The sequence below is a fragment of the Idiotropiscis lumnitzeri genome, unplaced genomic scaffold, assembly GCF_059441095.1.
Source record: "Idiotropiscis lumnitzeri isolate Australia: NSW breed Sydney's pygmy pipehorse unplaced genomic scaffold, RoL_Ilum_1.0 HiC_scaffold_110, whole genome shotgun sequence".
Lineage (NCBI taxonomy): Eukaryota > Metazoa > Chordata > Actinopteri > Syngnathiformes > Syngnathidae > Idiotropiscis > Idiotropiscis lumnitzeri.
This window is the reverse complement of record NW_028283648.1, coordinates 530,525-602,613: the sequence shown is the minus strand read 5'-3', so window position 1 is coordinate 602,613 and position 72,089 is coordinate 530,525.

Sequence of the window (72,089 nt, the reverse complement as noted above, 5' to 3'; positions counted from 1 at the left end):
AGGAAATACTGGACAATCAAATTAATGACTTTCCAGGCTTCAGGATGCCTTTCTACACTATATAAAGGTGGAAATTTACATTGGAAACGTTTGGTTTAGCTGTTATAAAAGTTTGGTTTTTTAGTGCTGTAAATGCATTTTCAGCTCGCGCTGTACACATTTGCTATGAGAGGCATTATCTCATAAGGGAAATATTGGACAATCAAATTAATGACTGCCCAGGCTTCAGGATGTCTTTTTACACTATATAAAGGTGAAAATTTACATTGGAAACGTTTAGTTTAGCTGTTATAAAAGTTTGTTTTTTTAGTGCTGTAAATGCATTTTCAGCTCGCGCTGTACACATTTGCTATGTGAGGCATTATCTCATAAGGGAAATACTGGACAATCAAATTAATGACTTCCCAGGCTTCAGGATGCCTTTTTACACTATATAAATGTGGAAATTTACATTGGAAACGTTTGGTTTAGCTGTAAATGAAGTTTCGTTTTTTTAGTGCTGCAAATTCATTGTCTGCTGGCGTTGTACACTTTTTCTAAGTGTTGCAATATCTCATGTAGGAAATACTGGACAATCAAATTAATGACTTTCCAGGCTTCAGGATGCCTTTCTACACTATATAAAGGTGGAAATTTACATTGGAAACGTTTGGTTTAGCTGTTATAAAAGTTTGGTTTTTTAGTGCTGTAAATGCATTTTCAGCTCGCGCTGTACACATTTGCTATGAGAGGCATTATCTCATAAGGGAAATATTGGACAATCAAATTAATGACTGCCCAGGCTTCAGGATGTTTTTTTTACACTATATAAAGGTGGAAATTTACATTGGAAACGTTTGGTTTAGCTGTTATAAAAGTTTGGTTTTTTAGTGCTGTAAATGCATTTTCAGCTCGCGCTGTACACATTTTCTATGAGAGGCATTATCTCATAAGGGAAATATTGGACAATCAAATTAATGACTGCCCAGGCTTCAGGATGTCTTTTTACACTATATAAAGGTGGAAATTTACATTGGAAACGTTTAGTTTAGCTGTTATAAAAGTTTGTTTTTTTAGTGCTGTAAATGCATTTTCAGCTCGCGCTGTACACATTTGCTATGTGAGGCATTATCTCATAAGGGAAATACTGGACAATCAAATTAATGACTTCCCAGGCTTCAGGATGCCTTTTTACACTATATAAATGTGGAAATTTACATTGGAAACGTTTGGTTTAGCTGTTATAAAAGTTTGTTTTTTTCGTGCTGTAAATGCATTTTCAGCACTAAAAAACCATACTTTTATAACAGCTAAACCAAACGTTTCCAATGTAAATTTCCACCTTTATATAGTGTAAAAAGACATCCTGAAGCCTGGGCAGTCATTAATTTGATTGTCCAATATTTCCCTTATGAGATAATGCCTCTCATAGCAAATGTGTACAGCGCGAGCTGAAAATGCATTTACAGCACTAAAAAACCAAACTTTTATTACAGCTAAACCAAACGTTTCCAATGTAAATTTCCACCTTTATATAGTGTAAAAAGGCATCCTGAAGCCTGGAAAGTCATTAATTTGATTGTCCAGTATTTCCTTCATGAGATATTGCAACACTTAGAAAAAGTGTACAGCGCCAGCAGACAATGAATTTTCAGCACTAAAAAACGAAACTTCATTAACAGCTAAACCAAACGTTTCCAATGTAAATTTCCACATTTATAGAGTGTAAAAAGGCATCCTGAAGCCTGGGAAGTCATTAATTTGATTGTCCAGTATTTCCCTTATGAGATAATGCCTCACATAGCAAATGTGTACAGTGCGAGCTGAAAATGCATTTTCAGCACTAAAAAACCAAACTTTTATAACAGCTAAACCAAACGTTTCCAATGTAAATTTCCACCTTTATATAGTGTAAAAAGACATCCTGAAGCCTGGGCAGTCATTCATTTGATTGTCCAATATTTCCCTTATGAGATAATGCCTCTCATAGCAAATGTGTACAGCGCGAGCTGAAAATGCATTTACAGCACTAAAAAACCAAACTTTTATAACAGCTAAACCAAACGTTTCCAATGTACATTTCCACCTTTATATAGTGTAGAAAGGCATCCTGAAGCCTGGAAAGTCATTAATTTGATTGTCCAGTATTTCCTTCATGAGATATTGCAACACTTAGAAAAAGTGTACAGCGCCAGCAGACAATGAATTTTCAGCACTAAAAAAACGAAACTTCATTAACAGCTAAACTAAACGTTTCCAATGTAAATTTCCACCTTTATATAGTGTAAAAAGACATCCTGAAGCCTGGGCAGTCATTAATTTGATTGTCCAATATTTCCATTATGAGATAATGCCTCTCATAGCAAATGTGTACAGCGCGAGCTGAAAATGCATATACAGCACTAAAAAACCAAACTTTTATAACAGCTAAACCAAACGTTTCCAATGTAAATTTCCACCTTTAGATAGTGTAAAAAGACATCCTGAAGCCTGGGCAGTCATTAATTTGATTGTCCAGTATTTCCCTTATGAGATAATGCCTCACATAGCAAATGTGTACAGTGCGAGCTGAAAATGCATTTTCAGCACTAAAAAACCAAACTTTTATAACAGCTAAACCAAACGTTTCCAATGTAAATTTCCACCTTTAGATAGTGTAAAAAGACATCCTGAAGCCTGGGCAGTCATTAATTTGATTGTCCAGTATTTCCCTTATGAGATAATGCCTCACATAGCAAATGTGTACAGTGCGAGCTGAAAATGCATTTTCAGCACTAAAAAAAACAAACTTTTATAACAGCTAAACCAAACGTTTCCAATGTAAATTTCCACCTTTATATAGTGTAAAAAGACATCCTGAAGCCTGGGCAGTCATTAATTTGATTGTCCAATATTTCCCTTATGAGATAATGCCTCTCATAGCAAATGTGTACAGCGCGAGCTGAAAATGCATTTACAGCACTAAAAAACCAAACTTTTATAACAGCTAAACCAAACGTTTCCAATGTAAATTTCCACCTTTATATAGTGTAGAAAGGCATCCTGAAGCCTGGAAAGTCATTAATTTGATTGTCCAGTATTTCCTTCATGAGATATTGCAACACTTAGAAAAAGTGTACAGCGCCAGCAGACAATGAATTTTCAGCACTAAAAAAACGAAACTTCATTAACAGCTAAACCAAACGTTTCCAATGTAAATTTCCACATTTATAGAGTGTAAAAAGGCATCCTGAAGCCTGGGAAGTCATTAATTTGATTGTCCAGTATTTCCCTTATGAGATAATGCCTCACATAGCAAATGTGTACAGTGCGAGCTGAAAATGCATTTTCAGCACTAAAAAAACAAACTTTTATAACAGCTAAACCAAACGTTTCCAATGTAAATTTCCACCTTTATATAGTGTAAAAAGACATCCTGAAGCCTGGGCAGTCATTAATTTGATTGTCCAGTATTTCCCTTATGAGATAATGCCTCACATAGCAAATGTGTACAGTGCGAGCTGAAAATGCATTTTCAGCACTAAAAAAACCAAACTTTTATAACAGCTAAACCAAACGTTTCCAATGTAAATTTCCACCTTTATATATTGTAAAAAGACATCCTGAAGCCTAGGCAGTCATTAATTTGATTGTCCAATATTTCCCTTATGAGACAATGCCTCTCATAGCAAATGTGTACAGCGCGAGCTGAAAATGCATTTTCAGCACTAAAAAAACAAACTTTTATAACAGCTAAACCAAACGTTTCCAATGTAAATTTCCACCTTTATATAGTGTAGAAAGGCATCCTGAAGCCTGGAAAGTCATTAATTTGATTGTCCAGTATTTCCTTCATGAGATATTGCAACACTTAGAAAAAGTGTACAGCGCCAGCAGACAATGAATTTTCAGCACTAAAAAAACGAAACTTCATTAACAGCTAAACCAAACGTTTCCAATGTAAATTTCCACATTTATAGAGTGTAAAAAGGCATCCTGAAGCCTGGGAAGTCATTAATTTGATTGTCCAGTATTTCCCTTATGAGATAATGCCTCACATAGCAAATGTGTACAGTGCGAGCTGAAAATGCATTTTCAGCACTAAAAAAACAAACTTTTATAACAGCTAAACCAAACGTTTCCAATGTAAATTTCCACCTTTATATAGTGTAAAAAGACATCCTGAAGCCTGGGCAGTCATTAATTTGATTGTCCAGTATTTCCCTTATGAGATAATGCCTCACATAGCAAATGTGTACAGTGCGAGCTGAAAATGCATTTTCAGCACTAAAAAAACCAAACTTTTATAACAGCTAAACCAAACGTTTCCAATGTAAATTTTCACCTTTATATAGTGTAAAAAGACATCCTGAAGCCTAGGCAGTCATTAATTTGATTGTCCAATATTTCCCTTATGAGACAATGCCTCTCATAGCAAATGTGTACAGCGCGAGCTGAAAATGCATTTTCAGCACTAAAAAAACAAACTTTTATAACAGCTAAACCAAACGTTTCCAATGTACATTTCCACCTTTATATAGTGTAGAAAGGCATCCTGAAGCCTGGAAAGTCATTGATTTGATTGTCCAGTATTTCCTTCATGAGATATTGCAACACTTAGAAAAAGTGTACAGCGCCAGCAGACAATGAATTTTCAGCACTAAAAAAACGAAACTTCATTAACAGCTAAACTAAACGTTTCCAATGTAAATTTCCAACTTTATATAGAGTAAAAAGACATCCTGAAGCCTGGGCAGCCATTAATTTGATTGTCCAATATTTCCCTTATGAGATAATGCCTCTCGTAGCAAATGTGTACAGCGCGAGCTGAAAATGCATTTACAGCACTAAAAAAACAAACTTTTATAACAGCTAAACCAAACGTTTCCAATGTAAATTTCCACCTTTATATAGTGTAAAAAGACATCCTGAAGCCTGGGCAGTCATTAATTTGATTGTCCAATATTTCCCTTATGAGATAATGCCTCTCATAGCAAATGTGTACAGCGCGAGCTGAAAATGCATTTACAGCACTAAAAAACCAAACTTTTATAACAGCTAAACCAAACGTTTCCAATGTAAATTTCCACCTTTATATAGTGTAGAAAGGCATCCTGAAGCCTGGAAAGTCATTAATTTGATTGTCCAGTATTTCCTTCATGAGATATTGCAACACTTAGAAAAAGTGTACAGCGCCAGCAGACAATGAATTTTCAGCACTAAAAAAAACGAAACTTCATTAACAGCTAAACTAAACGTTTCCAATGTAAATTTCCACCTTTATATAGTGTAAAAAGACATCCTGAAGCCTGGGCAGTCATTAATTTGATTGTCCAATATTTCCCTTATGAGATAATGCCTCTCATAGCAAATGTGTACAGTGCGAGCTGAAAATGCATTTACAGCACTAAAAAACCAAACTTTTATAACAGCTAAACCAAACGTTTCCAATGTAAATTTCCACCTTTATATAGTGTAAAAAGACATCCTGAAGCCTGGGCAGTCATTAATTTGATTGTCCAATATTTCCCTTTTGAGATAATGCCTCTCATAGCAAATGTGTACAGCGCGAGCTGAAAATGCATTTACAGCACTAAAAAACCAAACTTTTATAACAGCTAAACCAAACGTTTCCAATGTACATTTCCACCTTTATATAGTGTAGAAAGGCATCCTGAAGCCTGGAAAGTCATTAATTTGATTGTCCAGTATTTCCTTCATGAGATATTGCAACACTTAGAAAAAGTGTACAGCGCCAGCAGACAATGAATTTTCAGCACTAAAAAAACGAAACTTCATTAACAGCTAAACTAAACGTTTCCGATGTAAATTTCCACCCTTATATAGTGTAAAAAGACATCCTGAAGCCTGGGCAGTCATTAATTTGATTGTCTAATATTTCCCTTATGAGATAATGCCTCTCATAGCAAATGTGTACAGCGCGAGCTGAAAATGCATTTACAGCACTAAAAAACCAAACTTTTATAACAGCTAAACCAAACGTTTCCAATGTACATTTCCACCTTTATATAGTGTAGAAAGGCATCCTGAAGCCTGGAAAGTCATTAATTTGATTGTCCAGTATTTCCTTCATGAGATATTGCAACACTTAGAAAAAGTGTACAGCGCCAGCAGACAATGAATTTTCAGCACTAAAAAAACGAAACTTCATTAACAGCTAAACTAAACGTTTCCAATGTATATTTCCACCTTTATATAGTGTAAAAAGACATCCTGAAGCCTGGGCAGTCATTAATTTGATTGTCCAATATTTCCCTTATGAGATAATGCCTCTCATAGCAAATGTGTACAGCGCGAGCTGAAAATGCATTTACAGCACTAAAAAAACAAACTTTTATAACAGCTAAACCAAACGTTTCCAATGTAAATTTCCACCTTTATATAGTGTAAAAAGACATCCTGAAGCCTGGGCAGTCATTAATTTGATTGTCCAGTATTTCCCTTATGAGATAATGCCTCACATAGCAAATGTGGACAGTGCGAGCTGAAAATGCATTTTCAGCACTAAAAAAACCAAACTTTTATAACAGCTAAACCAAACGTTTCCAATGTAAATTTCCACCTTTATATAGTGTAAAAAGACATCCTGAAGCCTGGGCAGTCATTAATTTGATTGTCCAGTATTTCCCTTATGAGATAATGCCTCACACAGCAAATGTGTACAGTGCGAGCTGAAAATGCATTTTCAGCACTAAAAAAACCAAACTTTTATAACAGCTAAACCAAACGTTTCCAATGTAAATTTCCACCTTTATATAGTGTAAAAAGACATCCTGAAGCCTGGGCAATCATTAATTTGATTGTCCAATATTTCCCTTCTGAGATAATGCCTCTCATAGCAAATGTGTACAGCGCGAGCTGAAAATGCATTTACAGCACTAAAAAACCAAACTTTTATAACAGCTAAACCAAACGTTTCCAATGTACATTTCCACCTTTATATAGTGTAGAAAGGCATCCTGAAGCCTGGAAAGTAATTAATTTGATTGTCCAGTATTTCCTTCATGAGATATTGCAACACATAGAAAAAGTGTACAGCGCCAGCAGACAATGAATTTTCAGCACTAAAAAAACGAAACTTCATTAACAGCTAAACTAAACGTTTCCAATGTAAATTTCCACCTTTATATAGTGTAGAAAGGCATCCTGAAGCCTGGAAAGTCATTAATTTGATTGTCCAGTATTTCCTTCATGAGATATTGCAACACTTAGAAAAAGTGTACAGCGCCAGCAGACAATGAATTTTCAGCACTAAAAAAACGAAACTTCATTAACAGCTAAACTAAACGTTTCCAATGTAAATTTCCACCCTTATATAGTGTAAAAAGACATCCTGAAGCCTGGGCAGTCATTAATTTGATTGTCCAATATTTCCCTTATGAGATAATGCTTCTCATAGCAAATGTGTACAGCGCGAGCTGAAAATGCATTTACAGCACTAAAAAACCAAACTTTTATAACAGCTAAACCAAACGTTTCCAATGTAAATTTCCACCTTTATATAGTGTAGAAAGGCATCCTGAAGCCTGGAAAGTCATTAATTTGATTGTCCAGTATTTCCTTCATGAGATATTGCAACACTTAGAAAAAGTGTACAGCGCCAGCAGACAATGAATTTTCAGCACTAAAAAAACGAAACTTCATTAACAGCTAAACCAAACGTTTCCAATGTAAATTTCCACATTTATAGAGTGTAAAAAGGCATCCTGAAGCCTGGGAAGTCATTAATTTGATTGTCCAGTATTTCCCTTATGAGATAATGCCTCACATAGCAAATGTGTACAGTGCGAGCTGAAAATGCATTTTCAGCACTAAAAAACCAAACTTTTATAACAGCTAAACCAAACGTTTCCAATGTAAATTTCCACCTTTATATAGTGTAAAAAGACATCCTGAAGCCTGGGCAGTCATTAATTTGATTGTCCAGTATTTCCCTTATGAGATAATGCCTCACACAGCAAATGTGTACAGTGCGAGCTGAAAATGCATTTTCAGCACTAAAAAAACCAAACTTTTATAACAGCTAAACCAAACGTTTCCAATGTAAATTTCCACCTTTATATAGTGTAAAAAGACATCCTGAAGCCTGGGCAGTCATTAATTTGATTGTCCAATATTTCCCTTCTGAGATAATGCCTCTCATAGCAAATGTGTACAGCGCGAGATGAAAATGCATTTACAGCACTAAAAAACCAAACTTTTATAACAGCTAAACCAAACGTTTCCAATGTACATTTCCACCTTTATATAGTGTAGAAAGGCATCCTGAAGCCTGGAAAGTCATTAATTTGATTGTCCAGTATTTCCTTCATGAGATATTGCAACACTTAGAAAAAGTGTACAGCGCCAGCAGACAATGAATTTTCAGCACTAAAAAAACGAAACTTCATTAACAGCTAAACTAAACGTTTCCAATGTAAATTTCCACCCTTATATAGTGTAAAAATACATCCTGAAGCCTGGGCAGTCATTAATTTGATTGGCCAATATTTCCCTTATGAGATAATGCCTCTCATAGCAAATGTGTACAGCGCGAGCTGAAAATGCATTTACAGCACTAAAAAAACAAACTTTTATAACAGCTAAACCAAACGTTTCCAATGTAAATTTCCACCTTTATATAGTGTAGAAAGGCATCCTGAAGCCTGGAAAGTCATTAATTTGATTGTCCAGTATTTCCTTCATGAGATATTGCAACACTTAGAAAAAGTGTACAGCGCCAGCAGACAATGAATTTTCAGCACTAAAAAAACGAAACTTCATTAACAGCTAAACCAAACGTTTCCAATGTAAATTTCCACATTTATAGAGTGTAAAAAGGCATCCTGAAGCCTGGGAAGTCATTAATTTGATTGTCCAGTATTTCCCTTATGAGATAATGCCTCACATAGCAAATGTGTACAGTGCGAGCTGAAAATGCATTTTCAGCACTAAAAAAACAAACTTTTATAACAGCTAAACCAAACGTTTCCAATGTAAATTTCCACCTTTATATAGTGTAAAAAGACATCCTGAAGCCTGGGCAGTCATTAATTTGATTGTCCAGTATTTCCCTTATGAGATAATGCCTCACATAGCAAATGTGTACAGTGCGAGCTGAAAATGCATTTTCAGCACTAAAAAAACCAAACTTTTATAACAGCTAAACCAAACGTTTCCAATGTAAATTTCCACCTTTATATAGTGTAAAAAGACATCCTGAAGCCTAGGCAGTCATTAATTTGATTGTCCAATATTTCCCTTATGAGACAATGCCTCTCATAGCAAATGTGTACAGCGCGAGCTGAAAATGCATTTTCAGCACTAAAAAAACAAACTTTTATAACAGCTAAACCAAACGTTTCCAATGTACATTTCCACCTTTATATAGTGTAGAAAGGCATCCTGAAGCCTGGAAAGTCATTGATTTGATTGTCCAGTATTTCCTTCATGAGATATTGCAACACTTAGAAAAAGTGTACAGCGCCAGCAGACAATGAATTTTCAGCACTAAAAAAACGAAACTTCATTAACAGCTAAACTAAACGTTTCCAATGTAAATTTCCAACTTTATATAGAGTAAAAAGACATCCTGAAGCCTGGGCAGCCATTAATTTGATTGTCCAATATTTCCCTTATGAGATAATGCCTCTCGTAGCAAATGTGTACAGCGCGAGCTGAAAATGCATTTACAGCACTAAAAAACCAAACTTTTATAACAGCTAAACCAAACGTTTCCAATGTAAATTTCCACCTTTATATAGTGTAAAAAGACACCCTGAAGCCTGGGCAGTCATTAATTTGATTGTCCAATATTTCCCTTATGAGATAATGCCTCTCATAGCAAATGTGTACAGCGCGAGCTGAAAATGCATTAACAGCACTAAAAAACCAAACTTTTATAACAGCTAAACCAAACGTTTCCAATGTAAATTTCCACCTTTATATAGTGTAGAAAGGCATCCTGAAGCCTGGAAAGTCATTAATTTGATTGTCCAGTATTTCCTTCATGAGATATTGCAACACTTAGAAAAAGTGTACAGCGCCAGCAGACAATGAATTTTCAGCACTAAAAAAAACGAAACTTCATTAACAGCTAAACTAAACGTTTCCAATGTAAATTTCCACCTTTATATAGTGTAAAAAGACATCCTGAAGCCTGGGCAGTCATTAATTTGATTGTCCAATATTTCCCTTATGAGATAATGCCTCTCATAGCAAATGTGTACAGCGCGAGCTGAAAATGCATTTACAGCACTAAAAAACCAAACTTTTATAACAGCTAAACCAAACGTTTCCAATGTAAATTTCCACCTTTATATAGTGTAGAAAGGCATCCTGAAGCCTGGAAAGTCATTAATTTGATTGTCCAGTATTTCCTTCATGAGATATTGCAACACTTAGAAAAAGTGTACAGCGCCAGCAGACAATGAATTTTCAGCACTAAAAAAACGAAACTTCATTAACAGCTAAACCAAACGTTTCCAATGTAAATTTCCACATTTATAGAGTGTAAAAAGGCATCCTGAAGCCTGGGAAGTCATTAATTTGATTGTCCAGTATTTCCCTTATGAGATAATGCCTCACATAGCAAATGTGTACAGTGCGAGCTGAAAATGCATTTTCAGCACTAAAAAACCAAACTTTTATAACAGCTAAACCAAACGTTTCCAATGTAAATTTCCACCTTTTTATAGTGTAAAAAGACATCCTGAAGCCTGGGCAGTCATTAATTTGATTGTCCAATATTTCCCTTTTGAGATAATGCCTCTCATAGCAAATGTGTACAGCGCGAGCTGAAAATGCATTTACAGCACTAAAAAACCAAACTTTTATAACAGCTAAACCAAACGTTTCCAATGTACATTTCCACCTTTATATAGTGTAGAAAGGCATCCTGAAGCCTGGAAAGTCATTAATTTGATTGTCCAGTATTTCCTTCATGAGATATTGCAACACTTAGAAAAAGTGTACAGCGCCAGCAGACAATGAATTTTCAGCACTAAAAAAACGAAACTTCATTAACAGCTAAACTAAACGTTTCCGATGTAAATTTCCACCCTTATATAGTGTAAAAAGACATCCTGAAGCCTGGGCAGTCATTAATTTGATTGTCTAATATTTCCCTTATGAGATAATGCCTCTCATAGCAAATGTGTACAGCGCGAGCTGAAAATGCATTTACAGCACTAAAAAACCAAACTTTTATAACAGCTAAACCAAACGTTTCCAATGTACATTTCCACCTTTATATAGTGTAGAAAGGCATCCTGAAGCCTGGAAAGTCATTAATTTGATTGTCCAGTATTTCCTTCATGAGATATTGCAACACTTAGAAAAAGTGTACAGCGCCAGCAGACAATGAATTTTCAGCACTAAAAAAACGAAACTTCATTAACAGCTAAACCAAACGTTTCCAATGTAAATTTCCACATTTATAGAGTGTAAAAAGGCATCCTGAAGCCTGGGAAGTCATTAATTTGATTGTCCAGTATTTCCCTTATGAGATAATGCCTCTCATAGCAAATGTGTACAGCGCGAGCTGAAAATGCATTTACAGCACTAAAAAACCAAACTTTTATAACAGCTAAACCAAACGTTTCCAATGTACATTTCCACCTTTATATAGTGTAGAAAGGCATCCTGAAGCCTGGAAAGTCATTAATTTGATTGTCCAGTATTTCCTTCATGAGATATTGCAACACTTAGAAAAAGTGTACAGCGCCAGCAGACAATGAATTTTCAGCACTAAAAAAACGAAACTTCATTAACAGCTAAACTAAACGTTTCCAATGTAAATTTCCACCTTTATATAGTGTAAAAAGACATCCTGAAGCCTGGGCAGTCATTAATTTGATTGTCCAATATTTCCATTATGAGATAATGCCTCTCATAGCAAATGTGTACAGCGCGAGCTGAAAATGCATATACAGCACTAAAAAACCAAACTTTTATAACAGCTAAACCAAACGTTTCCAATGTAAATTTCCACCTTTATATAGTGTAGAAAGGCATCCTGAAGCCTGGAAAGTCATTAAATTGATTGTCCAGTATTTCCTTCATGAGAAATTGCAACACTTAGAAAAAGTGTACAGCGCCAGCAGACAATGAATTTTCAGTACTAAAAAAACGAAACTTCATTAACAGCTAAACTAAACGTTTCCAATGTAAATTTCCACCCTTATATAGTGTAAAAATACACCCTGAAGCCTGGGCAGTCATTAATTTGATTGTCCAATATTTCCCTTATGAGATAATGCCTCTCATAGCAAATGTGTACAGCGCGAGCTGAAAATGCATTTACAGCACTAAAAAACCAAACTTTTATAACAGCTAAACCAAACGTTTCCAATGTAAATTTCCACCTTTATATAGTGTAAAAAGACATCCTGAAGCCTGGGCAGTCATTAATTTGATTGTCCAGTATTTCCCTTATGAGATAATGCCTCACATAGCAAAAGTGTACAGTGCGAGCTGAAAATGCATTTTCAGCACTAAAAAAACCAAACTTTTATAACAGCTAAACCAAACGTTTCCAATGTAAATTTCCACCTTTATATAGTGTAAAAAGACATCCTGAAGCCTGGGCAGTCATTAATTTGATTGTCCAATATTTCCCTTCTGAGATAATGCCTCTCATAGCAAATGTGTACAGCGCGAGCTGAAAATGCATTTACAGCACTAAAAAACCAAACTTTTATAACAGCTAAACCAAACGTTTCCAATGTACATTTCCACCTTTATATAGTGTAGAAAGGCATCCTGAAGCCTGGAAAGTCATTAATTTGATTGTCCAGTATTTCCTTCATGAGATATTGCAACACTTAGAAAAAGTGTACAGCGCCAGCAGACAATGAATTTTCAGCACTAAAAAAACGAAACTTCATTAACAGCTAAACTAAACGTTTCCAATGTAAATTTCCACCCTTATATAGTGTAAAAATACATCCTGAAGCCTGGGCAGTCATTAATTTGATTGTCCAATATTTCCCTTATGAGATAATGCCTCTCATAGCAAATGTGTACAGCGCGAGCTGAAAATGCATTTACAGCACTAAAAAACCAAACTTTTATAACAGCTAAACCAAACGTTTCCAATGTAAATTTCCACCTTTATATAGTGTAGAAAGGCATCCTGAAGCCTGGAAAGTCATTAATTTGATTGTCCAGTATTTCCTTCATGAGATATTGCAACACTTAGAAAAAGTGTACAGCGCCAGCAGACAATGAATTTTCAGCACTAAAAAAACGAAACTTCATTAACAGCTAAACCAAACGTTTCCAATGTAAATTTCCACATTTATAGAGTGTAAAAAGGCATCCTGAAGCCTGGGAAGTCATTAATTTGATTGTCCAGTATTTCCCTTATGAGATAATGCCTCACATAGCAAATGTGTACAGTGCGAGCTGAAAATGCATTTTCAGCACTAAAAAAACAAACTTTTATAACAGCTAAACCAAACGTTTCCAATGTAAATTTCCACCTTTATATAGTGTAAAAAGACATCCTGAAGCCTGGGCAGTCATTAATTTGATTGTCCAGTATTTCCCTTATGAGATAATGCCTCACATAGCAAATGTGTACAGTGCGAGCTGAAAATGCATTTTCAGCACTAAAAAAACCAAACTTTTATAACAGCTAAACCAAACGTTTCCAATGTACATTTCCACCTTTATATAGTGTAGAAAGGCATCCTGAAGCCTGGAAAGTCATTGATTTGATTGTCCAGTATTTCCTTCATGAGATATTGCAACACTTAGAAAAAGTGTACAGCGCCAGCAGACAATGAATTTTCAGCACTAAAAAAACGAAACTTCATTAACAGCTAAACTAAACGTTTCCAATGTAAATTTCCAACTTTATATAGAGTAAAAAGACATCCTGAAGCCTGGGCAGCCATTAATTTGATTGTCCAATATTTCCCTTATGAGATAATGCCTCTCATAGCAAATGTGTACAGCGCGAGCTGAAAATGCATTTACAGCACTAAAAAACCAAACTTTTATAACAGCTAAACCAAACGTTTCCAATGTAAATTTCCACCTTTATATAGTGTAAAAAGACATCCTGAAGCCTGGGCAGTCATTAATTTGATTGTCCAATATTTCCCTTATGAGATAATGCCTCTCATAGCAAATGTGTACAGCGCGAGCTGAAAATGCATTTACAGCACTAAAAAACCAAACTTTTATAACAGCTAAACCAAACGTTTCCAATGTAAATTTCCACCTTTATATAGTGTAGAAAGGCATCCTGAAGCCTGGAAAGTCATTAATTTGATTGTCCAGTATTTCCTTCATGAGATATTGCAACACTTAGAAAAAGTGTACAGCGCCAGCAGACAATGCATTTTCAAGCACTAAAAAAAACGAAACTTCATTAACAGCTAAACTAAACGTTTCCAATGTAAATTTCCACCTTTATATAGTGTAAAAAGACATCCTGAAGCCTGGGCAGTCATTAATTTGATTGTCCAATATTTCCTTTATGAGATAATGCCTCTCATAGCAAATGTGTACAGCGCGAGCTGAAAATGCATTTACAGCACTAAAAAACCAAACTTTTATAACAGCTAAACCAAACGTTTCCAATGTAAATTTCCACCTTTATATAGTGTAGAAAGGCATCCTGAAGCCTGGAAAGTCATTAATTTGATTGTCCAGTATTTCCTTCATGAGATATTGCAACACTTAGAAAAAGTGTACAGCGCCAGCAGACAATGAATTTTCAGCACTAAAAAAACGAAACTTCATTAACAGCTAAACTAAACGTTTCCGATGTAAATTTCCACCCTTATATAGTGTAAAAAGACATCCTGAAGCCTGGGCAGTCATTAATTTGATTGTCTAATATTTCCCTTATGAGATAATGCCTCTCATAGCAAATGTGTACAGCGCGAGCTGAAAATGCATTTACAGCACTAAAAAACCAAACTTTTATAACAGCTAAACCAAACGTTTCCAATGTACATTTCCACCTTTATATAGTGTAGAAAGGCATCCTGAAGCCTGGAAAGTCATTAATTTGATTATCCAGTATTTCCTTCATGAGTTATTGCAACACTTAGAAAAAGTGTACAGCGCCAGCAGACAATGAATTTTCAGCACTAAAAAAACGAAACTTCATTAACAGCTAAACCAAACGTTTCCAATGTAAATTTCCACATTTATAGAGTGTAAAAAGGCATCCTGAAGCCTGGGAAGTCATTAATTTGATTGTCCAGTATTTCCCTTATGAGATAATGCCTCACATAGCAAATGTGTACAGTGCGAGCTGAAAATGCATTTTCAGCACTAAAAAACCAAACTTTTATAACAGCTAAACCAAACGTTTCCAATGTAAATTTCCACCTTTATATAGTGTAAAAAGACATCCTGAAGCCTGGGCAGTCATTAATTTGATTGTCCAGTATTTCCCTTATGAGATAATGCCTCACACAGCAAATGTGTACAGTGCGAGCTGAAAATGCATTTTCAGCACTAAAAAAACCAAACTTTTATAACAGCTAAACCAAACGTTTCCAATGTAAATTTCCACCTTTATATAGTGTAAAAAGACATCCTGAAGCCTGGGCAGTCATTAATTTGATTGTCCAATATTTCCCTTCTGAGATAATGCCTCTCATAGCAAATGTGTACAGCGCGAGCTGAAAATGCATTTACAGCACTAAAAAACCAAACTTTTATAACAGCTAAACCAAACGTTTCCAATGTACATTTCCACCTTTATATAGTGTAGAAAGGCATCCTGAAGCCTGGAAAGTCATTAATTTGATTGTCCAGTATTTCCTTCATGAGATATTGCAACACTTAGAAAAAGTGTACAGCGCCAGCAGACAATGAATTTTCAGCACTAAAAAAACGAAACTTCATTAACAGCTAAACTAAACGTTTCCAATGTAAATTTCCACCCTTATATAGTGTAAAAAGACATCCTGAAGCCTGGGCAGTCATTAATTTGATTGTCCAATATTTCCCTTATGAGATAATGCCTCTCATAGCAAATGTGTACAGCGCGAGCTGAAAATGCATTTACAGCACTAAAAAACCAAACTTTTATAACAGCTAAACCAAACGTTTCCAATGTAAATTTCCACCTTTATATAGTGTAGAAAGGCATCCTGAAGCCTGGAAAGTCATTAATTTGATTGTCCAGTATTTCCTTCATGAGATATTGCAACACTTAGAAAAAGTGTACAGCGCCAGCAGACAATGAATTTTCAGCACTAAAAAAACGAAACTTCATTAACAGCTAAACCAAACGTTTCCAATGTAAATTTCCACATTTATAGAGTGTAAAAAGGCATCCTGAAGCCTGGGAAGTCATTAATTTGATTGTCCAGTATTTCCCTTATGAGATAATGCCTCACATAGCAAATGTGTACAGTGCGAGCTGAAAATGCATTTTCAGCACTAAAAAACCAAACTTTTATAACAGCTAAACCAAACGTTTCCAATGTAAATTTCCACCTTTATATAGTGTAAAAAGACATCCTGAAGCCTGGGCAGTCATTAATTTGATTGTCCAGTATTTCCCTTATGAGATAATGCCTCACACAGCAAATGTGTACAGTGCGAGCTGAAAATGCATTTTCAGCACTAAAAAAACCAAACTTTTATAACAGCTAAACCAAACGTTTCCAATGTAAATTTCCACCTTTATATAGTGTAAAAAGACATCCTGAAGCCTGGGCAGTCATTAATTTGATTGTCCAATATTTCCCTTCTGAGATAATGCCTCTCATAGCAAATGTGTACAGCGCGAGCTGAAAATGCATTTACAGCACTAAAAAACCAAACTTTTATAACAGCTAAACCAAACGTTTCCAATGTACATTTCCACCTTTATATAGTGTAGAAAGGCATCCTGAAGCCTGGAAAGTCATTAATTTGATTGTCCAGTATTTCCTTCATGAGATATTGCAACACTTAGAAAAAGTGTACAGCGCCAGCAGACAATGAATTTTCAGCACTAAAAAAACGAAACTTCATTAACAGCTAAACCAAACGTTTCCAATGTAAATTTCCACATTTATAGAGTGTAAAAAGGCATCCTGAAGCCTGGGAAGTCATTAATTTGATTGTCCAGTATTTCCCTTATGAGATAATGCCTCACATAGCAAATGTGTACAGTGCGAGCTGAAAATGCATTTTCAGCACTAAAAAACCAAACTTTTATAACAGCTAAACCAAACGTTTCCAATGTAAATTTCCACCTTTATATAGTGTAAAAAGACATCCTGAAGCCTGGGCAGTCATTAATTTGATTGTCCAGTATTTCCCTTATGAGATAATGCCTCACACAGCAAATGTGTACAGTGCGAGCTGAAAATGCATTTTCAGCACTAAAAAAACCAAACTTTTATAACAGCTAAACCAAACGTTTCCAATGTAAATTTCCACCTTTATATAGTGTAAAAAGACATCCTGAAGCCTGGGCAGTCATTAATTTGATTGTCCAATATTTCCCTTCTGAGATAATGCCTCTCATAGCAAATGTGTACAGCGCGAGCTGAAAATGCATTTACAGCACTAAAAAACCAAACTTTTATAACAGCTAAACCAAACGTTTCCAATGTACATTTCCACCTTTATAGAGTGTAGAAAGGCATCCTGAAGCCTGGAAAGTCATTAATTTGATTGTCCAGTATTTCCTTCATGAGATATTGCAACACTTAGAAAAAGTGTACAGCGCCAGCAGACAATGAATTTTCAGCACTAAAAAAACGAAACTTCATTAACAGCTAAACTAAACGTTTCCAATGTAAATTTCCACCCTTATATAGTGTAAAAAGACATCCTGAAGCCTGGGCAGTCATTAATTTGATTGTCCAATATTTCCCTTATGAGATAATGCCTCTCATAGCAAATGTGTACAGCGCGAGCTGAAAATGCATTTACAGCACTAAAAAACCAAACTTTTATAACAGCTAAACCAAACGTTTCCAATGTAAATTTCCACCTTTATATAGTGTAGAAAGGCATCCTGAAGCCTGGAAAGTCATTAATTTGATTGTCCAGTATTTCCTTCATGAGATATTGCAACACTTAGAAAAAGTGTACAGCGCCAGCAGACAATGAATTTTCAGCACTAAAAAAACGAAACTTCATTAACAGCTAAACCAAACGTTTCCAATGTAAATTTCCACATTTATAGAGTGTAAAAAGGCATCCTGAAGCCTGGGAAGTCATTAATTTGATTGTCCAGTATTTCCCTTATGAGATAATGCCTCACATAGCAAATGTGTACAGTGCGAGCTGAAAATGCATTTTCAGCACTAAAAAAACAAACTTTTATAACAGCTAAACCAAACGTTTCCAATGTAAATTTCCACCTTTATATAGTGTAAAAAGACATCCTGAAGCCTGGGCAGTCATTAATTTGATTGTCCAGTATTTCCCTTATGAGATAATGCCTCACACAGCAAATGTGTACAGTGCGAGCTGAAAATGCATTTTCAGCACTAAAAAAAACAAACTTTTATAAGAGCTAAACCAAACGTTTCCAATGTAAATTTCCACCTTTATATAGTGTAAAAAGACATCCTGAAGCCTGGGCAGTCATTAATTTGATTGTCCAATATTTCCCTTCTGAGATAATGCCTCTCATAGCAAATGTGTACAGCGCGAGCTGAAAATGCATTTACAGCACTAAAAAACCAAACTTTTATAACAGCTAAACCAAACGTTTCCAATGTACATTTCCACCTTTATATAGTGTAGAAAGGCATCCTGAAGCCTGGAAAGTCATTAATTTGATTGTCCAGTATTTCCTTCATGAGATATTGCAACACTTAGAAAAAGTGTACAGCGCCAGCAGACAATGAATTTTCAGCACTAAAAAAACGAAACTTCATTAACAGCTAAACTAAACGTTTCCAATGTAAATTTCCACCCTTATATAGTGTAAAAAGACATCCTGAAGCCTGGGCAGTCATTAATTTGATTGTCCAATATTTCCCTTATGAGATAATGCCTCTCATAGCAAATGTGTACAGCGCGAGCTGAAAATGCATTTACAGCACTAAAAAACCAAACTTTTATAACAGCTAAACCAAACGTTTCCAATGTAAATTTCCACCTTTATATAGTGTAGAAAGGCATCCTGAAGCCTGGAAAGTCATTGATTTGATTGTCCAGTATTTCCTTCATGAGATATTGCAACACTTAGAAAAAGTGTACAGCGCCAGCAGACAATGAATTTTCAGCACTAAAAAAACGAAACTTCATTAACAGCTAAACCAAACGTTTCCAATGTAAATTTCCACATTTATAGAGTGTAAAAAGGCATCCTGAAGCCTGGGAAGTCATTAATTTGATTGTCCAGTATTTCCCTTATGAGATAATGCCTCACATAGCAAATGTGTACAGTGCGAGCTGAAAATGCATTTTCAGCACTAAAAAACCAAACTTTTATAACAGCTAAACCAAACGTTTCCAATGTAAATTTCCACCTTTATATAGTGTAAAAAGACATCCTGAAACCTGGGCAGTCATTAATTTGATTGTCCAGTATTTCCCTTATGAGATAATGCCTCACACAGCAAATGTGTACAGTGCGAGCTGAAAATGCATTTTCAGCACTAAAAAAACCAAACTTTTATAACAGCTAAACCAAACGTTTCCAATGTAAATTTCCACCTTTATATAGTGTAAAAAGACATCCTGAAGCCTGGGCAGTCATTAATTTGATTGTCCAATATTTCCCTTCTGAGATAATGCCTCTCATAGCAAATGTGTACAGCGCGAGCTGAAAATGCATTTACAGCACTTAAAAAACCAAACTTTTATAACAGCTAAACCAAACGTTTCCAATGTACATTTCCACCTTTATATAGTGTAAAAAGACATCCTGAAGCCTGGGCAGTCATTAATTTGATTGTCCAATATTTCCCTTCTGAGATAATGCCTCTCATAGCAAATGTGTACAGCGCGAGCTGAAAATGCATTTACAGCACTAAAAAACCAAACTTTTATAACAGCTAAACCAAACGTTTCCAATGTACATTTCCACCTTTATATAGTGTAGAAAGGCATCCTGAAGCCTGGAAAGTCATTAATTTGATTGTCCAGTATTTCCTTCATGAGATATTGCAACACTTAGAAAAAGTGTACAGCGCCAGCAGACAATGAATTTTCAGCACTAAAAAAACGAAACTTAATTAACAGCTAAACTAAACGTTTCCAATGTAAATTTCCACCCTTATATAGTGTAAAAAGACATCCTGAAGCCTGGGCAGTCATTAATTTGATTGTCCAATATTTCCCTTATGAGATAATGCCTCTCATAGCAAATGTGTACAGCGCGAGCTGAAAATGCATTTTCAGCACTAAAAAACCAAACTTTTATAACAGCTAAACCAAACGTTTCCAATGTAAATTTCCACCTTTATATAGTGTAGAAAGGCATCTTGAATCCTGGAAAGTCATTAATTTGATTGTCCAGTATTTCCTTCATGAGATATTGCAACACTTAGAAAAAGTGTACAGCGCCAGCAGACAATGAATTTTCAGCACTAAAAAAACGAAACTTCATTAACAGCTAAACCAAACGTTTCCAATGTAAATTTCCACATTTATAGAGTGTAAAAAGGCATCCTGAAGCCTGGGAAGTCATTAATTTGATTGTCCAGTATTTCCCTTATGAGATAATGCCTCACATAGCAAATGTGTACAGTGCGAGCTGAAAATGCATTTTCAGCACTAAAAAACCAAACTTTTATAACAGCTAAACCAAACGTTTCCAATGTAAATTTCCACCTTTATATAGTGTAAAAAGACATCCTGAAGCCTGGGCAGTCATTAATTTGATTGTCCAGTATTTCCCTTATGAGATAATGCCTCACACAGCAAATGTGTACAGTGCGAGCTGAAAATGCATTTTCAGCACTAAAAAAACCAAACTTTTATAACAGCTAAACCAAACGTTTCCAATGTAAATTTCCACCTTTATATAGTGTAAAAAGACATCCTGAAGCCTGGGCAGTCATTAATTTGATTGTCCAATATTTCCCTTCTGAGATAATGCCTCTCATAGCAAATGTGTACAGCGCGAGCTGAAAATGCATTTACAGCACTAAAAAACCAAACTTTTATAACAGCTAAACCAAACGTTTCCAATGTACATTTCCACCTTTATATAGTGTAGAAAGGCATCCTGAAGCCTGGAAAGTCATTAATTTGATTGTCCAGTATTTCCTTCATGAGATATTGCAACACTTAGAAAAAGTGTACAGCGCCAGCAGACAATGAATTTTCAGCACTAAAAAAACGAAACTTCATTAACAGCTAAACCAAACGTTTCCAATGTAAATTTCCACATTTATAGAGTGTAAAAAGGCATCCTGAAGCCTGGGAAGTCATTAATTTGATTGTCCAGTATTTCCCTTATGAGATAATGCCTCACATAGCAAATGTGTACAGTGCGAGCTGAAAATGCATTTTCAGCACTAAAAAACCAAACTTTTATAACAGCTAAACCAAACGTTTCCAATGTAAATTTCCACCTTTATATAGTGTAAAAAGACATCCTGAAGCCTGGGCAGTCATTAATTTGATTGTCCAGTATTTCCCTTATGAGATAATGCCTCACACAGCAAATGTGTACAGTGCGAGCTGAAAATGCATTTTCAGCACTAAAAAAACCAAACTTTTATAACAGCTAAACCAAACGTTTCCAATGTAAATTTCCACCTTTATATAGTGTAAAAAGACATCCTGAAGCCTGGGCAGTCATTAATTTGATTGTCCAATATTTCCCTTCTGAGATAATGCCTCTCATAGCAAATGTGTACAGCGCGAGCTGAAAATGCATTTACAGCACTAAAAAACCAAACTTTTATAACAGCTAAACCAAACGTTTCCAATGTACATTTCCACCTTTATAGAGTGTAGAAAGGCATCCTGAAGCCTGGAAAGTCATTAATTTGATTGTCCAGTATTTCCTTCATGAGATATTGCAACACTTAGAAAAAGTGTACAGCGCCAGCAGACAATGAATTTTCAGCACTAAAAAAACGAAACTTCATTAACAGCTAAACTAAACGTTTCCAATGTAAATTTCCACCCTTATATAGTGTAAAAAGACATCCTGAAGCCTGGGCAGTCATTAATTTGATTGTCCAATATTTCCCTTATGAGATAATGCCTCTCATAGCAAATGTGTACAGCGCGAGCTGAAAATGCATTTACAGCACTAAAAAACCAAACTTTTATAACAGCTAAACCAAACGTTTCCAATGTAAATTTCCACCTTTATATAGTGTAGAAAGGCATCCTGAAGCCTGGAAAGTCATTAATTTGATTGTCCAGTATTTCCTTCATGAGATATTGCAACACTTAGAAAAAGTGTACAGCGCCAGCAGACAATGAATTTTCAGCACTAAAAAAACGAAACTTCATTAACAGCTAAACCAAACGTTTCCAATGTAAATTTCCACATTTATAGAGTGTAAAAAGGCATCCTGAAGCCTGGGAAGTCATTAATTTGATTGTCCAGTATTTCCCTTATGAGATAATGCCTCACATAGCAAATGTGTACAGTGCGAGCTGAAAATGCATTTTCAGCACTAAAAAAACAAACTTTTATAACAGCTAAACCAAACGTTTCCAATGTAAATTTCCACCTTTATATAGTGTAAAAAGACATCCTGAAGCCTGGGCAGTCATTAATTTGATTGTCCAGTATTTCCCTTATGAGATAATGCCTCACACAGCAAATGTGTACAGTGCGAGCTGAAAATGCATTTTCAGCACTAAAAAAAACAAACTTTTATAAGAGCTAAACCAAACGTTTCCAATGTAAATTTCCACCTTTATATAGTGTAAAAAGACATCCTGAAGCCTGGGCAGTCATTAATTTGATTGTCCAATATTTCCCTTCTGAGATAATGCCTCTCATAGCAAATGTGTACAGCGCGAGCTGAAAATGCATTTACAGCACTAAAAAACCAAACTTTTATAACAGCTAAACCAAACGTTTCCAATGTACATTTCCACCTTTATATAGTGTAGAAAGGCATCCTGAAGCCTGGAAAGTCATTAATTTGATTGTCCAGTATTTCCTTCATGAGATATTGCAACACTTAGAAAAAGTGTACAGCGCCAGCAGACAATGAATTTTCAGCACTAAAAAAACGAAACTTCATTAACAGCTAAACTAAACGTTTCCAATGTAAATTTCCACCCTTATATAGTGTAAAAAGACATCCTGAAGCCTGGGCAGTCATTAATTTGATTGTCCAATATTTCCCTTATGAGATAATGCCTCTCATAGCAAATGTGTACAGCGCGAGCTGAAAATGCATTTACAGCACTAAAAAACCAAACTTTTATAACAGCTAAACCAAACGTTTCCAATGTAAATTTCCACCTTTATATAGTGTAGAAAGGCATCCTGAAGCCTGGAAAGTCATTGATTTGATTGTCCAGTATTTCCTTCATGAGATATTGCAACACTTAGAAAAAGTGTACAGCGCCAGCAGACAATGAATTTTCAGCACTAAAAAAACGAAACTTCATTAACAGCTAAACCAAACGTTTCCAATGTAAATTTCCACATTTATAGAGTGTAAAAAGGCATCCTGAAGCCTGGGAAGTCATTAATTTGATTGTCCAGTATTTCCCTTATGAGATAATGCCTCACATAGCAAATGTGTACAGTGCGAGCTGAAAATGCATTTTCAGCACTAAAAAACCAAACTTTTATAACAGCTAAACCAAACGTTTCCAATGTAAATTTCCACCTTTATATAGTGTAAAAAGACATCCTGAAACCTGGGCAGTCATTAATTTGATTGTCCAGTATTTCCCTTATGAGATAATGCCTCACACAGCAAATGTGTACAGTGCGAGCTGAAAATGCATTTTCAGCACTAAAAAAACCAAACTTTTATAACAGCTAAACCAAACGTTTCCAATGTAAATTTCCACCTTTATATAGTGTAAAAAGACATCCTGAAGCCTGGGCAGTCATTAATTTGATTGTCCAATATTTCCCTTCTGAGATAATGCCTCTCATAGCAAATGTGTACAGCGCGAGCTGAAAATGCATTTACAGCACTTAAAAAACCAAACTTTTATAACAGCTAAACCAAACGTTTCCAATGTACATTTCCACCTTTATATAGTGTAAAAAGACATCCTGAAGCCTGGGCAGTCATTAATTTGATTGTCCAATATTTCCCTTCTGAGATAATGCCTCTCATAGCAAATGTGTACAGCGCGAGCTGAAAATGCATTTACAGCACTAAAAAACCAAACTTTTATAACAGCTAAACCAAACGTTTCCAATGTACATTTCCACCTTTATATAGTGTAGAAAGGCATCCTGAAGCCTGGAAAGTCATTAATTTGATTGTCCAGTATTTCCTTCATGAGATATTGCAACACTTAGAAAAAGTGTACAGCGCCAGCAGACAATGAATTTTCAGCACTAAAAAAACGAAACTTAATTAACAGCTAAACTAAACGTTTCCAATGTAAATTTCCACCCTTATATAGTGTAAAAAGACATCCTGAAGCCTGGGCAGTCATTAATTTGATTGTCCAATATTTCCCTTATGAGATAATGCCTCTCATAGCAAATGTGTACAGCGCGAGCTGAAAATGCATTTTCAGCACTAAAAAACCAAACTTTTATAACAGCTAAACCAAACGTTTCCAATGTAAATTTCCACCTTTATATAGTGTAGAAAGGCATCTTGAATCCTGGAAAGTCATTAATTTGATTGTCCAGTATTTCCTTCATGAGATATTGCAACACTTAGAAAAAGTGTACAGCGCCAGCAGACAATGAATTTTCAGCACTAAAAAAACGAAACTTCATTAACAGCTAAACCAAACGTTTCCAATGTAAATTTCCACATTTATAGAGTGTAAAAAGGCATCCTGAAGCCTGGGAAGTCATTAATTTGATTGTCCAGTATTTCCCTTATGAGATAATGCCTCACATAGCAAATGTGTACAGTGCGAGCTGAAAATGCATTTTCAGCACTAAAAAACCAAACTTTTATAACAGCTAAACCAAACGTTTCCAATGTAAATTTCCACCTTTATATAGTGTAAAAAGACATCCTGAAGCCTGGGCAGTCATTAATTTGATTGTCCAGTATTTCCCTTATGAGATAATGCCTCACATAGCAAATGTGTACAGTGCGAGCTGAAAATGCATTTTCAGCACTAAAAAAACCAAACTTTTATAACAGCTAAACCAAACGTTTCCAATGTAAATTTCCACCTTTATATAGTGTAAAAAGACATCCTGAAGCCTGGGCAGTCATTAATTTGATTGTCCAATATTTCCCTTCTGAGATAATGCCTCTCATAGCAAATGTGTACAGCGCGAGCTGAAAATGCATTTACAGCACTAAAAAACCAAACTTTTATAACAGCTAAACCAAACGTTTCCAATGTACATTTCCACCTTTATATAGTGTAGAAAGGCATCCTGAAGCCTGGAAAGTCATTAATTTGATTGTCCAGTATTTCCTTCATGAGATATTGCAACACTTAGAAAAAGTGTACAGCGCCAGCAGACAATGAATTTTCAGCACTAAAAAAACGAAACTTCATTAACAGCTAAACTAAACGTTTCCAATGTAAATTTCCACCCTTATATAGTGTAAAAAGACATCCTGAAGCCTGGGCAGTCATTAATTTGATTGTCCAATATTTCCCTTATGAGATAATGCTTCTCATAGCAAATGTGTACAGCGCGAGCTGAAAATGCATTTACAGCACTAAAAAAACCAAACATTTATAACAGCTAAACCAAACGTTTCCAATGTAAATTTCCACCTTTATATAGTGTAGAAAGGCATCCTGAAGCCTGGAAAGTCATTAATTTGATTGTCCAGTATTTCCTTCATGAGATATTGCAACACTTAGAAAAAGTGTACAGCGCCAGCAGACAATGAATTTTCAGCACTAAAAAAACGAAACTTCATTAACAGCTAAACCAAACGTTTCCAATGTAAATTTCCACATTTATAGAGTGTAAAAAGGCATCCTGAAGCCTGGGAAGTCATTAATTTGATTGTCCAGTATTTCCCTTATGAGATAATGCCTCACATAGCAAATGTGTACAGTGCGAGCTGAAAATGCATTTTCAGCACTAAAAAACCAAACTTTTATAACAGCTAAACCAAACGTTTCCAATGTAAATTTCCACCTTTATATAGTGTAAAAAGACATCCTGAAGCCTGGGCAGTCATTAATTTGATTGTCCAGTATTTCCATTATGAGATAATGCCTCACACAGCAAAAGTGTACAGTGCGAGCTGAAAATGCATTTTCAGCACTAAAAAAACCAAACTTTTATAACAGCTAAACCAAACGTTTCCAATGTAAATTTCCACCTTTATATAGTGTAAAAAGACATCCTGAAGCCTGGGCAGTCATTAATTTGATTGTCCAATATTTCCCTTATGAGATAATGCCTCTCATAGCAAATGTGTACAGTGCGAGCTGAAAATGCATTTTCAGCACTAAAAAACCAAACTTTTATAACAGCTAAACCAAACGTTTCCAATGTAAATTTCCACCTTTATATAGTGTAAAAAGACATCCTGAAGCCTGGGCAGTCATTAATTTGATTGTCCAGTATTTCCCTTATGAGATAATGCCTCACACAGCAAATGTGTACAGTGCGAGCTGAAAATGCATTTTCAGCACTAAAAAAACCAAACTTTTATAACAGCTAAACCAAACGTTTCCAATGTAAATTTCCACCTTTATATAGTGTAAAAAGACATCCTGAAGCCTGGGCAGTCATTAATTTGATTGTCCAATATTTCCCTTCTGAGATAATGCCTCTCATAGCAAATGTGTACAGCGCGAGCTGAAAATGCATTTACAGCACTAAAAAACCAAACTTTTATAACAGCTAAACCAAACGTTTCCAATGTACATTTCCACATTTATATAGTGTAGAAAGGCATCCTGAAGCCTGGAAAGTCATTAATTTGATTGTCCAGTATTTCCTTCATGAGATATTGCAACACTTAGAAAAAGTGTACAGCGCCAGCAGACAATGAATTTTCAGCACTAAAAAAACGAAACTTCATTAACAGCTAAACTAAACGTTTCCAATGTAAATTTCCACCCTTATATAGTGTAAAAAGACATCCTTAAGCCTGGGCAGTCATTAATTTGATTGTCCAATATTTCCCTTATGAGATAATGCCTCTCATAGCAAATGTGTACAGCGCGAGCTGAAAATGCATTTACACCACTAAAAAAACAAACTTTTATAACAGCTAAACTAAACGTTTCCAATGTAAATTTCCACCTTTATATAGTGTAGAAAGGCATCCTGAAGCCTGGAAAGTCATTAATTTGATTGTCCAGTATTTCCTTCATGAGATATTGCAACACTTAGAAAAAGTGTACAGCGCCAGCAGACAATGAATTTTCAGCACTAAAAAAACGAAACTTCATTAACAGCTAAACTAAACGTTTCCAATGTAAATTTCCACCCTTATATAGTGTAAAAAGACATCCTGAAGCCTGGGCAGTCATTAATTTGATTGTCCAATATTTCCCTTATGAGATAATGCCTCTCATAGCAAATGTGTACAGCGCGAGCTGAAAATGCATTTACAGCACTAAAAAACCAAACTTTTATAACAGCTAAACCAAACGTTTCCAATGTACATTTCCACCTTTATATAGTGTAGAAAGGCATCCTGAAGCCTGGAAAGTCATTAATTTGATTGTCCAGTATTTCCTTCATGAGATATTGCAACACTTAGAAAAAGTGTACAGCGCCAGCAGACAATGAATTTTCAGCACTAAAAAAACGAAACTTCATTAACAGCTAAACTAAACGTTTCCAATGTAAATTTCCACCCTTATATAGTGTAAAAAGACATCCTGAAGCCTGGGCAGTCATTAATTTGATTGTCCAATATTTCCCTTATGAGATAATGCCTCTCATAGCAAATGTGTACAGCGCGAGCTGAAAATGCATTTACAGCACTAAAAAACCAAACTTTTATAACAGCTAAACCAAACGTTTCCAATGTAAATTTCCACCTTTATATAGTGTAGAAAGGCATCCTGAAGCCTGGAAAGTCATTGATTTGATTGTCCAGTATTTCCTTCATGAGATATTGCAACACTTAGAAAAAGTGTACAGCGCCAGCAGACAATGAATTTTCAGCACTAAAAAAACGAAACTTCATTAACAGCTAAACCAAACGTTTCCAATGTAAATTTCCACATTTATAGAGTGTAAAAAGGCATCCTGAAGCCTGGGAAGTCATTAATTTGATTGTCCAGTATTTCCCTTATGAGATAATGCCTCACATAGCAAATGTGTACAGTGCGAGCTGAAAATGCATTTTCAGCACTAAAAAACCAAACTTTTATAACAGCTAAACCAAACGTTTCCAATGTAAATTTCCACCTTTATATAGTGTAAAAAGACATCCTGAAACCTGGGCAGTCATTAATTTGATTGTCCAGTATTTCCCTTATGAGATAATGCCTCACACAGCAAATGTGTACAGTGCGAGCTGAAAATGCATTTTCAGCACTAAAAAAACCAAACTTTTATAACAGCTAAACCAAACGTTTCCAATGTAAATTTCCACCTTTATATAGTGTAAAAAGACATCCTGAAGCCTGGGCAGTCATTAATTTGATTGTCCAATATTTCCCTTCTGAGATAATGCCTCTCATAGCAAATGTGTACAGCGCGAGCTGAAAATGCATTTACAGCACTTAAAAAACCAAACTTTTATAACAGCTAAACCAAACGTTTCCAATGTACATTTCCACCTTTATATAGTGTAAAAAGACATCCTGAAGCCTGGGCAGTCATTAATTTGATTGTCCAATATTTCCCTTCTGAGATAATGCCTCTCATAGCAAATGTGTACAGCGCGAGCTGAAAATGCATTTACAGCACTAAAAAACCAAACTTTTATAACAGCTAAACCAAACGTTTCCAATGTACATTTCCACCTTTATATAGTGTAGAAAGGCATCCTGAAGCCTGGAAAGTCATTAATTTGATTGTCCAGTATTTCCTTCATGAGATATTGCAACACTTAGAAAAAGTGTACAGCGCCAGCAGACAATGAATTTTCAGCACTAAAAAAACGAAACTTAATTAACAGCTAAACTAAACGTTTCCAATGTAAATTTCCACCCTTATATAGTGTAAAAAGACATCCTGAAGCCTGGGCAGTCATTAATTTGATTGTCCAATATTTCCCTTATGAGATAATGCCTCTCATAGCAAATGTGTACAGCGCGAGCTGAAAATGCATTTTCAGCACTAAAAAACCAAACTTTTATAACAGCTAAACCAAACGTTTCCAATGTAAATTTCCACCTTTATATAGTGTAGAAAGGCATCTTGAATCCTGGAAAGTCATTAATTTGATTGTCCAGTATTTCCTTCATGAGATATTGCAACACTTAGAAAAAGTGTACAGCGCCAGCAGACAATGAATTTTCAGCACTAAAAAAACGAAACTTCATTAACAGCTAAACCAAACGTTTCCAATGTAAATTTCCACATTTATAGAGTGTAAAAAGGCATCCTGAAGCCTGGGAAGTCATTAATTTGATTGTCCAGTATTTCCCTTATGAGATAATGCCTCACATAGCAAATGTGTACAGTGCGAGCTGAAAATGCATTTTCAGCACTAAAAAACCAAACTTTTATAACAGCTAAACCAAACGTTTCCAATGTAAATTTCCACCTTTATATAGTGTAAAAAGACATCCTGAAGCCTGGGCAGTCATTAATTTGATTGTCCAGTATTTCCCTTATGAGATAATGCCTCACACAGCAAATGTGTACAGTGCGAGCTGAAAATGCATTTTCAGCACTAAAAAAACCAAACTTTTATAACAGCTAAACCAAACGTTTCCAATGTAAATTTCCACCTTTATATAGTGTAAAAAGACATCCTGAAGCCTGGGCAGTCATTAATTTGATTGTCCAATATTTCCCTTCTGAGATAATGCCTCTCATAGCAAATGTGTACAGCGCGAGCTGAAAATGCATTTACAGCACTAAAAAACCAAACTTTTATAACAGCTAAACCAAACGTTTCCAATGTACATTTCCACCTTTATATAGTGTAGAAAGGCATCCTGAAGCCTGGAAAGTCATTAATTTGATTGTCCAGTATTTCCTTCATGAGATATTGCAACACTTAGAAAAAGTGTACAGCGCCAGCAGACAATGAATTTTCAGCACTAAAAAAACGAAACTTCATTAACAGCTAAACCAAACGTTTCCAATGTAAATTTCCACATTTATAGAGTGTAAAAAGGCATCCTGAAGCCTGGGAAGTCATTAATTTGATTGTCCAGTATTTCCCTTATGAGATAATGCCTCACATAGCAAATGTGTACAGTGCGAGCTGAAAATGCATTTTCAGCACTAAAAAACCAAACTTTTATAACAGCTAAACCAAACGTTTCCAATGTAAATTTCCACCTTTATATAGTGTAAAAAGACATCCTGAAGCCTGGGCAGTCATTAATTTGATTGTCCAGTATTTCCCTTATGAGATAATGCCTCACACAGCAAATGTGTACAGTGCGAGCTGAAAATGCATTTTCAGCACTAAAAAAACCAAACTTTTATAACAGCTAAACCAAACGTTTCCAATGTAAATTTCCACCTTTATATAGTGTAAAAAGACATCCTGAAGCCTGGGCAGTCATTAATTTGATTGTCCAATATTTCCCTTCTGAGATAATGCCTCTCATAGCAAATGTGTACAGCGCGAGCTGAAAATGCATTTACAGCACTAAAAAACCAAACTTTTATAACAGCTAAACCAAACGTTTCCAATGTACATTTCCACCTTTATAGAGTGTAGAAAGGCATCCTGAAGCCTGGAAAGTCATTAATTTGATTGTCCAGTATTTCCTTCATGAGATATTGCAACACTTAGAAAAAGTGTACAGCGCCAGCAGACAATGAATTTTCAGCACTAAAAAAACGAAACTTCATTAACAGCTAAACTAAACGTTTCCAATGTAAATTTCCACCCTTATATAGTGTAAAAAGACATCCTGAAGCCTGGGCAGTCATTAATTTGATTGTCCAATATTTCCCTTATGAGATAATGCCTCTCATAGCAAATGTGTACAGCGCGAGCTGAAAATGCATTTACAGCACTAAAAAACCAAACTTTTATAACAGCTAAACCAAACGTTTCCAATGTAAATTTCCACCTTTATATAGTGTAGAAAGGCATCCTGAAGCCTGGAAAGTCATTAATTTGATTGTCCAGTATTTCCTTCATGAGATATTGCAACACTTAGAAAAAGTGTACAGCGCCAGCAGACAATGAATTTTCAGCACTAAAAAAACGAAACTTCATTAACAGCTAAACCAAACGTTTCCAATGTAAATTTCCACATTTATAGAGTGTAAAAAGGCATCCTGAAGCCTGGGAAGTCATTAATTTGATTGTCCAGTATTTCCCTTATGAGATAATGCCTCACATAGCAAATGTGTACAGTGCGAGCTGAAAATGCATTTTCAGCACTAAAAAAACAAACTTTTATAACAGCTAAACCAAACGTTTCCAATGTAAATTTCCACCTTTATATAGTGTAAAAAGACATCCTGAAGCCTGGGCAGTCATTAATTTGATTGTCCAGTATTTCCCTTATGAGATAATGCCTCACACAGCAAATGTGTACAGTGCGAGCTGAAAATGCATTTTCAGCACTAAAAAAAACAAACTTTTATAAGAGCTAAACCAAACGTTTCCAATGTAAATTTCCACCTTTATATAGTGTAAAAAGACATCCTGAAGCCTGGGCAGTCATTAATTTGATTGTCCAATATTTCCCTTCTGAGATAATGCCTCTCATAGCAAATGTGTACAGCGCGAGCTGAAAATGCATTTACAGCACTAAAAAACCAAACTTTTATAACAGCTAAACCAAACGTTTCCAATGTACATTTCCACCTTTATATAGTGTAGAAAGGCATCCTGAAGCCTGGAAAGTCATTAATTTGATTGTCCAGTATTTCCTTCATGAGATATTGCAACACTTAGAAAAAGTGTACAGCGCCAGCAGACAATGAATTTTCAGCACTAAAAAAACGAAACTTCATTAACAGCTAAACTAAACGTTTCCAATGTAAATTTCCACCCTTATATAGTGTAAAAAGACATCCTGAAGCCTGGGCAGTCATTAATTTGATTGTCCAATATTTCCCTTATGAGATAATGCCTCTCATAGCAAATGTGTACAGCGCGAGCTGAAAATGCATTTACAGCACTAAAAAACCAAACTTTTATAACAGCTAAACCAAACGTTTCCAATGTAAATTTCCACCTTTATATAGTGTAGAAAGGCATCCTGAAGCCTGGAAAGTCATTGATTTGATTGTCCAGTATTTCCTTCATGAGATATTGCAACACTTAGAAAAAGTGTACAGCGCCAGCAGACAATGAATTTTCAGCACTAAAAAAACGAAACTTCATTAACAGCTAAACCAAACGTTTCCAATGTAAATTTCCACATTTATAGAGTGTAAAAAGGCATCCTGAAGCCTGGGAAGTCATTAATTTGATTGTCCAGTATTTCCCTTATGAGATAATGCCTCACATAGCAAATGTGTACAGTGCGAGCTGAAAATGCATTTTCAGCACTAAAAAACCAAACTTTTATAACAGCTAAACCAAACGTTTCCAATGTAAATTTCCACCTTTATATAGTGTAAAAAGACATCCTGAAACCTGGGCAGTCATTAATTTGATTGTCCAGTATTTCCCTTATGAGATAATGCCTCACACAGCAAATGTGTACAGTGCGAGCTGAAAATGCATTTTCAGCACTAAAAAAACCAAACTTTTATAACAGCTAAACCAAACGTTTCCAATGTAAATTTCCACCTTTATATAGTGTAAAAAGACATCCTGAAGCCTGGGCAGTCATTAATTTGATTGTCCAATATTTCCCTTCTGAGATAATGCCTCTCATAGCAAATGTGTACAGCGCGAGCTGAAAATGCATTTACAGCACTTAAAAAACCAAACTTTTATAACAGCTAAACCAAACGTTTCCAATGTACATTTCCACCTTTATATAGTGTAAAAAGACATCCTGAAGCCTGGGCAGTCATTAATTTGATTGTCCAATATTTCCCTTCTGAGATAATGCCTCTCATAGCAAATGTGTACAGCGCGAGCTGAAAATGCATTTACAGCACTAAAAAACCAAACTTTTATAACAGCTAAACCAAACGTTTCCAATGTACATTTCCACCTTTATATAGTGTAGAAAGGCATCCTGAAGCCTGGAAAGTCATTAATTTGATTGTCCAGTATTTCCTTCATGAGATATTGCAACACTTAGAAAAAGTGTACAGCGCCAGCAGACAATGAATTTTCAGCACTAAAAAAACGAAACTTAATTAACAGCTAAACTAAACGTTTCCAATGTAAATTTCCACCCTTATATAGTGTAAAAAGACATCCTGAAGCCTGGGCAGTCATTAATTTGATTGTCCAATATTTCCCTTATGAGATAATGCCTCTCATAGCAAATGTGTACAGCGCGAGCTGAAAATGCATTTTCAGCACTAAAAAACCAAACTTTTATAACAGCTAAACCAAACGTTTCCAATGTAAATTTCCACCTTTATATAGTGTAGAAAGGCATCTTGAATCCTGGAAAGTCATTAATTTGATTGTCCAGTATTTCCTTCATGAGATATTGCAACACTTAGAAAAAGTGTACAGCGCCAGCAGACAATGAATTTTCAGCACTAAAAAAACGAAACTTCATTAACAGCTAAACCAAACGTTTCCAATGTAAATTTCCACATTTATAGAGTGTAAAAAGGCATCCTGAAGCCTGGGAAGTCATTAATTTGATTGTCCAGTATTTCCCTTATGAGATAATGCCTCACATAGCAAATGTGTACAGTGCGAGCTGAAAATGCATTTTCAGCACTAAAAAACCAAACTTTTATAACAGCTAAACCAAACGTTTCCAATGTAAATTTCCACCTTTATATAGTGTAAAAAGACATCCTGAAGCCTGGGCAGTCATTAATTTGATTGTCCAGTATTTCCCTTATGAGATAATGCCTCACATAGCAAATGTGTACAGTGCGAGCTGAAAATGCATTTTCAGCACTAAAAAAACCAAACTTTTATAACAGCTAAACCAAACGTTTCCAATGTAAATTTCCACCTTTATATAGTGTAAAAAGACATCCTGAAGCCTGGGCAGTCATTAATTTGATTGTCCAATATTTCCCTTCTGAGATAATGCCTCTCATAGCAAATGTGTACAGCGCGAGCTGAAAATGCATTTACAGCACTAAAAAACCAAACTTTTATAACAGCTAAACCAAACGTTTCCAATGTACATTTCCACCTTTATATAGTGTAGAAAGGCATCCTGAAGCCTGGAAAGTCATTAATTTGATTGTCCAGTATTTCCTTCATGAGATATTGCAACACTTAGAAAAAGTGTACAGCGCCAGCAGACAATGAATTTTCAGCACTAAAAAAACGAAACTTCATTAACAGCTAAACCAAACGTTTCCAATGTAAATTTCCACCTTTATATAGTGTAAAAAGACATCCTGAAGCCTGGGCAGTCATTAATTTGATTGTCCAGTATTTCCCTTATGAGATAATGCCTCACATAGCAAATGTGTACAGTGCGAGCTGAAAATGCATTTTCAGCACTAAAAAAACCAAACTTTTATAACAGCTAAACCAAACGTTTCCAATGTAAATTTCCACCTTTATATAGTGTAAAAAGACATCCTGAAGCCTGGGCAGTCATTAATTTGATTGTCCAATATTTCCCTTCTGAGATAATGCCTCTCATAGCAAATGTGTACAGCGCGAGCTGAAAATGCATTTACAGCACTAAAAAACCAAACTTTTATAACAGCTAAACCAAACGTTTCCAATGTACATTTCCACCTTTATATAGTGTAGAAAGGCATCCTGAAGCCTGGAAAGTCATTAATTTGATTGTCCAGTATTTCCTTCATGAGATATTGCAACACTTAGAAAAAGTGTACAGCGCCAGCAGACAATGAATTTTCAGCACTAAAAAAACGAAACTTCATTAACAGCTAAACTAAACGTTTCCAATGTAAATTTCCACCCTTATATAGTGTAAAAAGACATCCTGAAGCCTGGGCAGTCATTAATTTGATTGTCCAATATTTCCCTTATGAGATAATGCTTCTCATAGCAAATGTGTACAGCGCGAGCTGAAAATGCATTTACAGCACTAAAAAACCAAACATTTATAACAGCTAAACCAAACGTTTCCAATGTAAATTTCCACCTTTATATAGTGTAGAAAGGCATCCTGAAGCCTGGAAAGTCATTAATTTGATTGTCCAGTATTTCCTTCATGAGATATTGCAACACTTAGAAAAAGTGTACAGCGCCAGCAGACAATGAATTTTCAGCACTAAAAAAACGAAACTTCATTAACAGCTAAACCAAACGTTTCCAATGTAAATTTCCACATTTATAGAGTGTAAAAAGGCATCCTGAAGCCTGGGAAGTCATTAATTTGATTGTCCAGTATTTCCCTTATGAGATAATGCCTCACATAGCAAATGTGTACAGTGCGAGCTGAAAATGCATTTTCAGCACTAAAAAACCAAACTTTTATAACAGCTAAACCAAACGTTTCCAATGTAAATTTCCACCTTTATATAGTGTAAAAAGACATCCTGAAGCCTGGGCAGTCATTAATTTGATTGTCCAGTATTTCCATTATGAGATAATGCCTCACACAGCAAAAGTGTACAGTGCGAGCTGAAAATGCATTTTCAGCACTAAAAAAACCAAACTTTTATAACAGCTAAACCAAACGTTTCCAATGTAAATTTCCACCTTTATATAGTGTAAAAAGACATCCTGAAGCCTGGGCAGTCATTAATTTGATTGTCCAATATTTCCCTTATGAGATAATGCCTCTCATAGCAAATGTGTACAGTGCGAGCTGAAAATGCATTTTCAGCACTAAAAAACCAAACTTTTATAACAGCTAAACCAAACGTTTCCAATGTAAATTTCCACCTTTATATAGTGTAAAAAGACATCCTGAAGCCTGGGCAGTCATTAATTTGATTGTCCAGTATTTCCCTTATGAGATAATGCCTCACACAGCAAATGTGTACAGTGCGAGCTGAAAATGCATTTTCAGCACTAAAAAAACCAAACTTTTATAACAGCTAAACCAAACGTTTCCAATGTAAATTTCCACCTTTATATAGTGTAAAAAGACATCCTGAAGCCTGGGCAGTCATTAATTTGATTGTCCAATATTTCCCTTCTGAGATAATGCCTCTCATAGCAAATGTGTACAGCGCGAGCTGAAAATGCATTTACAGCACTAAAAAACCAAACTTTTATAACAGCTAAACCAAACGTTTCCAATGTACATTTCCACATTTATATAGTGTAGAAAGGCATCCTGAAGCCTGGAAAGTCATTAATTTGATTGTCCAGTATTTCCTTCATGAGATATTGCAACACTTAGAAAAAGTGTACAGCGCCAGCAGACAATGAATTTTCAGCACTAAAAAAACGAAACTTCATTAACAGCTAAACTAAACGTTTCCAATGTAAATTTCCACCCTTATATAGTGTAAAAAGACATCCTTAAGCCTGGGCAGTCATTAATTTGATTGTCCAATATTTCCCTTATGAGATAATGCCTCTCATAGCAAATGTGTACAGCGCGAGCTGAAAATGCATTTACACCACTAAAAAAACAAACTTTTATAACAGCTAAACTAAACGTTTCCAATGTAAATTTCCACCTTTATATAGTGTAGAAAGGCATCCTGAAGCCTGGAAAGTCATTAATTTGATTGTCCAGTATTTCCTTCATGAGATATTGCAACACTTAGAAAAAGTGTACAGCGCCAGCAGACAATGAATTTTCAGCACTAAAAAAACGAAACTTCATTAACAGCTAAACTAAACGTTTCCAATGTAAATTTCCACCTTTATATAGTGTAAAAATGAAGCCTGGGCAGCCATTAATTTGATTGTCCAATATTTCCCTTATGAGATAATGCCTCTCATAGCAAATGTGTACAGCGCGAGCTGAAAATGCATTTACAGCACTAAAAAACCAAACTTTTATAACAGCTAAACCAAACGTTTCCAATGTAAATTTCCACCTTTATATAGTGTAGAAAGGCATCCTGAAGCCAGGGCAGTCATTAATTTGATTGTCCAATATTTCCCTTATGAGATAATGCCTCTCATAGCAAATGTGTACAGCGCGAGCTGAAAATGCATTTACAGCACTAAAAAACCAAACTTTTATAACAGCTAAACCAAACGTTTCCAATGTAAATTTCCACCTTTATATAGTGTAGAAAGGCATCCTGAAGCCAGGAAAGTCATTAATTTGATTGTCCAGTATTTCCTTCATGAGATATTGCAACACTTAGAAAAAGTGTACAGCGCCAGCAGACAATGAATTTTCAGCACTAAAAAAACGAAACTTCATTAACAGCTAAACCAAACGTTTCCAATGTAAATTTCCACATTTATAGAGTGTAAAAAGGCATCCTGAAGCCTGGGAAGTCATTAATTTGATTGTCCAGTATTTCCCTTATGAGATAATGCCTCACATAGCAAATGTGTACAGTGCGAGCTGAAAATGCATTTTCAGCACTAAAAAACCAAACTTTTATAACAGCTAAACCAAACGTTTCCAATGTAAATTTCCACCTTTATATAGTGTAAAAAGACATCCTGAAGCCTGGGCAGTCATTAATTTGATTGTCCAGTATTTCCCTTATGAGATAATGCCTCACACAGCAAATGTGTACAGTGCGAGCTGAAAATGCATTTTCAGCACTAAAAAAACCAAACTTTTATAACAGCTAAACCAAACGTTTCCAATGTAAATTTCCACCTTTATATAGTGTAAAAAGACATCCTGAAGCCTGGGCAGTCATTAATTTGATTGTCCAATATTTCCCTTCTGAGATAATGCCTCTCATAGCAAATGTGTACAGCGCGAGATGAAAATGCATTTACAGCACTAAAAAACCAAACTTTTATAACAGCTAAACCAAACGTTTCCAATGTACATTTCCACCTTTATATAGTGTAGAAAGGCATCCTGAAGCCTGGAAAGTCATTAATTTGATTGTCCAGTATTTCCTTCATGAGATATTGCAACACTTAGAAAAAGTGTACAGCGCCAGCAGACAATGAATTTTCAGCACTAAAAAAACGAAACTTCATTAACAGCTAAACTAAACGTTTCCAATGTAAATTTCCACCCTTATATAGTGTAAAAATACATCCTGAAGCCTGGGCAGTCATTAATTTGATTGTCCAATATTTCCCTTATGAGATAATGCCTCTCATAGCAAATGTGTACAGCGCGAGCTGAAAATGCATTTACAGCACTAAAAAACCAAACTTTTATAACAGCTAAACCAAACGTTTCCAATGTAAATTTCCACCTTTATATAGTGTAGAAAGGCATCCTGAAGCCTGGAAAGTCATTAATTTGATTGTCCAGTATTTCCTTCATGAGATATTGCAACACTTAGAAAAAGTGTACAGCGCCAGCAGACAATGAATTTTCAGCACTAAAAAAACGAAACTTCATTAACAGCTAAACCAAACGTTTCCAATGTAAATTTCCACATTTATAGAGTGTAAAAAGGCATCCTGAAGCCTGGGAAGTCATTAATTTGATTGTCCAGTATTTCCCTTATGAGATAATGCCTCACATAGCAAATGTGTACAGTGCGAGCTGAAAATGCATTTTCAGCACTAAAAAAACAAACTTTTATAACAGCTAAACCAAACGTTTCCAATGTAAATTTCCACCTTTATATAGTGTAAAAAGACATCCTGAAGCCTGGGCAGTCATTAATTTGATTGTCCAGTATTTCCCTTATGAGATAATGCCTCACATAGCAAATGTGTACAGTGCGAGCTGAAAATGCATTTTCAGCACTAAAAAAACCAAACTTTTATAACAGCTAAACCAAACGTTTCCAATGTAAATTTTCACCTTTATATAGTGTAAAAAGACATCCTGAAGCCTAGGCAGTCATTAATTTGATTGTCCAATATTTCCCTTATGAGACAATGCCTCTCATAGCAAATGTGTACAGCGCGAGCTGAAAATGCATTTTCAGCACTAAAAAAACAAACTTTTATAACAGCTAAACCAAACGTTTCCAATGTACATTTCCACCTTTATATAGTGTAGAAAGGCATCCTGAAGCCTGGAAAGTCATTGATTTGATTGTCCAGTATTTCCTTCATGAGATATTGCAACACTTAGAAAAAGTGTACAGCGCCAGCAGACAATGAATTTTCAGCACTAAAAAAACGAAACTTCATTAACAGCTAAACTAAACGTTTCCAATGTAAATTTCCAACTTTATATAGAGTAAAAAGACATCCTGAAGCCTGGGCAGCCATTAATTTGATTGTCCAATATTTCCCTTATGAGATAATGCCTCTCGTAGCAAATGTGTACAGCGCGAGCTGAAAATGCATTTACAGCACTAAAAAAACAAACTTTTATAACAGCTAAACCAAACGTTTCCAATGTAAATTTCCACCTTTATATAGTGTAAAAAGACATCCTGAAGCCTGGGCAGTCATTAATTTGATTGTCCAATATTTCCCTTATGAGATAATGCCTCTCATAGCAAATGTGTACAGCGCGCGCTGAAAATGCATTTACAGCACTAAAAAACCAAACTTTTATAACAGCTAAACCAAACGTTTCCAATGTAAATTTCCACCTTTATATAGTGTAGAAAGGCATCCTGAAGCCTGGAAAGTCATTAATTTGATTGTCCAGTATTTCCTTCATGAGATATTGCAACACTTAGAAAAAGTGTACAGCGCCAGCAGACAATGAATTTTCAGCACTAAAAAAAACGAAACTTCATTAACAGCTAAACTAAACGTTTCCAATGTAAATTTCCACCTTTATATAGTGTAAAAAGACATCCTGAAGCCTGGGCAGTCATTAATTTGATTGTCCAATATTTCCCTTATGAGATAATGCCTCTCATAGCAAATGTGTACAGTGCGAGCTGAAAATGCATTTACAGCACTAAAAAACCAAACTTTTATAACAGCTAAACCAAACGTTTCCAATGTAAATTTCCACCTTTATATAGTGTAAAAAGACATCCTGAAGCCTGGGCAGTCATTAATTTGATTGTCCAATATTTCCCTTTTGAGATAATGCCTCTCATAGCAAATGTGTACAGCGCGAGCTGAAAATGCATTTACAGCACTAAAAAACCAAACTTTTATAACAGCTAAACCAAACGTTTCCAATGTACATTTCCACCTTTATATAGTGTAGAAAGGCATCCTGAAGCCTGGAAAGTCATTAATTTGATTGTCCAGTATTTCCTTCATGAGATATTGCAACACTTAGAAAAAGTGTACAGCGCCAGCAGACAATGAATTTTCAGCACTAAAAAAACGAAACTTCATTAACAGCTAAACTAAACGTTTCCGATGTAAATTTCCACCCTTATATAGTGTAAAAAGACATCCTGAAGCCTGGGCAGTCATTAATTTGATTGTCTAATATTTCCCTTATGAGATAATGCCTCTCATAGCAAATGTGTACAGCGCGAGCTGAAAATGCATTTACAGCACTAAAAAACCAAACTTTTATAACAGCTAAACCAAACGTTTCCAATGTACATTTCCACCTTTATATAGTGTAGAAAGGCATCCTGAAGCCTGGAAAGTCATTAATTTGATTGTCCAGTATTTCCTTCATGAGATATTGCAACACTTAGAAAAAGTGTACAGCGCCAGCAGACAATGAATTTTCAGCACTAAAAAAACGAAACTTCATTAACAGCTAAACTAAACGTTTCCAATGTATATTTCCACCTTTATATAGTGTAAAAAGACATCCTGAAGCCTGGGCAGTCATTAATTTGATTGTCCAATATTTCCCTTATGAGATAATGCCTCTCATAGCAAATGTGTACAGCGCGAGCTGAAAATGCATTTACAGCACTAAAAAAACAAACTTTTATAACAGCTAAACCAAACGTTTCCAATGTAAATTTCCACCTTTATATAGTGTAAAAAGACATCCTGAAGCCTGGGCAGTCATTAATTTGATTGTCCAGTATTTCCCTTATGAGATAATGCCTCACATAGCAAATGTGGACAGTGCGAGCTGAAAATGCATTTTCAGCACTAAAAAAACCAAACTTTTATAACAGCTAAACCAAACGTTTCCAATGTAAATTTCCACCTTTATATAGTGTAAAAAGACATCCTGAAGCCTGGGCAGTCATTAATTTGATTGTCCAGTATTTCCCTTATGAGATAATGCCTCACACAGCAAATGTGTACAGTGCGAGCTGAAAATGCATTTACAGCACAAAAAAACCAAACTTTTATAACAGCTAAACCAAACGTTTCCAATGTAAATTTCCACCTTTATATAGTGTAAAAAGACATCCTGAAGCCTGGGCAGTCATTAATTTGATTGTCCAATATTTCCCTTCTGAGATAATGCCTCTCATAGCAAATGTGTACAGCGCGAGATGAAAATGCATTTACAGCACTAAAAAACCAAACTTTTATAACAGCTAAACCAAACGTTTCCAATGTACATTTCCACCTTTATATAGTGTAGAAAGGCATCCTGAAGCCTGGAAAGTCATTAATTTGATTGTCCAGTATTTCCTTCATGAGATATTGCAACACTTAGAAAAAGTGTACAGCGCCAGCAGACAATGAATTTTCAGCACTAAAAAAACGAAACTTCATTAACAGCTAAACTAAACGTTTCCAATGTAAATTTCCACCCTTATATAGTGTAAAAATACATCCTGAAGCCTGGGCAGTCATTAATTTGATTGGCCAATATTTCCCTTATGAGATAATGCCTCTCATAGCAAATGTGTACAGCGCGAGCTGAAAATGCATTTACAGCACTAAAAAACCAAACTTTTATAACAGCTAAACCAAACGTTTCCAATGTACATTTCCACCTTTATATAGTGTAGAAAGGCATCCTGAAGCCTGGAAAGTCATTAATTTGATTGTCCAGTATTTCCTTCATGAGATATTGCAACACTTAGAAAAAGTGTACAGCGCCAGCAGACAATGAATTTTCAGCACTAAAAAAACGAAACTTCATTAACAGCTAAACCAAACGTTTCCAATGTAAATTTCCACATTTATAGAGTGTAAAAAGGCATCCTGAAGCCTGGGAAGTCATTAATTTGATTGTCCAGTATTTCCCTTATGAGATAATGCCTCACATAGCAAATGTGTACAGTGCGAGCTGAAAATGCATTTTCAGCACTAAAAAAACAAACTTTTATAACAGCTAAACCAAACGTTTCCAATGTAAATTTCCACCTTTATATAGTGTAAAAAGACATCCTGAAGCCTGGGCAGTCATTAATTTGATTGTCCAGTATTTCCCTTATGAGATAATGCCTCACATAGCAAATGTGTACAGTGCGAGCTGAAAATGCATTTTCAGCACTAAAAAAACCAAACTTTTATAACAGCTAAACCAAACGTTTCCAATGTAAATTTCCACCTTTATATAGTGTAAAAAGACATCCTGAAGCCTAGGCAGTCATTAATTTGATTGTCCAATATTTCCCTTATGAGACAATGCCTCTCATAGCAAATGTGTACAGCGCGAGCTGAAAATGCATTTTCAGCACTAAAAAAACAAACTTTTATAACAGCTAAACCAAACGTTTCCAATGTACATTTCCACCTTTATATAGTGTAGAAAGGCATCCTGAAGCCTGGAAAGTCATTGATTTGATTGTCCAGTATTTCCTTCATGAGATATTGCAACACTTAGAAAAAGTGTACAGCGCCAGCAGACAATGAATTTTCAGCACTAAAAAAACGAAACTTCATTAACAGCTAAACTAAACGTTTCCAATGTAAATTTCCAACTTTATATAGAGTAAAAAGACATCCTGAAGCCTGGGCAGCCATTAATTTGATTGTCCAATATTTCCCTTATGAGATAATGCCTCTCGTAGCAAATGTGTACAGCGCGAGCTGAAAATGCATTTACAGCACTAAAAAACCAAACTTTTATAACAGCTAAACCAAACGTTTCCAATGTAAATTTCCACCTTTATATAGTGTAAAAAGACATCCTGAAGCCTGGGCAGTCATTAATTTGATTGTCCAATATTTCCCTTATGAGATAATGCCTCTCATAGCAAATGTGTACAGCGCGAGCTGAAAATGCATTAACAGCACTAAAAAACCAAACTTTTATAACAGCTAAACCAAACGTTTCCAATGTAAATTTCCACCTTTATATAGTGTAGAAAGGCATCCTGAAGCCTGGAAAGTCATTAATTTGATTGTCCAGTATTTCCTTCATGAGATATTGCAACACTTAGAAAAAGTGTACAGCGCCAGCAGACAATGAATTTTCAGCACTAAAAAAAACGAAACTTCATTAACAGCTAAACTAAACGTTTCCAATGTAAATTTCCACCTTTATATAGTGTAAAAAGACATCCTGAAGCCTGGGCAGTCATTAATTTGATTGTCCAATATTTCCCTTATGAGATAATGCCTCTCATAGCAAATGTGTACAGCGCGAGCTGAAAATGCATTTACAGCACTAAAAAACCAAACTTTTATAACAGCTAAACCAAACGTTTCCAATGTAAATTTCCACCTTTATATAGTGTAGAAAGGCATCCTGAAGCCTGGAAAGTCATTAATTTGATTGTCCAGTATTTCCTTCATGAGATATTGCAACACTTAGAAAAAGTGTACAGCGCCAGCAGACAATGAATTTTCAGCACTAAAAAAACGAAACTTCATTAACAGCTAAACCAAACGTTTCCAATGTAAATTTCCACATTTATAGAGTGTAAAAAGGCATCCTGAAGCCTGGGAAGTCTTTAATTTGATTGTCCAGTATTTCCCTTATGAGATAATGCCTCACATAGCAAATGTGTACAGTGCGAGCTGAAAATGCATTTTCAGCACTAAAAAACCAAACTTTTATAACAGCTAAACCAAACGTTTCCAATGTAAATTTCCACCTTTTTATAGTGTAAAAAGACATCCTGAAGCCTGGGCAGTCATTAATTTGATTGTCCAATATTTCCCTTTTGAGATAATGCCTCTCATAGCAAATGTGTACAGCGCGAGCTGAAAATGCTTTTACAGCACTAAAAAACCAAACTTTTATAACAGCTAAACCAAACGTTTCCAATGTACATTTCCACCTTTATATAGTGTAGAAAGGCATCCTGAAGCCTGGAAAGTCATTAATTTGATTGTCCAGTATTTCCTTCATGAGATATTGCAACACTTAGAAAAAGTGTACAGCGCCAGCAGACAATGAATTTTCAGCACTAAAAAAACGAAACTTCATTAACAGCTAAACTAAACGTTTCCGATGTAAATTTCCACCCTTATATAGTGTAAAAAGACATCCTGAAGCCTGGGCAGTCATTAATTTGATTGTCTAATATTTCCCTTATGAGATAATGCCTCTCATAGCAAATGTGTACAGCGCGAGCTGAAAATGCATTTACAGCACTAAAAAACCAAACTTTTATAACAGCTAAACCAAACGTTTCCAATGTACATTTCCACCTTTATATAGTGTAGAAAGGCATCCTGAAGCCTGGAAAGTCATTAATTTGATTGTCCAGTATTTCCTTCATGAGATATTGCAACACTTAGAAAAAGTGTACAGCGCCAGCAGACAATGAATTTTCAGCACTAAAAAAACGAAACTTCATTAACAGCTAAACCAAACGTTTCCAATGTAAATTTCCACATTTATAGAGTGTAAAAAGGCATCCTGAAGCCTGGGAAGTCATTAATTTGATTGTCCAGTATTTCCCTTATGAGATAATGCCTCTCATAGCAAATGTGTACAGCGCGAGCTGAAAATGCATTTACAGCACTAAAAAACCAAACTTTTATAACAGCTAAACCAAACGTTTCCAATGTACATTTCCACCTTTATATAGTGTAGAAAGGCATCCTGAAGCCTGGAAAGTCATTAATTTGATTGTCCAGTATTTCCTTCATGAGATATTGCAACACTTAGAAAAAGTGTACAGCGCCAGCAGACAATGAATTTTCAGCACTAAAAAAACGAAACTTCATTAACAGCTAAACTAAACGTTTCCAATGTAAATTTCCACCTTTATATAGTGTAAAAAGACATCCTGAAGCCTGGGCAGTCATTAATTTGATTGTCCAATATTTCCCTTCTGAGATAATGCCTCTCATAGCAAATGTGTACAGCGCGAGATGAAAATGCATTTACAGCACTAAAAAACCAAACTTTTATAACAGCTAAACCAAACGTTTCCAATGTACATTTCCACCTTTATATAGTGTAGAAAGGCATCCTGAAGCCTGGAAAGTCATTAATTTGATTGTCCAGTATTTCCTTCATGAGATATTGCAACACTTAGAAAAAGTGTACAGCGCCAGCAGACAATGAATTTTCAGCACTAAAAAAACGAAACTTCATTAACAGCTAAACCAAACGTTTCCAATGTAAATTTCCACATTTATAGAGTGTAAAAAGGCATCCTGAAGCCTGGGAAGTCATTAATTTGATTGTCCAGTATTTCCCTTATGAGATAATGCCTCACATAGCAAATGTGTACAGTGCGAGCTGAAAATGCATTTTCAGCACTAAAAAAACAAACTTTTATAACAGCTAAACCAAACGTTTCCAATGTAAATTTCCACCTTTATATAGTGTAAAAAGACATCCTGAAGCCTGGGCAGTCATTAATTTGATTGTCCAGTATTTCCCTTATGAGATAATGCCTCACATAGCAAATGTGTACAGTGCGAGCTGAAAATGCATTTTCAGCACTAAAAAAACCAAACTTTTATAACAGCTAAACCAAACGTTTCCAATGTAAATTTCCACCTTTATATAGTGTAAAAAGACATCCTGAAGCCTAGGCAGTCATTAATTTGATTGTCCAATATTTCCCTTATGAGACAATGCCTCTCATAGCAAATGTGTACAGCGCGAGCTGAAAATGCATTTTCAGCACTAAAAAAACAAACTTTTATAACAGCTAAACCAAACGTTTCCAATGTACATTTCCACCTTTATATAGTGTAGAAAGGCATCCTGAAGCCTGGAAAGTCATTGATTTGATTGTCCAGTATTTCCTTCATGAGATATTGCAACACTTAGAAAAAGTGTACAGCGCCAGCAGACAATGAATTTTCAGCACTAAAAAAACGAAACTTCATTAACAGCTAAACTAAACGTTTCCAATGTAAATTTCCAACTTTATATAGAGTAAAAAGACATCCTGAAGCCTGGGCAGCCATTAATTTGATTGTCCAATATTTCCCTTATGAGATAATGCCTCTCGTAGCAAATGTGTACAGCGCGAGCTGAAAATGCATTTACAGCACTAAAAAACCAAACTTTTATAACAGCTAAACCAAACGTTTCCAATGTAAATTTCCACCTTTATATAGTGTAAAAAGACATCCTGAAGCCTGGGCAGTCATTAATTTGATTGTCCAATATTTCCCTTATGAGATAATGCCTCTCATAGCAAATGTGTACAGCGCGAGCTGAAAATGCATTAACAGCACTAAAAAACCAAACTTTTATAACAGCTAAACCAAACGTTTCCAATGTAAATTTCCACCTTTATATAGTGTAGAAAGGCATCCTGAAGCCTGGAAAGTCATTAATTTGATTGTCCAGTATTTCCTTCATGAGATATTGCAACACTTAGAAAAAGTGTACAGCGCCAGCAGACAATGAATTTTCAGCACTAAAAAAAACGAAACTTCATTAACAGCTAAACTAAACGTTTCCAATGTAAATTTCCACCTTTATATAGTGTAAAAAGACATCCTGAAGCCTGGGCAGTCATTAATTTGATTGTCCAATATTTCCCTTATGAGATAATGCCTCTCATAGCAAATGTGTACAGCGCGAGCTGAAAATGCATTTACAGCACTAAAAAACCAAACTTTTATAACAGCTAAACCAAACGTTTCCAATGTAAATTTCCACCTTTATATAGTGTAGAAAGGCATCCTGAAGCCTGGAAAGTCATTAATTTGATTGTCCAGTATTTCCTTCATGAGATATTGCAACACTTAGAAAAAGTGTACAGCGCCAGCAGACAATGAATTTTCAGCACTAAAAAAACGAAACTTCATTAACAGCTAAACCAAACGTTTCCAATGTAAATTTCCACATTTATAGAGTGTAAAAAGGCATCCTGAAGCCTGGGAAGTCTTTAATTTGATTGTCCAGTATTTCCCTTATGAGATAATGCCTCACATAGCAAATGTGTACAGTGCGAGCTGAAAATGCATTTTCAGCACTAAAAAACCAAACTTTTATAACAGCTAAACCAAACGTTTCCAATGTAAATTTCCACCTTTTTATAGTGTAAAAAGACATCCTGAAGCCTGGGCAGTCATTAATTTGATTGTCCAATATTTCCCTTTTGAGATAATGCCTCTCATAGCAAATGTGTACAGCGCGAGCTGAAAATGCTTTTACAGCACTAAAAAACCAAACTTTTATAACAGCTAAACCAAACGTTTCCAATGTACATTTCCACCTTTATATAGTGTAGAAAGGCATCCTGAAGCCTGGAAAGTCATTAATTTGATTGTCCAGTATTTCCTTCATGAGATATTGCAACACTTAGAAAAAGTGTACAGCGCCAGCAGACAATGAATTTTCAGCACTAAAAAAACGAAACTTCATTAACAGCTAAACTAAACGTTTCCGATGTAAATTTCCACCCTTATATAGTGTAAAAAGACATCCTGAAGCCTGGGCAGTCATTAATTTGATTGTCTAATATTTCCCTTATGAGATAATGCCTCTCATAGCAAATGTGTACAGCGCGAGCTGAAAATGCATTTACAGCACTAAAAAACCAAACTTTTATAACAGCTAAACCAAACGTTTCCAATGTACATTTCCACCTTTATATAGTGTAGAAAGGCATCCTGAAGCCTGGAAAGTCATTAATTTGATTGTCCAGTATTTCCTTCATGAGATATTGCAACACTTAGAAAAAGTGTACAGCGCCAGCAGACAATGAATTTTCAGCACTAAAAAAACGAAACTTCATTAACAGCTAAACCAAACGTTTCCAATGTAAATTTCCACATTTATAGAGTGTAAAAAGGCATCCTGAAGCCTGGGAAGTCATTAATTTGATTGTCCAGTATTTCCCTTATGAGATAATGCCTCTCATAGCAAATGTGTACAGCGCGAGCTGAAAATGCATTTACAGCACTAAAAAACCAAACTTTTATAACAGCTAAACCAAACGTTTCCAATGTACATTTCCACCTTTATATAGTGTAGAAAGGCATCCTGAAGCCTGGAAAGTCATTAATTTGATTGTCCAGTATTTCCTTCATGAGATATTGCAACACTTAGAAAAAGTGTACAGCGCCAGCAGACAATGAATTTTCAGCACTAAAAAAACGAAACTTCATTAACAGCTAAACTAAACGTTTCCAATGTAAATTTCCACCTTTATATAGTGTAAAAAGACATCCTGAAGCCTGGGCAGTCATTAATTTGATTGTCCAATATTTCCATTATGAGATAATGCCTCTCATAGCAAATGTGTACAGCGCGAGCTGAAAATGCATATACAGCACTAAAAAACCAAACTTTTATAACAGCTAAACCAAACGTTTCCAATGTAAATTTCCACCTTTATATAGTGTAGAAAGGCATCCTGAAGCCTGGAAAGTCATTAAATTGATTGTCCAGTATTTCCTTCATGAGAAATTGCAACACTTAGAAAAAGTGTACAGCGCCAGCAGACAATGAATTTTCAGCACTAAAAAAACGAAACTTCATTAACAGCTAAACTAAACGTTTCCAATGTAAATTTCCACCCTTATATAGTGTAAAAATACATCCTGAAGCCTGGGCAGTCATTAATTTGATTGTCCAATATTTCCCTTATGAGATAATGCCTCTCATAGCAAATGTGTACAGCGCGAGCTGAAAATGCATTTACAGCACTAAAAAACCAAACTTTTATAACAGCTAAACCAAACGTTTCCAATGTAAATTTCCACCTTTATATAGTGTAAAAAGACATCCTGAAGCCTGGGCAGTCATTAATTTGATTGTCCAGTATTTCCCTTATGAGATAATGCCTCACATAGCAAAAGTGTACAGTGCGAGCTGAAAATGCATTTTCAGCACTAAAAAAACCAAACTTTTATAACAGCTAAACCAAACGTTTCCAATGTAAATTTCCACCTTTATATAGTGTAAAAAGACATCCTGAAGCCTGGGCAGTCATTAATTTGATTGTCCAATATTTCCCTTCTGAGATAATGCCTCTCATAGCAAATGTGTACAGCGCGAGCTGAAAATGCATTTACAGCACTAAAAAACCAAACTTTTATAACAGCTAAACCAAACGTTTCCAATGTACATTTCCACCTTTATATAGTGTAGAAAGGCATCCTGAAGCCTGGAAAGTCATTAATTTGATTGTCCAGTATTTCCTTCATGAGATATTGCAACACTTAGAAAAAGTGTACAGCGCCAGCAGACAATGAATTTTCAGCACTAAAAAAACGAAACTTCATTAACAGCTAAACTAAACGTTTCCAATGTAAATTTCCACCCTTATATAGTGTAAAAATACATCCTGAAGCCTGGGCAGTCATTAATTTGATTGTCCAATATTTCCCTTATGAGATAATGCCTCTCATAGCAAATGTGTACAGCGCGAGCTGAAAATGCATTTACAGCACTAAAAAACCAAACTTTTATAACAGCTAAACCAAACGTTTCCAATGTAAATTTCCACCTTTATATAGTGTAGAAAGGCATCCTGAAGCCTGGAAAGTCATTAATTTGATTGTCCAGTATTTCCTTCATGAGATATTGCAACACTTAGAAAAAGTGTACAGCGCCAGCAGACAATGAATTTTCAGCACTAAAAAAACGAAACTTCATTAACAGCTAAACCAAACGTTTCCAATGTAAATTTCCACATTTATAGAGTGTAAAAAGGCATCCTGAAGCCTGGGAAGTCATTAATTTGATTGTCCAGTATTTCCCTTATGAGATAATGCCTCACATAGCAAATGTGTACAGTGCGAGCTGAAAATGCATTTTCAGCACTAAAAAAACAAACTTTTATAACAGCTAAACCAAACGTTTCCAATGTAAATTTCCACCTTTATATAGTGTAAAAAGACATCCTGAAGCCTGGGCAGTCATTAATTTGATTGTCCAGTATTTCCCTTATGAGATAATGCCTCACATAGCAAATGTGTACAGTGCGAGCTGAAAATGCATTTTCAGCACTAAAAAAACCAAACTTTTATAACAGCTAAACCAAACGTTTCCAATGTACATTTCCACCTTTATATAGTGTAGAAAGGCATCCTGAAGCCTGGAAAGTCATTGATTTGATTGTCCAGTATTTCCTTCATGAGATATTGCAACACTTAGAAAAAGTGTACAGCGCCAGCAGACAATGAATTTTCAGCACTAAAAAAACGAAACTTCATTAACAGCTAAACTAAACGTTTCCAATGTAAATTTCCAACTTTATATAGAGTAAAAAGACATCCTGAAGCCTGGGCAGCCATTAATTTGATTGTCCAATATTTCCCTTATGAGATAATGCCTCTCATAGCAAATGTGTACAGCGCGAGCTGAAAATGCATTTACAAGCACTAAAAAACCAAACTTTTATAACAGCTAAACCAAACGTTTCCAATGTAAATTTCCACCTTTATATAGTGTAAAAAGACATCCTGAAGCCTGGGCAGTCATTAATTTGATTGTCCAATATTTCCCTTATGAGATAATGCCTCTCATAGCAAATGTGTACAGCGCGAGCTGAAAATGCATTTACAGCACTAAAAAAACAAACTTTTATAACAGCTAAACCAAACGTTTCCAATGTAAATTTCCACCTTTATATAGTGTAGAAAGGCATCCTGAAGCCTGGAAAGTCATTAATTTGATTGTCCAGTATTTCCTTCATGAGATATTGCAACACTTAGAAAAAGTGTACAGCGCCAGCAGACAATGCATTTTCAGCACTAAAAAAAACGAAACTTCATTAACAGCTAAACTAAACGTTTCCAATGTAAATTTCCACCTTTATATAGTGTAAAAAGACATCCTGAAGCCTGGGCAGTCATTAATTTGATTGTCCAATATTTCCTTTATGAGATAATGCCTCTCATAGCAAATGTGTACAGCGCGAGCTGAAAATGCATTTACAGCACTAAAAAACCAAACTTTTATAACAGCTAAACCAAACGTTTCCAATGTAAATTTCCACCTTTATATAGTGTAGAAAGGCATCCTGAAGCCTGGAAAGTCATTAATTTGATTGTCCAGTATTTCCTTCATGAGATATTGCAACACTTAGAAAAAGTGTACAGCGCCAGCAGACAATGAATTTTCAGCACTAAAAAAACGAAACTTCATTAACAGCTAAACTAAACGTTTCCGATGTAAATTTCCACCCTTATATAGTGTAAAAAGACATCCTGAAGCCTGGGCAGTCATTAATTTGATTGTCTAATATTTCCCTTATGAGATAATGCCTCTCATAGCAAATGTGTACAGCGCGAGCTGAAAATGCATTTACAGCACTAAAAAACCAAACTTTTATAACAGCTAAACCAAACGTTTCCAATGTACATTTCCACCTTTATATAGTGTAGAAAGGCATCCTGAAGCCTGGAAAGTCATTAATTTGATTATCCAGTATTTCCTTCATGAGATATTGCAACACTTAGAAAAAGTGTACAGCGCCAGCAGACAATGAATTTTCAGCACTAAAAAAACGAAACTTCATTAACAGCTAAACCAAACGTTTCCAATGTAAATTTCCACATTTATAGAGTGTAAAAAGGCATCCTGAAGCCTGGGAAGTCATTAATTTGATTGTCCAGTATTTCCCTTATGAGATAATGCCTCACATAGCAAATGTGTACAGTGCGAGCTGAAAATGCATTTTCAGCACTAAAAAACCAAACTTTTATAACAGCTAAACCAAACGTTTCCAATGTAAATTTCCACCTTTATATAGTGTAAAAAGACATCCTGAAGCCTGGGCAGTCATTAATTTGATTGTCCAGTATTTCCCTTATGAGATAATGCCTCACACAGCAAATGTGTACAGTGCGAGCTGAAAATGCATTTTCAGCACTAAAAAAACCAAACTTTTATGACAGCTAAACCAAACATTTCCAATGTAAATTTCCACCTTTATATAGTGTAAAAAGACATCCTGAAGCCTGGGCAGTCATTAATTTGATTGTCCAATATTTCCCTTCTGAGATAATGCCTCTCATAGCAAATGTGTACAGCGCGAGCTGAAAATGCATTTACAGCACTAAAAAACCAAACTTTTATAACAGCTAAACCAAACGTTTCCAATGTACATTTCCACCTTTATATAGTGTAGAAAGGCATCCTGAAGCCTGGAAAGTCATTAATTTGATTGTCCAGTATTTCCTTCATGAGATATTGCAACACTTAGAAAAAGTGTACAGCGCCAGCAGACAATGAATTTTCAGCACTAAAAAAACGAAACTTCATTAACAGCTAAACTAAACGTTTCCAATGTAAATTTCCACCCTTATATAGTGTAAAAAGACATCCTGAAGCCTGGGCAGTCATTAATTTGATTGTCCAATATTTCCCTTATGAGATAATGCCTCTCATAGCAAATGTGTACAGCGCGAGCTGAAAATGCATTTACAGCACTAAAAAACCAAACTTTTATAACAGCTAAACCAAACGTTTCCAATGTAAATTTCCACCTTTATATAGTGTAGAAAGGCATCCTGAAGCCTGGAAAGTCATTAATTTGATTGTCCAGTATTTCCTTCATGAGATATTGCAACACTTAGAAAAAGTGTACAGCGCCAGCAGACAATGAATTTTCAGCACTAAAAAAACGAAACTTCATTAACAGCTAAACCAAACGTTTCCAATGTAAATTTCCACATTTATAGAGTGTAAAAAGGCATCCTGAAGCCTGGGAAGTCATTAATTTGATTGTCCAGTATTTCCCTTATGAGATAATGCCTCACATAGCAAATGTGTACAGTGCGAGCTGAAAATGCATTTTCAGCACTAAAAAACCAAACTTTTATAACAGCTAAACCAAACGTTTCCAATGTAAATTTCCACCTTTATATAGTGTAAAAAGACATCCTGAAGCCTGGGCAGTCATTAATTTGATTGTCCAGTATTTCCCTTATGAGATAATGCCTCACACAGCAAATGTGTACAGTGCGAGCTGAAAATGCATTTTCAGCACTAAAAAAACCAAACTTTTATAACAGCTAAACCAAACGTTTCCAATGTAAATTTCCACCTTTATATAGTGTAAAAAGACATCCTGAAGCCTGGGCAGTCATTAATTTGATTGTCCAATATTTCCCTTCTGAGATAATGCCTCTCATAGCAAATGTGTACAGCGCGAGCTGAAAATGCATTTACAGCACTAAAAAACCAAACTTTTATAACAGCTAAACCAAACGTTTCCAATGTACATTTCCACCTTTATATAGTGTAGAAAGGCATCCTGAAGCCTGGAAAGTCATTAATTTGATTGTCCAGTATTTCCTTCATGAGATATTGCAACACTTAGAAAAAGTGTACAGCGCCAGCAGACAATGAATTTTCAGCACTAAAAAAACGAAACTTCATTAACAGCTAAACTAAACGTTTCCAATGTAAATTTCCACCCTTATATAGTGTAAAAAGACATCCTGAAGCCTGGGCAGTCATTAATTTGATTGTCCAATATTTCCCTTATGAGATAATGCTTCTCATAGCAAATGTGTACAGCGCGAGCTGAAAATGCATTTACAGCACTAAAAAACCAAACTTTTATAACAGCTAAACCAAACGTTTCCAATGTAAATTTCCACCTTTATATAGTGTAGAAAGGCATCCTGAAGCCTGGAAAGTCATTAATTTGATTGTCCAGTATTTCCTTCATGAGATATTGCAACACTTAGAAAAAGTGTACAGCGCAAGCAGACAATGAATTTTCAGCACTAAAAAAACGAAACTTCATTAACAGCTAAACCAAACGTTTCCAATGTAAATTTCCACATTTATAGAGTGTAAAAAGGCATCCTGAAGCCTGGGAAGTCATTAATTTGATTGTCCAGTATTTCCCTTATGAGATAATGCCTCACATAGCAAATGTGTACAGTGCGAGCTGAAAATGCATTTTCAGCACTAAAAAACCAAACTTTTATAACAGCTAAACCAAACGTTTCCAATGTAAATTTCCACCTTTATATAGTGTAAAAAGACATCCTGAAGCCTGGGCAGTCATTAATTTGATTGTCCAGTATTTCCCTTATGAGATAATGCCTCACACAGCAAATGTGTACAGTGCGAGCTGAAAATGCATTTTCAGCACTAAAAAAACCAAACTTTTATAACAGCTAAACCAAACGTTTCCAATGTAAATTTCCACCTTTATATAGTGTAAAAAGACATCCTGAAGCCTGGGCAGTCATTAATTTGATTGTCCAATATTTCCCTTCTGAGATAATGCCTCTCATAGCAAATGTGTACAGCGCGAGCTGAAAATGCATTTACAGCACTAAAAAACCAAACTTTTATAACAGCTAAACCAAACGTTTCCAATGTACATTTCCACCTTTATAGAGTGTAGAAAGGCATCCTGAAGCCTGGAAAGTCATTAATTTGATTGTCCAGTATTTCCTTCATGAGATATTGCAACACTTAGATAAAGTGTACAGCGCCAGCAGACAATGAATTTTCAGCACTAAAAAAACGAAACTTCATTAACAGCTAAACTAAACGTTTCCAATGTAAATTTCCACCCTTATATAGTGTAAAAAGACATCCTGAAGCCTGGGCAGTCATTAATTTGATTGTCCAATATTTCCCTTATGAGATAATGCCTCTCATAGCAAATGTGTACAGCGCGAGCTGAAAATGCATTTACAGCACTAAAAAACCAAACTTTTATAACAGCTAAACCAAACGTTTCCAATGTAAATTTCCACCTTTATATAGTGTATAAAAGGCATCCTGAAGCCTGGAAAGTCATTAATTTGATTGTCCAGTATTTCCTTCATGAGATTATGCAACACTTAGAAAAAGTGTACAGTGCCAGCAGACAATGAATTTTCAGCACTAAAAAAACGAAACTTCATTAACAGCTAAACCAAACGTTTCCAATGTAAATTTCCACATTTATAGAGTGTAAAAAGGCATCCTGAAGCCTGGGAAGTCATTAATTTGATTGTCCAGTATTTCCCTTATGAGATAATGCTTCACATAGCAAATGTGTACAGTGCGAGCTGAAAATGCATTTTCAGCACTAAAAAAACAAACTTTTATAACAGCTAAACCAAACGTTTCCAATGTAAATTTCCACCTTTATATAGTGTAAAAAGACATCCTGAAGCCTGGGCAGTCATTAATTTGATTGTCCAGTATTTCCCTTATGAGATAATGCCTCACACAGCAAATGTGTACAGTGCGAGCTGAAAATGCATTTTCAGCACTAAAAAAAACAAACTTTTATAACAGCTAAACCAAACGTTTCCAATGTAAATTTCCACCTTTATATAGTGTAAAAAGACATCCTGAAGCCTGGGCAGTCATTAATTTGATTGTCCAATATTTCCCTTCTGAGATAATGCCTCTCATAGCAAATGTGTACAGCGCGAGCTGAAAATGCATTTACAGCACTAAAAAACCAAACTTTTATAACAGCTAAACCAAACGTTTCCAATGTACATTTCCACCTTTATATAGTGTAGAAAGGCATCCTGAAGCCTGGAAAGTCATTAATTTGATTGTCCAGTATTTCCTTCATGAGATATTGCAACACTTAGAAAAAGTGTACAGCGCCAGCAGACAATGAATTTTCAGCACTAAAAAAACGAAACTTCATTAACAGCTAAACTAAACGTTTCCAATGTAAATTTCCACCCTTATATAGTGTAAAAAGACATCCTGAAGCCTGGGCAGTCATTAATTTGATTGTCCAATATTTCCCTTATGAGATAATGCCTCTCATAGCAAATGTGTACAGCGCGAGCTGAAAATGCATTTACAGCACTAAAAAACCAAACTTTTATAACAGCTAAACCAAACGTTTCCAATGTAAATTTCCACCTTTATATAGTGTAGAAAGGCATCCTGAAGCCTGGAAAGTCATTAATTTGATTGTCCAGTATTTCCTTCATGAGATATTGCAACACTTAGAAAAAGTGTACAGCGCCAGCAGACAATGAATTTTCAGCACTAAAAAAACGAAACTTCATTAACAGCTAAACCAAACGTTTCCAATGTAAATTTCCACATTTATAGAGTGTAAAAAGGCATCCTGAAGCCTGGGAAGTCATTAATTTGATTGTCCAGTATTTCCCTTATGAGATAATGCCTCACATAGCAAATGTGTACAGTGCGAGCTGAAAATGCATTTTCAGCACTAAAAAACCAAACTTTTATAACAGCTAAACCAAACGTTTCCAATGTAAATTTCCACCTTTATATAGTGTAAAAAGACATCCTGAAACCTGGGCAGTCATTAATTTGATTGTCCAGTATTTCCCTTATGAGATAATGCCTCACACAGCAAATGTGTACAGTGCGAGCTGAAAATGCATTTTCAGCACTAAAAAAACCAAACTTTTATAACAGCTAAACCAAACGTTTCCAATGTAAATTTCCACCTTTATATAGTGTAAAAAGACATCCTGAAGCCTGGGCAGTCATTAATTTGATTGTCCAATATTTCCCTTCTGAGATAATGCCTCTCATAGCAAATGTGTACAGCGCGAGCTGAAAATGCATTTACAGCACTAAAAAACCAAACTTTTATAACAGCTAAACCAAACGTTTCCAATGTACATTTCCACCTTTATATAGTGTAGAAGGCATCCTGAAGCCTGGAAAGTCATTAATTTGATTGTCCAGTATTTCCTTCATGAGATATTGCAACACTTAGAAAAAGTGTACAGCGCCAGCAGACAATGAATTTTCAGCACTAAAAAAACGAAACTTAATTAACAGCTAAACTAAACGTTTCCAATGTAAATTTCCACCCTTATATAGTGTAAAAAGACATCCTGAAGCCTGGGCAGTCATTAATTTGATTGTCCAATATTTCCCTTATGAGATAATGCCTCTCATAGCAAATGTGTACAGCGCGAGCTGAAAATGCATTTTCAGCACTAAAAAACCAAACTTTTATAACAGCTAAACCAAACGTTTCCAATGTAAATTTCCACCTTTATATAGTGTAGAAAGGCATCTTGAATCCTGGAAAGTCATTAATTTGATTGTCCAGTATTTCCTTCATGAGATATTGCAACACTTAGAAAAAGTGTACAGCGCCAGCAGACAATGAATTTTCAGCACTAAAAAAACGAAACTTCATTAACAGCTAAACCAAACGTTTCCAATGTAAATTTCCACATTTATAGAGTGTAAAAAGGCATCCTGAAGCCTGGGAAGTCATTAATTTGATTGTCCAGTATTTCCCTTATGAGATAATGCCTCACATAGCAAATGTGTACAGTGCGAGCTGAAAATGCATTTTCAGCACTAAAAAACCAAACTTTTATAACAGCTAAACCAAACATTTCCAATGTAAATTTCCACCTTTATATAGTGTAAAAAGACATCCTGAAGCCTGGGCAGTCATTAATTTGATTGTCCAGTATTTCCCTTATGAGATAATGCCTCACATAGCAAATGTGTACAGTGCGAGCTGAAAATGCATTTTCAGCACTAAAAAAACCAAACTTTTATAACAGCTAAACCAAACGTTTCCAATGTAAATTTCCACCTTTATATAGTGTAAAAAGACATCCTGAAGCCTGGGCAGTCATTAATTTGATTGTCCAATATTTCCCTTCTGAGATAATGCCTCTCATAGCAAATGTGTACAGCGCGAGCTGAAAATGCATTTACAGCACTAAAAAACCAAACTTTTATAACAGCTAAACCAAACGTTTCCAATGTACATTTCCACCTTTATATAGTGTAGAAAGGCATCCTGAAGCCTGGAAAGTCATTAATTTGATTGTCCAGTATTTCCTTCATGAGATATTGCAACACTTAGAAAAAGTGTACAGCGCCAGCAGACAATGAATTTTCAGCACTAAAAAAACGAAACTTCATTAACAGCTAAACCAAACGTTTCCAATGTAAATTTCCACCTTTATATAGTGTAAAAAGACATCCTGAAGCCTGGGCAGTCATTAATTTGATTGTCCAGTATTTCCCTTATGAGATAATGCCTCACATAGCAAATGTGTACAGTGCGAGCTGAAAATGCATTTTCAGCACTAAAAAAACCAAACTTTTATAACAGCTAAACCAAACGTTTCCAATGTAAATTTCCACCTTTATATAGTGTAAAAAGACATCCTGAAGCCTGGGCAGTCATTAATTTGATTGTCCAATATTTCCCTTCTGAGATAATGCCTCTCATAGCAAATGTGTACAGCGCGAGCTGAAAATGCATTTACAGCACTAAAAAACCAAACTTTTATAACAGCTAAACCAAACGTTTCCAATGTACATTTCCACCTTTATATAGTGTAGAAAGGCATCCTGAAGCCTGGAAAGTCATTAATTTGATTGTCCAGTATTTCCTTCATGAGATATTGCAACACTTAGAAAAAGTGTACAGCGCCAGCAGACAATGAATTTTCAGCACTAAAAAAACGAAACTTCATTAACAGCTAAACTAAACGTTTCCAATGTAAATTTCCACCCTTATATAGTGTAAAAAGACATCCTGAAGCCTGGGCAGTCATTAATTTGATTGTCCAATATTTCCCTTATGAGATAATGCTTCTCATAGCAAATGTGTACAGCGCGAGCTGAAAATGCATTTACAGCACTAAAAAACCAAACATTTATAACAGCTAAACCAAACGTTTCCAATGTAAATTTCCACCTTTATATAGTGTAGAAAGGCATCCTGAAGCCTGGAAAGTCATTAATTTGATTGTCCAGTATTTCCTTCATGAGATATTGCAACACTTAGAAAAAGTGTACAGCGCCAGCAGACAATGAATTTTCAGCACTAAAAAAACGAAACTTCATTAACAGCTAAACCAAACGTTTCCAATGTAAATTTCCACATTTATAGAGTGTAAAAAGGCATCCTGAAGCCTGGGAAGTCATTAATTTGATTGTCCAGTATTTCCCTTATGAGATAATGCCTCACATAGCAAATGTGTACAGTGCGAGCTGAAAATGCATTTTCAGCACTAAAAAACCAAACTTTTATAACAGCTAAACCAAACGTTTCCAATGTAAATTTCCACCTTTATATAGTGTAAAAAGACATCCTGAAGCCTGGGCAGTCATTAATTTGATTGTCCAGTATTTCCATTATGAGATAATGCCTCACACAGCAAAAGTGTACAGTGCGAGCTGAAAATGCATTTTCAGCACTAAAAAAACCAAACTTTTATAACAGCTAAACCAAACGTTTCCAATGTAAATTTCCACCTTTATATAGTGTAAAAAGACATCCTGAAGCCTGGGCAGTCATTAATTTGATTGTCCAATATTTCCCTTATGAGATAATGCCTCTCATAGCAAATGTGTACAGTGCGAGCTGAAAATGCATTTTCAGCACTAAAAAACCAAACTTTTATAACAGCTAAACCAAACGTTTCCAATGTAAATTTCCACCTTTATATAGTGTAAAAAGACATCCTGAAGCCTGGGCAGTCATTAATTTGATTGTCCAGTATTTCCCTTATGAGATAATGCCTCACACAGCAAATGTGTACAGTGCGAGCTGAAAATGCATTTTCAGCACTAAAAAAACCAAACTTTTATAACAGCTAAACCAAACGTTTCCAATGTAAATTTCCACCTTTATATAGTGTAAAAAGACATCCTGAAGCCTGGGCAGTCATTAATTTGATTGTCCAATATTTCCCTTCTGAGATAATGCCTCTCATAGCAAATGTGTACAGCGCGAGCTGAAAATGCATTTACAGCACTAAAAAACCAAACTTTTATAACAGCTAAACCAAACGTTTCCAATGTAAATTTCCACCTTTATATAGTGTAGAAAGGCATCCTGAAGCCAGGAAAGTCATTAATTTGATTGTCCAGTATTTCCTTCATGAGATATTGCAACACTTAGAAAAAGTGTACAGCGCCAGCAGACAATGAATTTTCAGCACTAAAAAAACGAAACTTCATTAACAGCTAAACTAAACGTTTCCAATGTAAATTTCCACCCTTATATAGTGTAAAAAGACATCCTGAAGCCTGGGCAGTCATTAATTTGATTGTCCAATATTTCCCTTATGAGATAATGCCTCACATAGCAAATGTGTACAGCGCGAGCTGAAAATGCATTTACAGCACTAAAAAACCAAACTTTTATAACAGCTAAACCAAACGTTTCCAATGTAAATTTCCACCTTTATATAGTGTAGAAAGGCATCCTGAAGCCTGGAAAGTCATTAATTTGATTGTCCAGTATTTCCTTCATGAGATATTGCAACACTTAGAAAAAGTGTACAGCGCCAGCAGACAATGAATTTTCAGCACTAAAAAAACGAAACTTCATTAACAGCTAAACCAAACGTTTCCAATGTAAATTTCCACATTTATAGAGTGTAAAAAGGCATCCTGAAGCCTGGGAAGTCATTAATTTGATTGTCCAGTATTTCCCTTATGAGATAATGCCTCACATAGCAAATGTGTACAGTGCGAGCTGAAAATGCATTTACAGCACTAAAAAAACAAACTATTTATAACAGCTAAACCAAACGTTTCCAATGTAAATTTCCACCTTTATATAGTGTAGAAAGGCATCTGAAGCCTGGAAAGTCATTAATTTGATTGTCCAGTATTTCCTTCATGAGATATTGCAACACTTAGAAAAAGTGTACAGCGCCAGCAGACAATGAATTTTCAGCACTAAAAAAACGAAACTTCATTAACAGCTAAACTAAACGTTTCCAATGTAAATTTCCACCTTTATATAGTGTAAAAAGACATCCTGAAGCCTGGGCAGCCATTAATTTGATTGTCCAATATTTCCCTTATGAGATAATGCCTCTCATAGCAAATGTGTACAGCGCGAGCTGAAAATGCATTTACAGCACTAAAAAACCAAACTTTTATAACAGCTAAACCAAACGTTTCCAATGTAAATTTCCACCTTTATATAGTGTAGAAAGGCATCCTGAAGCCTGGAAAGTCATTAATTTGATTGTCCAGTATTTCCTTCATGAGATATTGCAACACTTAGAAAAAGTGTACAGCGCCAGCAGACAATGAATTTTCAGCACTAAAAAAAACGAAACTTCATTAACAGCTAAACCAAACGTTTCCAATGTAAATTTCCACCTTTATATAGTGTAGAAAGGCATCCTGAAGCCTGGAAAGTCATTAATTTGATTGTCCAGTATTTCCTTCATGAGATATTGCAACACTTAGAAAAAGTGTACAGCGCCAGCAGACAATGAATTTTCAGCACTAAAAAAACGAAACTTCATTAACAGCTAAACCAAACGTTTCCAATGTAAATTTCCACATTTATAGAGTGTAAAAAGGCATCCTGAAGCCTGGGAAGTCATTAATTTGATTGTCCAGTATTTCCCTTATGAGATAATGCCTCACATAGCAAATGTGTACAGTGCGAGCTGAAAATGCATTTTCAGCACTAAAAAACCAAACTTTTATAACAGCTAAACCAAACGTTTCCAATGTAAATTTCCACCTTTATATAGTGTAAAAAGACATCCTGAAGCCTGGGCAGTCATTAATTTGATTGTCCAATATTTCCCTTATGAGATAATGCCTCTCATAGCAAATGTGTACAGCGCGAGCTGAAAATGCATTTACAGCACTAAAAAACCAAACTTTTATAACAGCTAAACCAAACGTTTCAAATGTAAATTTCCACCTTTATATAGTGTAAAAGACATCCTGAAGCCTGGGCAGTCATTAATTTGATTGTCCAGTATTTCCCTTATGAGATAATGCCTCACATAGCAAATGTGGACAGTGCGAGCTGAAAATGCATTTTCAGCACTAAAAAAAACAAACTTTTATAACAGCTAAACCAAACGTTTCCAATGTAAATTTCCACCTTTATATAGTGTAAAAAGACATCCTGAAGCCTGGGCAGTCATTATTTGATTGTCCAATATTTCCCTTATGAGATAATGCCTCTCATAGCAAATGTGTACAGCGCGAGCTGAAAATGCATTTACAGCACTAAAAAACCAAACTTTTATAACAGCTAAACCAAACGTTTCCAATGTACATTTCCACCTTTATATAGTGTAGAAAGGCATCCTGAAGCCTGGAAAGTCATTAATTTGATTGTCCAGTATTTCCTTCATGAGATATTGCAACACTTAGAAAAAGTGTACAGCGCCAGCAGACAATGAATTTTCAGCACTAAAAAAACGAAACTTCATTAACAGCTAAACTAAACGTTTCCAATGTAAATTTCCACCCTTATATAGTGTAAAAAGACATCCTGAAGCCTGGGCAGTCATTAATTTGATTGTCCAATATTTCCCTTATGAGATAATGCCTCTCATAGCAAATGTGTACAGCGCGAGCTGAAAATGCATTTACAGCACTAAAAAACCAAACTTTTATAACAGCTAAACCAAACGTTTCCAATGTAAATTTCCACCTTTATATAGTGTAGAAAGGCATCCTGAAGCCTGGAAAGTCATTAATTTGATTGTCCAGTATTTCCTTCATGAGATATTGCAACACTTAGAAAAAGTGTACAGCGCCAGCAGACAATGAATTTTCAGCACTAAAAAAACGAAACTTCATTAACAGCTAAACCAAACGTTTCCAATGTAATTTTCCACATTTATAGAGTGTAAAAAGGCATCCTGAAGCCTGGGAAGTCATTAATTTGATTGTCCAGTATTTCCCTTATGAGATATTGCCTCACATAGCAAATGTGTACAGTGCGAGCTGAAAATGCATTTACAGCACTAAAAAAACAAACTATTTATAACAGCTAAACCAAACGTTTCCAATGTAAATTTCCACCTTTATATAGTGTAGAAAGGCATCCTGAAGCCTGGAAAGTCATTAATTTGATTGTCCAGTATTTCCTTCATGAGATATTGCAACACTTAGAAAAAGTGTACAGCGCCAGCAGACAATGAATTTTCAGCACTAAAAAAACGAAACTTCATTAACAGCTAAACTAAACGTTTCCAATGTAAATTTCCACCTTTATATAGTGTAAAAATACATCCTGAAGCCTGGGCAGCCATTAATTTGATTGTCCAATATTTCCCTTATGAGATAATGCCTCTCATAGCAAATGTGTACAGCGCGAGTTGAAAATGCATTTACAGCACTAAAAAAACAAACTTTTATAACAGCTAAACCAAACGTTTCCAATGTAAATTTCCACCTTTATATAGTGTAAAAAGACATCCTGAAGCCTGGGCAGTCATTAATTTGATTGTCCAATATTTCCCTTATGAGATAATGCCTCTCATAGCAAATGTGTACAGCGCGAGCTGAAAATGCATTTACAGCACTAAAAAAACAAACTTTTATAACAGCTAAACCAAACGTTTCCAATGTAAATTTCCACCTTTATATAGTGTAGAAAGGCATCCTGAAGCCTGGAAAGTCATTAATTTGATTGTCCAGTATTTCCTTCATGAGATATTGCAACACTTAGAAAAAGTGTACAGCGCCAGCAGACAATGAATTTTCAGCACTAAAAAAAACGAAACTTCATTAACAGCTAAACCAAACGTTTCCAATGTAAATTTCCACCTTTATATAGTGTAGAAAGGCATCCTGAAGCCTGGAAAGTCATTAATTTGATTGTCCAGTATTTCCTTCATGAGATATTGCAACACTTAGAAAAAGTGTACAGCGCCAGCAGACAATGAATTTTCAGCACTAAAAAAACGAAACTTCATTAACAGCTAAACCAAACGTTTCCAATGTAAATTTCCACATTTATAGAGTGTAAAAAGGCATCCTGAAGCCTGGGAAGTCATTAATTTGATTGTCCAGTATTTCCCTTATGAGATAATGCCTCACATAGCAAATGTGTACAGTGCGAGCTGAAAATGCATTTTCAGCACTAAAAAACCAAACTTTTATAACAGCTAAACCAAACGTTTCCAATGTAAATTTCCACCTTTATATAGTGTAAAAAGACATCCTGAAGCCTGGGCAGTCATTAATTTGATTGTCCAATATTTCCCTTATGAGATAATGCCTCTCATAGCAAATGTGTACAGCGCGAGCTGAAAATGCATTTACAGCACTAAAAAACCAAACTTTTATAACAGCTAAACCAAACGTTTCCAATGTAAATTTCCACCTTTATATAGTGTAAAAAGGCATCCTGAAGCCTGGAAAGTCTTTAATTTGATTGTCCAGTATTTCCTTCATGAGATATTGCAACACTTAGAAAAAGTGTACAGCGCCAGCAGACAATGAATTTCCAGCACTAAAAAAACGAAACTTCATTAACAGCTAAACTAAACGTTTCCAATGTAAATTTCCACCTTTATATAGTGTAAAAAGACATCCTGAAGCCTGGGCAGTCATTAATTTGATTGTCCAATATTTCCCTTATGAGATAATGCCTCTCATAGCAAATGTGTACAGCGCGAGCTGAAAATGCATTTACAGCACTAAAAAACCAAACTTTTATAACAGCTAAACCAAACGTTTCCAATGTAAATTTCCACCTTTATATAGTGTAGAAAGGCATCCTGAAGCCTGGAAAGTCATTAATTTGATTGTCCAGTATTTCCTTCATGAGATATTGCAACACTTAGAAAAAGTGTACAGCGCCAGCAGACAATGAATTTTCAGCACTAAAAAAACGAAACTTCATTAACAGCTAAACCAAACGTTTCCAATGTAAATTTCCACATTTATAGAGTGTAAAAAGGCATCCTGAAGCCTGGGAAGTCATTAATTTGATTGTCCAGTATTTCCCTTATGAGATAATGCCTCACATAGCAAATGTGTACAGTGCGAGCTGAAAATGCATTTTCAGCACTAAAAAACCAAACTTTTATAACAGCTAAACCAAACGTTTCCAATGTAAATTTCCACCTTTATATAGTGTAAAAAGACATCCTGAAGCCTGGGCAGTCATTAATTTGATTGTCCAGTATTTCCCTTATGAGATAATGCCTCACATAGCAAATGTGTACAGCGCGAGCTGAAAATGCATTTACAGCACTAAAAAAACAAACTTTTATAACAGCTAAACCAAACGTTTCCAATGTAAATTTCCACATTTATAGAGTGTAAAAATGCATCCTGAAGCCTGGGAAGTCATTAATTTGATTGTCCAGTATTTCCCTTATGAGATAATGCCTCACATAGCAAATGTGTACAGTGCGAGCTGAAAATGCATTTACAGCACTAAAAAAACAAACTATTTATAACAGCTAAACCAAACGTTTCCAATGTAAATTTCCACCTTTATATAGTGTAGAAAGGCATCTGAAGCCTGGAAAGTCATTAATTTGATTGTCCAGTATTTCCTTCATGAGATATTGCAACACTTAGAAAAAGTGTACAGCGCCAGCAGACAATGAATTTTCAGCACTAAAAAAACGAAACTTCATTAACAGCTAAACTAAACGTTTCCAATGTAAATGTCCACCTTTATATAGTGTAAAAAGACATCCTGAAGCCTGGGCAGCCATTAATTTGATTGTCCAATGTTTCCCTTATGAGATAATGCCTCTCATAGCAAATGTGTACAGCGCGAGCTGAAAATGCATTTACAGCACTAAAAAAACAAACTTTTATAACAGCTAAACCAAACGTTTCCAATGTAAATTTCCACCTTTATATAGTGTAAAAAGACATCCTGAAGCCTGGGCAGTCATTAATTTGATTGTCCAATATTTCCCTTATGAGATAATGCCTCTCATAGCAAATGTGTACAGCGCGAGCTGAAAATGCATTTACAGCACTAAAAAACCAAACTTTTATAACAGCTAAACCAAACGTTTCCAATGTAAATTTCCACCTTTATATAGTGTAGAAAGGCATCCTGAAGCCTGGAAAGTCATTAATTTGATTGTCCAGTATTTCCTTCATGAGATATTGCAACACTTAGAAAAAGTGTACAGCGCCAGCAGACAATGAATTTTCAGCACTAAAAAAAACGAAACTTCATTAACAGCTAAACCAAACGTTTCCAATGTAAATTTCCACCTTTATATAGTGTAGAAAGGCATCCTGAAGCCTGGAAAGTCATTAATTTGATTGTCCAGTATTTCCTTCATGAGATATTGCAACACTTAGAAAAAGTGTACAGCGCCAGCAGACAATGAATTTTCAGCACTAAAAAAACGAAACTTCATTAACAGCTAAACCAAACGTTTCCAATGTAAATTTCCACATTTATAGAGTGTAAAAAGGCATCCTGAAGCCTGGGAAGTCATTAATTTGATTGTCCAGTATTTCCCTTATGAGATAATGCCTCACATAGCAAATGTGTACAGTGCGAGCTGAAAATGCATTTTCAGCACTAAAAAACCAAACTTTTATAACAGCTAAACCAAACGTTTCCAATGTAAATTTCCACCTTTATATAGTGTAAAAAGACATCCTGAAGCCTGGGCAGTCATTAATTTGATTGTCCAATATTTCCCTTATGAGATAATGCCTCTCATAGCAAATGTGTACAGCGCGAGCTGAAAATGCATTTACAGCACTAAAAAACCAAACTTTTATAACAGCTAAACCAAACGTTTCAAATGTAAATTTCCACCTTTATATAGTGTAAAAAGACATCCTGAAGCCTGGGCAGTCATTAATTTGATTGTCCAGTATTTCCCTTATGAGATAATGCCTCACATAGCAAATGTGGACAGTGCGAGCTGAAAATGCATTTTCAGCACTAAAAAAACCAAACTTTTATAACAGCTAAACCAAACGTTTCCAATGTAAATTTCCACCTTTATATAGTGTAAAAAGACATCCTGAAGCCTGGGCAGTCATTAATTTGATTGTCCAATATTTCCCTTATGAGATAATGCCTCTCATAGCAAATGTGTACAGCGCGAGCTGAAAATGCATTTACAGCACTAAAAAACCAAACTTTTATAACAGCTAAACCAAACGTTTCCAATGTACATTTCCACCTTTATATAGTGTAGAAAGGCATCCTGAAGCCTGGAAAGTCATTAATTTGATTGTCCAGTATTTCCTTCATGAGATATTGCAACACTTAGAAAAAGTGTACAGCGCCAGCAGACAATGAATTTTCAGCACTAAAAAAACGAAACTTCATTAACAGCTAAACTAAACGTTTCCAATGTAAATTTCCACCCTTATATAGTGTAAAAAGACATCCTGAAGCCTGGGCAGTCATTAATTTGATTGTCCAATATTTCCCTTATGAGATAATGCCTCTCATAGCAAATGTGTACAGCGCGAGCTGAAAATGCATTTACAGCACTAAAAAACCAAACTTTTATAACAGCTAAACCAAACGTTTCCAATGTAAATTTCCACCTTTATATAGTGTAGAAAGGCATCTGAAGCCTGGAAAGTCATTAATTTGATTGTCCAGTATTTCCTTCATGAGATATTGCAACACTTAGAAAAAGTGTACAGCGCCAGCAGACAATGAATTTTCAGCACTAAAAAAACGAAACTTCATTAACAGCTAAACTAAACGTTTCCAATGTAAATTTCCACCTTTATATAGTGTAAAAAGACATCCTGAAGCCTGGGCAGTCATTAATTTGATTGTCCAATATTTCCCTTATGAGATAATGCCTCTCATAGCAAATGTGTACAGTGCGAGCTGAAAATGCATTTACAGCACTAAAAAACCAAACTTTTATAACAGCTAAACCAAACGTTTCCAATGTAAATTTCCACCTTTATATAGTGTAAAAAGACATCCTGAAGCCTGGGCAGTCATTAATTTGATTGTCCAATATTTCCCTTTTGAGATAATGCCTCTCATAGCAAATGTGTACAGCGCGAGCTGAAAATGCATTTACAGCACTAAAAAACCAAACTTTTATAACAGCTAAACCAAACGTTTCCAATGTACATTTCCACCTTTATATAGTGTAGAAAGGCATCCTGAAGCCTGGAAAGTCATTAATTTGATTGTCCAGTATTTCCTTCATGAGATATTGCAACACTTAGAAAAAGTGTACAGCGCCAGCAGACAATGAATTTTCAGCACTAAAAAAACGAAACTTCATTAACAGCTAAACTAAACGTTTCCGATGTAAATTTCCACCCTTATATAGTGTAAAAAGACATCCTGAAGCCTGGGCAGTCATTAATTTGATTGTCTAATATTTCCCTTATGAGATAATGCCTCTCATAGCAAATGTGTACAGCGCGAGCTGAAAATGCATTTACAGCACTAAAAAACCAAACTTTTATAACAGCTAAACCAAACGTTTCCAATGTACATTTCCACCTTTATATAGTGTAGAAAGGCATCCTGAAGCCTGGAAAGTCATTAATTTGATTGTCCAGTATTTCCTTCATGAGATATTGCAACACTTAGAAAAAGTGTACAGCGCCAGCAGACAATGAATTTTCAGCACTAAAAAAACGAAACTTCATTAACAGCTAAACTAAACGTTTCCAATGTATATTTCCACCTTTATATAGTGTAAAAAGACATCCTGAAGCCTGGGCAGTCATTAATTTGATTGTCCAATATTTCCCTTATGAGATAATGCCTCTCATAGCAAATGTGTACAGCGCGAGCTGAAAATGCATTTACAGCACTAAAAAAACAAACTTTTATAACAGCTAAACCAAACGTTTCCAATGTAAATTTCCACCTTTATATAGTGTAAAAAGACATCCTGAAGCCTGGGCAGTCATTAATTTGATTGTCCAGTATTTCCCTTATGAGATAATGCCTCACATAGCAAATGTGGACAGTGCGAGCTGAAAATGCATTTTCAGCACTAAAAAAACCAAACTTTTATAACAGCTAAACCAAACGTTTCCAATGTAAATTTCCACCTTTATATAGTGTAAAAAGACATCCTGAAGCCTGGGCAGTCATTAATTTGATTGTCCAGTATTTCCCTTATGAGATAATGCCTCACACAGCAAATGTGTACAGTGCGAGCTGAAAATGCATTTTCAGCACTAAAAAAACCAAACTTTTATAACAGCTAAACCAAACGTTTCCAATGTAAATTTCCACCTTTATATAGTGTAAAAAGACATCCTGAAGCCTGGGCAATCATTAATTTGATTGTCCAATATTTCCCTTCTGAGATAATGCCTCTCATAGCAAATGTGTACAGCGCGAGCTGAAAATGCATTTACAGCACTAAAAAACCAAACTTTTATAACAGCTAAACCAAACGTTTCCAATGTACATTTCCACCTTTATATAGTGTAGAAAGGCATCCTGAAGCCTGGAAAGTAATTAATTTGATTGTCCAGTATTTCCTTCATGAGATATTGCAACACATAGAAAAAGTGTACAGCGCCAGCAGACAATGAATTTTCAGCACTAAAAAAACGAAACTTCATTAACAGCTAAACTAAACGTTTCCAATGTAAATTTCCACCTTTATATAGTGTAGAAAGGCATCCTGAAGCCTGGAAAGTCATTAATTTGATTGTCCAGTATTTCCTTCATGAGATATTGCAACACTTAGAAAAAGTGTACAGCGCCAGCAGACAATGAATTTTCAGCACTAAAAAAACGAAACTTCATTAACAGCTAAACTAAACGTTTCCAATGTAAATTTCCACCCTTATATAGTGTAAAAAGACATCCTGAAGCCTGGGCAGTCATTAATTTGATTGTCCAATATTTCCCTTATGAGATAATGCTTCTCATAGCAAATGTGTACAGCGCGAGCTGAAAATGCATTTACAGCACTAAAAAACCAAACTTTTATAACAGCTAAACCAAACGTTTCCAATGTAAATTTCCACCTTTATATAGTGTAGAAAGGCATCCTGAAGCCTGGAAAGTCATTAATTTGATTGTCCAGTATTTCCTTCATGAGATATTGCAACACTTAGAAAAAGTGTACAGCGCCAGCAGACAATGAATTTTCAGCACTAAAAAAACGAAACTTCATTAACAGCTAAACCAAACGTTTCCAATGTAAATTTCCACATTTATAGAGTGTAAAAAGGCATCCTGAAGCCTGGGAAGTCATTAATTTGATTGTCCAGTATTTCCCTTATGAGATAATGCCTCACATAGCAAATGTGTACAGTGCGAGCTGAAAATGCATTTTCAGCACTAAAAAACCAAACTTTTATAACAGCTAAACCAAACGTTTCCAATGTAAATTTCCACCTTTATATAGTGTAAAAAGACATCCTGAAGCCTGGGCAGTCATTAATTTGATTGTCCAGTATTTCCCTTATGAGATAATGCCTCACACAGCAAATGTGTACAGTGCGAGCTGAAAATGCATTTTCAGCACTAAAAAAACCAAACTTTTATAACAGCTAAACCAAACGTTTCCAATGTAAATTTCCACCTTTATATAGTGTAAAAAGACATCCTGAAGCCTGGGCAGTCATTAATTTGATTGTCCAATATTTCCCTTCTGAGATAATGCCTCTCATAGCAAATGTGTACAGCGCGAGATGAAAATGCATTTACAGCACTAAAAAACCAAACTTTTATAACAGCTAAACCAAACGTTTCCAATGTACATTTCCACCTTTATATAGTGTAGAAAGGCATCCTGAAGCCTGGAAAGTCATTAATTTGATTGTCCAGTATTTCCTTCATGAGATATTGCAACACTTAGAAAAAGTGTACAGCGCCAGCAGACAATGAATTTTCAGCACTAAAAAAACGAAACTTCATTAACAGCTAAACTAAACGTTTCCAATGTAAATTTCCACCCTTATATAGTGTAAAAATACATCCTGAAGCCTGGGCAGTCATTAATTTGATTGGCCAATATTTCCCTTATGAGATAATGCCTCTCATAGCAAATGTGTACAGCGCGAGCTGAAAATGCATTTACAGCACTAAAAAAACAAACTTTTATAACAGCTAAACCAAACGTTTCCAATGTAAATTTCCACCTTTATATAGTGTAGAAAGGCATCCTGAAGCCTGGAAAGTCATTAATTTGATTGTCCAGTATTTCCTTCATGAGATATTGCAACACTTAGAAAAAGTGTACAGCGCCAGCAGACAATGAATTTTCAGCACTAAAAAAACGAAACTTCATTAACAGCTAAACCAAACGTTTCCAATGTAAATTTCCACATTTATAGAGTGTAAAAAGGCATCCTGAAGCCTGGGAAGTCATTAATTTGATTGTCCAGTATTTCCCTTATGAGATAATGCCTCACATAGCAAATGTGTACAGTGCGAGCTGAAAATGCATTTTCAGCACTAAAAAAACAAACTTTTATAACAGCTAAACCAAACGTTTCCAATGTAAATTTCCACCTTTATATAGTGTAAAAAGACATCCTGAAGCCTGGGCAGTCATTAATTTGATTGTCCAGTATTTCCCTTATGAGATAATGCCTCACATAGCAAATGTGTACAGTGCGAGCTGAAAATGCATTTTCAGCACTAAAAAAACCAAACTTTTATAACAGCTAAACCAAACGTTTCCAATGTAAATTTCCACCTTTATATAGTGTAAAAAGACATCCTGAAGCCTAGGCAGTCATTAATTTGATTGTCCAATATTTCCCTTATGAGACAATGCCTCTCATAGCAAATGTGTACAGCGCGAGCTGAAAATGCATTTTCAGCACTAAAAAAACAAACTTTTATAACAGCTAAACCAAACGTTTCCAATGTACATTTCCACCTTTATATAGTGTAGAAAGGCATCCTGAAGCCTGGAAAGTCATTGATTTGATTGTCCAGTATTTCCTTCATGAGATATTGCAACACTTAGAAAAAGTGTACAGCGCCAGCAGACAATGAATTTTCAGCACTAAAAAAACGAAACTTCATTAACAGCTAAACTAAACGTTTCCAATGTAAATTTCCAACTTTATATAGAGTAAAAAGACATCCTGAAGCCTGGGCAGCCATTAATTTGATTGTCCAATATTTCCCTTATGAGATAATGCCTCTC